Source organism: Cydia pomonella, chromosome 15, assembly GCF_033807575.1.
Source record: "Cydia pomonella isolate Wapato2018A chromosome 15, ilCydPomo1, whole genome shotgun sequence".
Classification (NCBI taxonomy): domain Eukaryota; kingdom Metazoa; phylum Arthropoda; class Insecta; order Lepidoptera; family Tortricidae; genus Cydia; species Cydia pomonella.
This window is the reverse complement of record NC_084717.1, coordinates 1,984,128-2,056,216: the sequence shown is the minus strand read 5'-3', so window position 1 is coordinate 2,056,216 and position 72,089 is coordinate 1,984,128. Positions and strand designations below refer to the sequence as shown.

Here is a 72,089-nt window from a genome sequence, read left to right as displayed (position 1 = left end):
GGTTAGAGGCATATTGTGCAGACGCAGGTGCGACAGTTTGAACTTTGAAGCTAGGCAGTTTTATTTATTTCCCTCTCCCTGGGAGACGAAATGGGAGAGTCTAGACAATGACCGTCCAGGTTAGAGGCATATTGTGCAGACGCAGGTGCGACAGTTTGAACTTTGAAGCTAGGCGGCGCACAGAACTCGACGCTAACGAGCTGGCTACGACATTGCGCCACTGGCTTCGGCTAAGGCGACAGCCATAAGAGCGAGACGCAGCGATTGGACCTTCCGTTTCCACCTATGGTTGTCGCCTTAGCCAAAACAAGTCGTGCAATGTCTTGGCCAGGCCATAAGCGCGACGAGCTAAAGGCCAGACCACTTGTGGCCGTACTTTACAAATATGTCGGAGGGGTGCTGTCCTGGCCAAACATTGGCTATTGGGACCGTGCGAAGTGCATGGTGGGGGTAAGTAAAGCGATCCCAGCGCATAAGGTGGTAAAAATTGGAACTAACTGCGGATAGCGTCTTTAACATTTCGTACAATTATATGGCTCGAAATGAAACTTTGATTTACGATTACTCCTGAAATATTCATTTAAATTGAATGGTGTAAGGGACCATTGTAATCTGTATGAAATGCTTAATATAACTAACGTATTTATTTTGATAATTGTTAATAATGTATCCATGTAAATAGCTTTGCAAATGCCACATATTACGTGATCTTTTTCTAGAAGTTAAGAATGGATATAGTAAGGTATCCTTAAAAGATAGACATTTAACATCGCGGACTTTTTTGTAGACCTATAAATGAGAAACAACCCCACCATACATTGTGTTGTTGTAGCTCAAACGTCTGTTATCAGTTCTTTCGTGTGTTCTTACATTAATTAAGGAAATTTAAGTATCCAGATATCTACCTGTAGGGCTACGCCAGACATACAGATATCTAAATTTGATTAATTTGGACCCGGGTATGCCCTTAAACTACGTCCAAAAGAGAGGTATGGGCAATGTGAATGTCATCTCGCCTTGTGTGGTAGGGCACAGCACAGCAGATTTCATTCCAGATCTAGAGCAGAGCCCAACTGGGGAAGTGCCTCCACCTTACAGAAAACCGCAGCCAAATAACACTAGACCCTACTCATAGTGTTGTGTTCCTGCCGGTGAGTAAGGTTGCCAGAGCTCAACGAGGGGGGTGGGGTTAGGGTCGGCAACGCGCATGTAACTTCTCTGGAGTTGCAGGCGTACATAGGCTACGAAGATTGCTTACCATCAGGCGGGCCGTATGCTTGTTTGCCAACGACGTAGTATACAAAAAAGTAATAAGAGGTAAAAAAATGTGGTAAGATAGGTACTATCTGTGGCTTTCCATCAAATAGAGAGATATATGCTTTATGTGCAATGGAACCATTTTATCAGAATTTCACATAAAAAGAACCTTATTGCACTTGAAGCATCAGAACCGTTCTGTGATGGAAAGCCACATTTTTCTCATGTTAGGATCCAAAGAGTTCAACGTGACTATGAGTAAAAATAACACAAATCAGCCGAAAACACGGATTAAACAAATCGGTACTGGAATAAATATTTCTGTAATGGTGTGACCACACGCATTTTTTTTTATCAAGTAACTATCTGACCCATATTTATGTCAATATAATTGTTCCTCTATGAGTATACGTATGTATTTATAGCTATGTTAGAATACATTTCATACAAAGAAATATTTACTACGGCAATGTTTCTAAAAGTACCTAAATATAGTAGTAAGTAGTTAAACATAATATATACTTCTAAGAAACATTACATTCATTTGATCTATTTGTAACTTAATCAAATATTAATAAAATAAATAAATATAATAAAGCATCCTAATACAAATTGACTGAGGCCTACAGTAAGCTCAAGAAGGCTTGTGTCGTAGGCAATCAGACAACGATATACTTAATATATCATATAAAAACAAAGTAAACACCCATTACTGAGGAAAAAATATATGTGCTCATCACACAAATAAAATACCTTTACCGGGATATGAACCCAGGACCATCAGTTTCGTAGGCAGGGTCACTACGGACAAGGCCAGACCGGTAATTTTTTTAAATTAAATTAAAAAAAGCCTATTAGGGCTCCATCACCGACCGACCATCATCGACCGGTTTGGCCTAGTGGGTAGTGACCCTGCCTACGAAGCTGATGGTCCCGGGTTCAAATCCTGATAAGGGCATTTATTCGTGTGATGAGCATGGATATTTATGCCTGAGTCATGGGTGTTTTCTATGTATTTAAGTATTTATAAATATTTATATATTATATATATCGTTGTCTAAGTACCCTCAACACAAGCCTTATTGAGCTTACTGTGGTACTTAGTCAATTTGTGTAATAATGTCTAATAATATTTATTTATTTATTTATTTATTTATTTATCATCACTCAGGGGACGGAACTCACGGAACCCCACAATACATAAACCATAAACATGAAAAACAAGATGGCACGGCGCCTAAGCAACAGTAGCACGACGTTTGGCGCCATTTATTATCTATCCAGCTATCTAGTACTACCGTGAGTTATGAAACAGCTTTGATAGTTTTTAACCAAAAGTACTAAGCGAGCAATATATTGTATGGAGATATGACGTTTCGTGTAAACGAGGCATAATGCTGGTTAAATGTTCGCGCTTCCTTTTTATAGTTCCGTCTCACGCACCTGTGGCGTGCTTCGTTCAGGCGGCTTGTTTAGGCAAGTGGCAAGTGACTTAGCAAGTTGATTATACCACTTTTTTTTTTAAATCAAGAATGGCCTTAAGAGAGGTTCCCCACAGGGGGCTAGCGTTGTAGTCGCGTCAACGCTGCATCGTTTTCCACATATATTTTTATGAAATGTCACATTTGGGCCAGTCCACACTAGCGTTTTTTTTTTAATTTCGGCGTCTACGCCTAGTCGCAACTGACCGTGTAGCCGACATGCAAATCGTTTACGCTCCGTAGCGATCTAAACGCAACTGTGACTGTTGCACTAATATGAAAGAGTGATAGAGAGACACAAAACGTTTTGTTGACGTAGCGATAGCGATTGTCACCTTGGCTGGGCTGGCTGCGCAGCGACGCCATTTTTCATAGCGCTGACTATACGCCGACGCTCAAAAGACGCTAGTATGGGGTGGCCCTTAATGCTTTGCAACGACGCGACGCAAACGCCCCAGTGCCCCCCCCCCCCCCTAACATGTTGATATTCGTCTAAACAACAATGAAGAAAATTTTACCATTGAGATTCATTTGTTCTCAATAGTAAGTGCCATATTTTTATAATTCGTTTATCAACTTCGCAGACAAATCATTTTCAAGTTACAATATGAAATTTAAATTAATTAAGAATTTCGTGTTTTAGTTTTATTACATTTCTTAGAAACCATGGTTGAGGATTCTATTACTGGGATTACTGGGAGACTAAGGGTTCTATAAATCTGAAAAAAGGTTTTTTTATTTAAAAAAAACGAAAAATAAATACGCTTCCGGCAGAATTTGAGCCCGCAATCTCTGCAATCCGTGCATTGCTCTTAACTTTCATTTGAATTGAGGTATGGAAGCCTACCAGAACCTCGCAAATACTTATTACTTATTATTAGTATTTTTTATGCGTTTTTTCATCCGCCGCCTTTAGCATTTTGCCGCTTTTGCATACCATTTATGGTTAAATATGAAACCCATCATGTACCTATTGTACCGCAAATAAAAATAAAATATTCTTACCTTTATTCATATAAAATCTTATTTTTATTCGTAGTAGATAAGGTGTATAGATTATGCAAACAGACTTTTTTCGTAAACTAAAACATTCATGATAATCAATAAACATGACTGTAATGTGCAAAAGTGTTTGATGCTTAGTGTACTCACATAGAACATTTTCTAAAGTTTGAACTAACACTCTTAGAATAGTCTATGCTTTGTTTAGACAGTTCCAGTAGTTTAGTGATGTTGATCATTTTAATAACCGCCACTCAACACTGAAATATGTTGATCGCTAGTATTTTTAACAACAGGTAAAAATGGCTAGTAGTAACATCACTTTTACGAAATGTCAAAAAATCTATCAGTATGAAGTTTGTGTAAACGACCAACTTTTAAGTTAATTCGTCAAACACAAAAAGTATGTACTAAGTGTAAGGAGGCAGGTGCTTACCTTCATCGCTGCTCTAACGACGTTTTAACAAAAAGATAAGTTTTTTTGGAAAAAACTCATTAAAGGCTCAATCGATCATAATCATAATTTATTTCGTGGAATATATCCATTATGCTTTATTTTCTGTTTTATTTATTTCTGCACGGGAATGGAGGACAGAGGACATAATAGGAGGACTTTCGGAGCGATTATTTCGACAGTATTCACTGAATAAAAACGTTGTAAGCAACCTTAATGTTATTTTCAAAGACCAATCGAATGACCTGCTACACGTTGTATTTACTAAAAAAAATTGTGACATGTGGACTAACCCCCTAATTATTATTTTTAACTCCTAAACTAAGTATTGGCTCACAAAATATTTACAAATTTCGTTAAAATTATCTAAAACTTTCCGTGCGAAATGGCCGTGGCATCCGGACAGACGGAAGGATGAACTATATAATATAATCATAAAAATGTTGAGTTCCATCAACAACATATAACCAACAAGTTTAGCGTACGCGCCGCCTTACACTATAATACATTTTTACATTAGTTTCGTACCTTATTAATGCCACTTACCCAATTGTCTGGTTTTATTGCAGTTAAAGAGGGGCCAGTAAAAATGCCCCGTTTAGTGAGTAAGCGGTGGGGTGGGAAATACGAGTCATCGCATGGCGGGTACTCACGGTGATTCACTATATTTGAAGGAACTTTTATAATTGCCTTGTGGTATACCTACATACTTCGATGCATAGGTACTCCACTGGAGGTCGAATTATTTTGATACCTTGTGTTAAATGCAGTATGTTTAGTTGTTATAGTTGCCCAATTTCACAGTAGATGTCGCTGTTCGATCGGATACTTCACGCTATTAAGATTTTGTTACAGCTGCCCCTTATAAGGTTACAAATGAGTATTAAGTTGTCAAGTGAAGTGTTTCATTACAAAAAGGTAGGAAGTACAGTGCAGTGTAGTGAGTGAACACCTTGAAAATCGCTCACTAAAATCACAAATGAAGTGAAAATCGTGCGTAAGATGCGCGCCAACAACCAAGGCGATCATTAAGGTCTTATCAAAACCACTTCAACCCATACAGATTGTTAAATTAGAATCGATCTCCTGGTCTCTTTTAAAGAAGCTAAAATGGCGTTGTAAACCTTGAAAATATTGCATATAGGTACTCGAGAATTTTTGGCCGTGACTCGGGCGGGTGGCGTAGTGCTTATAGCGTTTACCGCGAATGCAGAAGACGCTGGTTCAATCCTGTGTAATGTAGGCCTTAGTAACTTTTCCTCTAGTACTTATATGACTTACTCAATTTATTAAAAAAAAAAAACTATTCTGAAAGTGATGAAAAAGTTTTTTATTTACACTTATGATTCTGTGAAAAATAATTATAAAGTAATTACTAAAGCAAACATATTAACCGAAGCCCCATTGATATCACTCTAAAGAAAAATATTAATCATACGTCTCATTATTTACAATAACACCAACGGCAAATACCAAAAAAAAGTAATACAATCAAGGTTATACAAAAATATTTTTAAAGCAACAAATTATTGACATCTCAACGCACCTCAAAAGGGCCGCCTCTTGAAATAACACGATTAATCCAAGGGTACTATTACCTATTATATTAAGTTTAAAAACCAACAACGATATTGGAACCTTTTCCTTTTAACAACTTTGTTCCATTTGATTGGGGTGCGTATGTTTTGGTTAGTGCGACAAGGTGGTAACGTGTTTCTTTTGAGGGTGAGTATACAGTATATTCTTCTTCCAAATGACTGACTTTTGTGGAGCGGGTGTGGTGTAAGTGACGAGTGATATCCCTGCTTGAATTTTGTTATGAAGTTGACATTCGGATGTTGCGGCATTACTGCTGCGGCGTTGATGTGGCCGCTGTCACTGTCAATTTTGTTGATAAAATGAGTAGCGTCCAACTGAAGATTCGGTTTCGGCCAGTTTCGGCCAAAAAAGCATGTTTTGATTTCGACCAAAAAAAGCCGAAACTTACGAAATGGTGCTTTGTATTATGAAACTAAACTATGTGCCACAAACCTAAAGTTGGGGAACAAGTAGGACAACAATATTAATATTACACTAATTTATATACACAAAAATTAATTGGTTTATTAGAAGACACAATTCCCCTACTGAGGGCGCCACTGGATGATCGACGCAGTTTTAATATATGGATAAAAGCGTTTTTTCAACGATTTTAACAAGTCTACAAAAGTTTCGTTTTCGGTTTCGGCCAAAACTAGAGCCAAAGCCGAACCTTCGGTTTCAGTTTCGACGTCGACAAAAAAAACGACGATCGGACACTAGAAGTAAGTGACGGATTAAACGTTTCTCTCATGGCTGCAGCTATGACCGTTAGTTTCATCAAGGAAAATGACAGTACAGCACCCGCGTAAATGTCGCAGCAGTAATGTCGCAATTGTAAGACCCTTAATTCGTGAGAAAATGTGATGTGGCTCTTGGAATTGGTTTTTATAAATAAATAAATATCATAGGACATTATTACACAAATTGACTAATTTTAAGTCCCATTCTCAGTAGCCCACAGTAAGCTTAATAAGGCTTGTGTTGAGGGTACTTAGACAACGATATATATAATATATAAATATTTATAAATACTTAAATACATAGAAAATACCCATGACTCGGGAACAAATATCCATGCTCATCACACGAATAAATGACCTTACCAGGTATTAATGGTAAAATGCGCTGGTTCATTGATAGTAGTTTATTCATTGAACACAAGAAGAAGAATGCACAAACAGAATGTAAAAAAGAACATAAACTAACAATAAAACAATAGAATTCAAAAATATAAAAAAGTATAAAAAGTAAACATCTTCTAAAAAGGTGCGTCGCCCACATTTCCCCCCTTTTTTATTAAAGGGGCAGCTTCACCAGCTTCCGCAGGGGCCGCCGCAAAATGCCTCCCAGGGTGTGCACGTCCGCAACTCGTGTGATACCATCAGGGCCAGGGAAAACAGCTGTGATGCGTCCACGGGGCCAGGAACCTCTAGGAGTATTGCCGTCCGCAATGAGCACCAAGTCACCGACTGCAATCTGGGGAACCTCACCTCGACCACGTCTGGGTATTAGTGTTGGTAGGTACTCTTTCAACCAGCGGCGCCAAAAATGCTCTGACAATCTCACGGCCTTACGCCAGCTAGTTCGTGACAGAAGGTCCGTTTCTGACGATGTCACTGGTATTGGACGTCCCGAAGAAGAACCCAGCAGGAAATGCATAGGCGTCAGTGACTCTTCACTCTGAGGGTCCACAGAAACGTGAGTAAGCGGCCGGGAATTCACCAAGGCTTCCGCCTCAGCCAAAAGTGTACGTAGCACCTCGTCAGTTGGAGCTCGTTCTGTGAGAGTAACTTTGAGTGCAGTCTTCACACTCTTCACGAGCCTCTCCCAAGAGCCACCCATAAACGGCGCCGCCGGAGGGATGAATCGCCAGTTGATCCTTTGTGCAGCAGCGAACTGGGATGTAGCGTCGTCGTATAAGCGTCGAAGCTCTCGGCTAGCACCCACGAATGCAGTTCCATTATCTGACCACAGCTCTGATGGGGTTCCTCTTCGAGCGATGAATCGGCGGAGGCTCATAATCGCAGAGTCGGTTGATAGACTGTCTACAATTTCCAAATGGACTGCACGTACTACCAGGCAGGTGTAGAGGGCGACGTATCTCTTTTCGCGTCTTCGGCCAACGGAAACTTGTACTGGACCGAAGTAATCTAGCCCTGTGAATGTAAACGGCCGTTTGTGGTGTCCAAGGCGAGCTTCTGGTAAGTCTCCCGTCACGGGTTGAAACTGTTTGGCCCGGCGTATTCGGCAAAATAAGCAGTTGTAGGTAATGTTGCGGACGGTACTTCTCAGTGACAAAAGGTGATAATGTTGTCGCAGTTCATTCACAACAGTCTCTGTGTTGCCGTGGGCAGCCTTGCGATGGTAGTGCTCGACAAGCAGGCGCACAGCGGGATCTTTCCCATCAAGCACAATGGGGTTTTTCATTTCGTCCCGAACATGCGACGCAGCCCCTATACGGCCAGACAAACGCATAAGTCCGTCGTCTCTTATTGTCACCGATAGCTTTGATAAGCGGCTGGTACGTGGCAGAAGCTGGGCTGGATGGCTATCTAGACTGGCCATCTCGTCAGGAAATGTGGTTAGCTGGGACTGGCGTAGAATATGGAGCTCGGCTAGATGCAGATCTGTGGCGGACAGGCCCGCGGCAAAGTCGCGCATAGAGCGCGGGGCGGTGAACTGTTGCCACTGGTTGAACGGCTGAAACACAAAACTACACAAGCCCCCCTCCAAGCGGACTAAATTGTCTACACATAGACCCCTTCTAGTTAGGCAATAAATTCTAAGTAATGTCAAATACTTATGAGCTATGGCTGTTGCGCGTACCAGCCTCACCCAAGAACTAAACCGCTTAGGATCGGATGAGATTGGCTCGTGCCTTTTGACGTCACTAATGAGATGAACTAAATCGGGACGCGCTGCCTGTTTGCTCTCTTCTTCCATACCTGGATATTCAGGTGAACTAGGCTCACTAGGCCACTTTGAAGACAGCAAAAATTCAGGACCCGATATCCAACGTGATTCTGGGGATAACGTCACTCGCCTGATGCGGGTAGCATCATCCGCAACATTCAGTTGACTTGGCACCCATCGCCATTCTTTTACTTCAGTTATCTCCATAATCTCGGCTACTCTGTGTGAAACAAATGGCTTAAACAAGCGCGCCTCGCTTCGAAGCCAACCCAAAACAGTCATGGAATCACACCAGAATACGCGATTTACTGGCTTCAATCGGTGTGCTTCGCAAATCGTAGAAGCGAGACGGGCTGCGATCAACGCTCCTTGGAGCTCTAAGCGATTTATGGAAATTTGTTTCAAAGGAGCTACTCGAACTTTGCTACATATAAGTGCCAGCTTCACATCACCATTTTCTAAAACGAACCGCCAATATGCAACCGCAGCGAAAGCTGACTCACTTGCGTCACAAAACAAATGAAGCTCGCACTTATCAATCTGTAATTCGCTAAGGCAGTAGCAGCGTGGGATCTGTAAACCTGAAATTGCAAATAAATCCTCAAACCAGAGTCTCCATGCCGCACTGTCACTTTGCGACAACTCCTCGTCCCAATCGATACCCTTACGCCACGCATTTTGAAACATGATGCGACCCGTAATTACTACTGGCGCCAGGATACCGAGTGGGTCGAAAACCCGCATCACATGAGCCAAAACTTCACGCTTAGTGAGTTTATTTGGCAACGAATGTTCTCCCTTTATTCCAATATTAAAACCAATCGTATCGGAAACGGGTTGCCAAATAAGTCCGAGTGTTCGGACAGGCGCAGTGAGTCTACCAAGATCAACATCTACTTCATTGCTAACTACAGGGACTTCAGCCAAGCTCTCTTTTGGCAGCAGACGCAGCGCAGAGGGATTGTTTGACATCCAACCACGCATTTCGAAGCCAGCATGTTTATGGATGTTGGTGATCTCAGCAGCTAGTTTTGCGGCCTCATCAACAGAATTTAAGCTCACTATACAGTCATCCATATAATGATCAACCATGATGGCTCGAGCCGCGTCTGGAAAGCGCTCCTGCCATTCCACTGCGTTTTTGTTCTTTATATAAATGGCAGTGAAAGGGCTGGAAGCGGCACCAAAAATCATAGAAGACATACGGTATGTCATGATAAGGTCTTTGGGCGAGTCGCGCCACAAAAACCTCTGAGCGTCGCGATCCTCTGCTCGGATCTTCACTTGAGGAAACATCTCGCGAATATCACCGGTCAGGGCAATTTTTCCCTCCCTAAACCGAAATAAGATTCCGAGCAGGGGCTGCAACAAATCTGGACCGGTTAACAAAAATGAATTTAGAGAAACACCGTGACTTTTAGCAGCAGCATCGTGTACAACTCTTAATTTATTCGGTTTGTTTGGATTGGTTACGCCGAAATGTGGTAAAACCCAAACTGGCGAATTGGCGCTAGGCTCTTCCGTGCACAATTCAGCATAACCTTTCCGAAACATGTCGTGTATGTTTTCACGGTAACGCTCTGCATACTGAAAATCACGGGCCATCTTTTTCTCAAGGCTAAAAAACCTAGATAAGGCAAGCTTGCGACTATCGGGCACTGTTAAATTGTCCGACTTCCAAAGTAAACCGACCTCAAAATGTCCGTTAGGCAGGCGACGCGCAGTACGGTCAAGAATTTTGATAGCGCGATCATCATCAGCGCTGCGCGCTTCGCGTTTTGAAATGCCGATTGAGTCTAAACTATATTGCTCGCGAATTAACTGCTCTAAAACTGCACGATCACTGATATCCGCGACCGCAGACTCGCTAACTACTGCGTGGTTGACAGTTTCGGAGGGAGCGGTTTTACTGCAACCAAAAGCGAATAGAACCCAACCTAACGCGGTATTAATCGCGACCGGTTCTGCCCTAGTACCCTCGCGTACAGCCCTAGGAATAGTGAGGTGCCAATTGTCGAGACCGATTATAATCGTCGGCTGTATGTCGCCGTAACAAAACTCGTCCGCGATATCTGAAAGGTGAGAAAATTTAAGTACGCTCGACCTATCGGGAGTTTGAGTAGCGAGACCTAAACCCTTCATCGCCCGCGCTTTGCTAATCACGTGCGTATCTTTACCACGACGGCCTTTAATTTGGAAATCGACATACTGCACAGACGTATCTTTTCCTAACCCGCCGACACAGTCTAGCCTCATGCGCCTCTGGGGTCCACAGGCACCTATTTGCGCGGCGATATCTTGCTCAATAAACGAACCTGTGGCCCCATCGTCTAACATGGCGTACGTATTCACGGAACCTAACGGGCCGGACACGGTTACAGCTACGATCTTCAATAATGGGCGAGCAGGCAACGTCTGAGCTGAAGATCCCGCAGCAACCGATGTCGATGTATGGGTCAGGATTTCCTTTGAATCGACATCGTACAAAGCAGTCGCTCGTGACAGTAGGTGCTGCGGCATGGGCGGCCAGGGCTCGCGGTGCAGTGCCAGAAGTTCCCGCTACCGGCTCATCGTCATCTACTTCAACGTGCGCGGCTGCTGATCGCTCGTAATTTGGGTTGTGCAATAAGGCGTGGTGACGGAACGTACATCCGTCAACGTCACAAACTTTTTTCGCCTTACAGAAATTAAACCTATGCCAACCTACTTTAAGGCATCGGTGACAGACTCTTTTCTTTTTAATTAAATTCCATCTGTCATCGATCGACATTGACGCAAATTTGTCACATTTAATTAAATCATGCGGTTGTTGACATACGACGCATGATTTAATTTTAGTTGCAGTCGCCGATGAATTCAATTTAGCGCTATTTCGCGATGTTGAATTTGAATTTACAGATTGATTTTCAGCTGCGACATGCACATTATCCCTGGCCCGCCTACTATCTACCACTTGTGACGCAGTAGTCGGCTCAGAGATTACGCCAAAGCGAGACTGCAGGTCGACTTCGTTAGCGAGAAAATCTGCTAGATTTTCTAGCTTTGACAGACCGGCAGCCTCATAACGAACGGCGTAGTCTAGCCATTTAGCTCGCAACAGTGGAGATATTTTAGTAATTAAAGCCTGAAACAGTTCAGGCGAGGCCAGATATTCCGTATGACCCAATAAACGTATTATTTCGACACAGTTGCGAACTCGACTGGCAAACACGGCTAAATCCTTACCTTCAGCGCTCACGCGCGGCAATGCGCGCACCGCAGCTACTTCGTGCGCCACCACGATCTCGGGGCGACCAAAGCGCGTGTCAAGCGCACGCAGCACGACACCGGGGTCGCGCGCCGACACCAGCAGCGCGGCGACTGCCTCGCGCGCCGCACCCGTCAGCGCCGTATTCAATCTTGACAGATTATTCGCAGCTGTGTAAGAACCTTGTGTGTTTTCAAAGGCTTTTTTCAAACTGAGCCAATCTAAATACGATTTGCCATCGAAACGGGGTAAAGGAACACGATTTATTGCGTGGCCAATGCCTTTATTAACACTTTCAACTAAAACACCCAGACTTTTAACCAACTGTGGAACTTGTCCGCTCTCGTGGCGCTCGAAAGGGGCCGCTGTCATTGCGGCACCATATTCGGGGCGCTCGGGAGGGGTCGCTGACATTGCAACACCACAGTCGCGGCGTACAGTCGCTGTCCGCGCAGGGGATGAGACATGCGCGCGAGGGGCTTTAGCTTCTATATCCCTGAAAAAATCATCATTAATTAATGTTTTTTTCGTGATGAAAGGCAGCTTCTGACTTACGGAACCATTGGTCGATGTTTTGGCTGCTCTTAGAGCTATGACGACTCGCGTCTGCCTCGATGGCGGCGATTTCCGCTTTTAGCTCTAGGTCGGCGGTCACCCGTTCTAGATCGGCCAGCCGGCGTGCGTCCAGCTCGGCAGCTTGACGTTCAGCAGCTTCACGTTCGGCGGCCTCACGCTCACGGCGGCGGCGTATTTGTTGCGCCTCTAGCTCGGCGAGGCGACGCGCGTGCTGCGCCTCAGCCGCTAACCTTTTGGCCACCACCGTGGAGGAAGAACGTGACGATGTACTTACAGGGCGGGATTGTGAAGGCGCCAGTGGTGCGGTTGTCGAGTCGACAAGAGGGATTGAGGGCACGGTCGACGGCCCAGCCTCACTCTCCGCAATGGTCTTACCTCCGTTACCATTCTCCTTACCCATAGCTTTCACTGACCGTGTAACCACCATCTTGTGTTTCACTAAGTATACTATCACTTTTAAATCCTAGAAGGACCACAATATTAATGGTAAAATGCGCTGGTTCATTGATAGTAGTTTATTCATTGAACACAAGAAGAAGAATGCACAAACAGAATGTAAAAAAGAACATAAACTAACAATAAAACAATAGAATTCAAAAATATAAAAAAAGTATAAAAAGTAAACATCTTCTAAAAAGGTGCGTCGCCCACACCAGGATTTGAACCCGGGACCATCAGCTTCGTAGGCAGGGTCACTACCCACTAGGCCAAACCGGTCGGTTTTATAAGGTATTTAACGGAAGCCATGAAAGCTTAAGGACTCTGGTTAAAATCCAGCCTTGGTCACATGCCTTTGTCTTTTCCTTTATTTTATTGAAATCAATTTTCAATAAAATAACAGTTTATTTGCAAGCCAAGTATTTTTGAGGACAAAATCTCACGAGAAGCCATTTTTAGCCCTATAGTTCAAACACGAATTCATTCAAATTTCTAGTTTTTTTTATACATGTTGGCAGTGATGATTTTGAATTATACTTATATATAAATATTTGATAGCGTACATTTGGATTATTAATGTAATAATTTACAGTTAGTATTTTCCTCGCGTTGGTGTCGTGAAATTTTTTGAGTTTCACTTTACTCGGTATCAAATATCTTGTGACTCAGACCACGCTAGTTATATGGCGAGTAATAATGTCCCCCATTTCGCACGTGAGTCACTGCTGATCGAAATGATTTATTCGAATAGAATGAGCGATAGCTATTTACTATTGTCGGCATGTTAAATTATCTTCGTTGTTACTTTGAGGCTCCTATACATTTGTTTGTACTTTTTGTATCGCATTTCGTTAACAAGGTATAGGTATGATAAAAGAATGTATAATTAGAATAAATGGTTACAAGAATTTAACCTTAACGCATGTCATAAAAACATTTTGTTTAAATTAGAACTTTAATAGCAGTTAATAGAGTTGAATATTATGATTGATATATATGGTTGCGGAAAAGGGTTAAGTATGCCTAGAAAATGTTTAATTATGTTCTTGTCTGTGTATGATACGGATAATGACTGAATTTTCAGTCATCTTTGTGAATTATTTTCTATAACGTTTTTATCTGTTCTACATATAAATAATAATAATAATAATTCAGCCTATATACGTCCCACTGCTGGGCACAGGCCTCCTCTCATGCGCGAGAGGGCTCGGGCTATAGTCCCCACGCTAGCGGATTGGGGACTTCACATACCCCTTTGAATTTCTTCGCAGATGTATGCAGATGTATGTTCTATATATACGCTTCAACAATTTAAATTGTATGTAATGCGCAATGTACTACTGTACACAGCTATTTCAATTGGCAATAATCGGTATGTCTCTTTTTTGTGAAAAGGATTATTTTTGTACGCTTTTATTTACTTCTTAATTTATTCTTAATTAGCGTACTTGCTCAGATTTTATTAAACGGACATTTATTGAAATGAAATGAAGAAAATACGGTTAAATAGGTAGATTCAGACCAAGATAAGTCTGCAACGATTTTAGCACACGCAGTCAAACTTATATGAATTCATAACGCATATATAACACTTTCACTGTACGTCCCGGATTTTGATAATCCTTGCAGACTCACCTTGGGTTTACGAGCCTGACTTATGCACTGAGGGTTCCATACTAATTTGATTCCACCGATTTAATTTTTTTTAATGGAAGAAATTTGCTTTCAGCTTGATCTTGTCAAAATTATAAGTAAAACAATCTGAAAGGGCGGTTGAACTAATATAGCTATACAGTTTTTTTTTTTTACAATATGATAAATAAATAAATATTATAGGACATTATTACACAAATTGACTAAGTCCCACAGTAAGCTCAATAAGGCTTGTGTTGAGGGTACTTAGACAACGATATATATAATATATAAATATTTATAAATACTTAAATACATAGAAAACACCCATGACTCAGGGACAAATATCCATGCTCGTCACACGAATAAATGCCCTTACCAGGATTTGAACCCGGGACCATCAGCTTCGTAGGCAGGATCACTACCCACTAGGCCAAACCGGTCGTCAAAGGAAATATAAGGACATGTTGCAATGAGGCACTCTCATCCGACATCCGATATCGGATTGAGCAATGTGAGAACGCTCCAAGGTGTATTTGGTGCGCGTACCTTTGAATAATGTATACTGATGTAAATTGACATTGTGGTCGCTAGAGCCCGCTGAGACACGTCGTGCGGTGTGGTTTACGCGGCTTTTAGATGCCAATGTCACACATTCGAAACTATACTCCATTCTAGGCAGGATTAGACAGTAGGGTAATTGCACGAGACTGTAACGTCAGTTATCAGTTCTTTCGTGTGTTCTTACATTAATTAAGGAAATTTAAGTATCCAGATATCTACATGCAGGGCTGCGCCAGACATACAGATGTCTAAATTTGATTAATTTGGACCCGGGTATGCCCTTAAACTACGTCCAAAAGAGAGGTATGGGCAATGTGAATGTCATCTCGCCTTGTGTGGTACGGCACAGCACAGCAGATTTCATTCCAGATCTAGAGCAGAGCCCAACTGGGGAAGTGCCTCCACCTTACAGAAAACCGCAGCCAAATAACACTAGACCCTACTCATAGTGTTGTGTTCCTGCCGGTGAGTAAGGTTGCCAGAGCTCAACGAGGGGGATGGGGTTAGGGTCGGCAACGCGCATGTAACTCCTCTGGAGTTGCAGGTGTACATAGGCTACGGAGACTGCTTACCATCAGGCAGGCCGTATGCTTGTTTGCCACCGACGTAGTATAAAAAAAAATTAATTAATCTAAGAACACACGAAAGTCAAATATCAAATATCAAACATTTATTCAGCAAATAGGCCACAGGGGCACTTTTACATGTCCATTTTTACAAACAATAAATAAAAAAAAAAAAAACAATTACAAATATCGAATCTATGAAATAATAAATAATAAAATAACAAAATTTAATTAAATGGATATAAAATGAGCCATCCATTATAAAAAAGTGGAATTTAAAAAATTATATTGAAATTATAAAAAAATACAAGGCTCCGAAGTCTCAAAAAAAATTTTTTTTTGTCTTTCAAAAATAGAAAAGAAAATGGTACCATTCGATTCCTTACATTTTATTAAAAATAAATTGTATGGCAACTATACACATAAACGCAATATTTCAGGGTCAATATGGCAATTTCCTTGATCTTCCATACATTTAGGACAGACTTATATGATGTGACGTCACATCACCTTATCATTTTGTTAGAGGCGTTTTAATCGTCGAGTGCGAGCGTCAGACTTTAACCCTCATTTCTGACCTTTGTGTTGCTTAAATGCCATGAGTCCTATATAGAAATTTGATCCTCAGGAAAATCAATATCGTTTGACATTATTTACAAAAAAACAGTCAAGTAGCCAATTGCTCAACTATAAGATCCTTTTCGATACGCTATAGTCAACTATAAAAAAATTGACAAATCACGTGCAGCCGCGATTCCATAGAGAATACTAAACGGGCGCGGGGTGCGGGGTTTATGTATATTTTCAACTACATTTTTGTCTACTTAGATACTTACCAATTTTCATTGATTACCTATGTAGGTTTTATAGTAAAATTTTATTTTATTTTAGATGACTCGTAGAAAAAGTATTGTATACAATATTGATATAATCAAGCTTTTCAATCTCGTACCTCACTTAGTCAACTCAGCACGCTTCGTTGCCTAAACACGGTACTCGACTGAAAAGCTCTCTATTATATCATGATTGTATATAATACTATAATGGTGCAGTTTTTAGGATTATTAACTATAAACATGGAACTTAATGGCGTATAATGGGGTGTGTGGTCTACCTGTGGAAACTTGTAATTGGCTTACTATTTTTATTTCGAAACCTATTTTGTTACTTTAACCGTAAGTTTTCCTAAGAAAGAAAAAAAAAAATATTTATTTATTTTAATACTTATAGGTACTTAAACCTCGCGACAAGCTTTTATGAACATATAATGTGTATATAATGAGGTTATAAGTTGATGATTAAAATTTTAAAGGAAAATTTTATTTTCTTCTTCTCTCATTTAAATAAAAGCTTTTATTAAAAAAAATTACTTTTATTTTATTTTTTACTTTTTAGTTATTTTGAGTTACTTTCAACAATCCCTTTCATTTGATACCCATATTGTAGAAGTGCATTAAAAATAACTATTCCGTCATCTTGAATGATCCGCCATGTTGGATTTAGAATGACGTCACATAATTTATTATGCATTGTCATCCAAACTAAACGTGTATACAAAATTTCAGCTCAATCGGCTGAAGATATCTGCTTCAAAATTGAGTTGCAAGATTCCACCTGAACAAACATACATACATACATACATTGCAAATTAAATAAAAGCTTTTAATAATAAAATAATTAAGTTTAAAAATATCTCCAACGTTTTAAGTTCAGCCCTATTCCAACTTTAAATTACGTAATATATGGTCTAGATACGATATGATATGGATCGGATAAATGTCAGTGTAAAAATGTTTCTTCAAATAAAAACGTCACTTTTGACGCTGACATATCGTATTTAGACGTTAGTTAATAATGTGTAAAATTGTGAAAGTTAAATAAATTATTTCCATTCTACCAATCATTTTAGCGACTTTCACATCGTAATTTGTAAATAATATTTAATCGAATTGAAGTTTACAATAAATAAATAAAGTTTCCGTATGAAATACATCCCTCACTCTCGTATTTATGTTCATATTTCTCTAGTCACTGAAACATGATCTAATAAATTAATAGAATGAATCCTTTCGTTCGTTCCATCTGTACTGATTTGTCATATCGTCATGATTGATCTTTATCTTATTTTATAAGCAATAATAGCAATAAAACTACTTCAACTCACAATTAAAACTAACAAATAACTATTGCCCAGTTATATCAAGTTCCCCTAGCAACACAGCTTGAACATCTGTAGCTTTGAATTTTATCTAAAGATCTGATACGATTGTATGTTGACGTTGATTTGATTCGACGGTGACCGTTACAAGCATGTGTGTGTATTGTATCTGAGAATCTGTTGGGCTAAAAATACAGAACAGAGAACCATTTTCTTAGCAACACTAAGCTAATTATTCGGTTTAACTCACTTATTTTAGTCACTCGTGCGACATGTTTAAATTCAATTTTTTCAAATAATTACGGTACTACTATTGGCCTTAGCGTCTATTTCAGGCGATCTATGGTGCAATGTCTAGAGACATTACACCGCCTGGGACGGAGTTAAGGAATACGCAGGGATGCCCAGCACCTGCACCACCCTCTCGACCTCACTGGCCGGACCCACAGGAAAGGCAAGCCAACACGTGTGAAGCCAGGTTGGCTGCAGGAGTCTACCGCAGATTTCAGGTTGGACCCTACTCACGCCTAACGGGGACTCCGTCCCGGGTTTGATTTTGGAATTACGGTAAAATACTAATAATTACGGTAATTTGATTCTTAGCTCCCGCAAGCAGAAGGTTGAAATATGACTACTAAGAATTTTACTAGACTAGATGCAACAAAGGTACATTTTCTCTGATTTGCAAATAAAACAAATAAGTAACTAGTATGAACGAGTATAACGTTACGGAAAAGTTTGGCCATTAGCGACGACGGGCAAATTCTTAAAAGTATTTGTTTTCGGTTTCATTCTATGTATTGGTTCTAGTAGTTAACTAAAACTTAGGGACTTAAACTGACAAACAGGAAAAACTTTTAACTTTACTTCATTATGTTTCTACGTAGATCTATCTGCACAGGATTTTTGTGACTTGTTCATCCGCTCTTCGACATTAAGAGGGATGAATAGCTACGCGATAACGGTACTTTTATTATGAAATTCCGTTTCGGGAGAATACGTTTTCCACTAACTAAATCTAAGCGAACGAACATCAAAATCACTTTGATTTTGATGTTCGTTCGCTTCAGCATCATATATTATAGGTGTATAGGTTTCGCTTATTAACAATTGTATTGCATGAAAAAAAGGAAAACCAATAAACCTAGTTTTCCATTGTGTCAATAACATAATAAAAAATCATGGAGAATGGACAATATTTAGAAGTGGAATAACGTTTTCTCTTTGTGCATGAACGATCAGTGGTGTACTTAACCTTTTTTTTATACTACGTTGGTGACAAACAAGCATGCATACGGCCCGCTTGATGGTAAGCAGTATCCGTAGCCTATGTACGCCTGCAACTCCAGAGAAGTTACATGCGCGTTGCCGACCCTAACAACCCTCCCTCCCCTCGTCGAGCTCTGGCAACCTTACTCACCGGCAGGAACACAACACTATAAGTAGGGTCTAGTGTTATTTGGCTGCGGTTTTCTGTAAGGTGGAGGTACTTCCCCAGTTGGACTCTGCTCTATATCTGGAATGACATCCGCTGTGCTGTGCCCTACCACTACCACACTAAGCTAGACGACATTCACAATGCCCATATCTCTCTTAAAACCTTACAGTTATTTAAGTTTATATTGTGACCTGCCAAAGTTACCAAATACAAACCCCGTGCCCTATAAAGTGTGTTATAAAGTAGACTGAAGGGCAAACACCGGAAGGACAGTCTGAAGGGCACTTGTTGGCAATCATGGGATTTAAATAACAACGTAGCTCTCTATTACACTCGTCGACCCTTGTAAAGGAACATTTTAGATCAAAGGGCCTACCACGAACACCGGAGCTCGAAAATTGCGAGCATTTTTCTCTTTTACTCCGATTAAGAATTAGAGTGACAAAGAAAGATGCCCGCAATTTGTGAACTTTGGTGTTCGCGGTAGGCCCTTAGGTCACCTAGAAAAGCCAGACCGTTCAAATTAAGTGGAATGCCTAACGGAGTTTTAAATTGGCTATGTCTTTTTCATTGTAATTTTGTGTGCTGGGGCTTATTATTATTATTATTGTAGTTTGTGGGCCTTTGAATGCCACGTCGACCAGGCATTGGTCTATTGTGACAGCCCTTTAAAGTTCATTACTGATGCCCGTTGAATCCAGGAAATTCCAGATTCTTTGGGCCGTAATGTTCTGTACTGTGCTGGGGCTTATCGTACTATAGTTTATTACGTGTGATACATAAGAACGAAAGTCACTTTTTCCCTTTTCTTCTAAAGAAACTTAAAGAAGATTAAATTAAAGAGATATATGTGTCTCGTTTAGCTATTGCCTCGAAAACGGTGTTTTTTCTAGGATAGTTTAGTGTTAATAACATAACATAATTAGTTTTGGTATGTCAGGAAAAAAATTAATATAAAGAGTGTAACTTTTCGCCTACAAACTGTCATGCAGCTTGGCGCAGCTTTAAAGAAAGTATTGTACATTAAGGGTTTTGTTCGTATAAATAAATTAACTCATTTCGTGGCGACTGGCGAGAGCATGCACAAAGCCGTGACGAGTAGCGGAAAACAGGGGAGGCCTTTGCCCAGCAGTGGGACACAATCTTCTTCTTCTTCTTCCTCGCGTTGTCCCGGCATTTTGCCACGGCTCATGTGAGCCTGGGGTCCGCTTGACAACTAAAAAAAAAAAAACTATTAAAACTAAAAACTAAAACTAAGACTATTAAAAAAAAAAATTAAAAAAACTCACACTTGTTTGCATGTATTTATTTATTTAATTTTAATTTCACAAAAGAAAACCTTATAGTACAAAAGGCGGACTTAATGCCATGAAGCATTCTCTACCAGTCAACCTTTCAGCAAAGCAGAGAGATTGTAGGCGGTGCTACTTAACAACAACAACCGAATATAATACAATAACATAAATAATATAATAATATATAATAAATATAATAATATAATAGAAACACAAATAAAATAAAAAACACAATCATTAAAAATACTTAAGGACCATCAAATAAACTATCAATAAACTTAACTATAAATAAAACTAAACCTAAATGATACAATAACATACTATACATACATACGCCCCCCCCCCCCCTAATAATGGGCCCCTTTGTAGCATTTTTTAGCCTTTTATCTGTAGGTAGCTTTTACATGCAACTGCGTATGAGTAGTTTAAGCATGAAGAGGTAAGAAACAGTCAGACAGATATAGGTCGTGTCATCCTAGATGACGCTCAGATTTGTCAAATCTAACCTTTAATATCATGTCAATAGGAGTCAAGGCAGGCGTCTTCGTGAATGACACGATCTATAGACAGATAAGGATTACTTTCGAATTTATAATATTAGTAGGGATTTTTTTTTATCATATATTGTGTCACATGTCACAATATATGATAAACTTATTTAGTGCATTTATTTAGTGACGCTGCAGTGGCAACATGGTTCCACTTTTATCGCTTTTCACTATACCCGTCACTTTATGGCTAAGATGGTCGGCTATTTATTATTTGTCACCATGCCTGTCCCGTTCTAACAAGTATGTAAGTGCGAAAGTGACGCATGACATGACAGGTGATAAAAATGCGACCATGATACCGCTGCTGTAGGGCTAAGATGGTCGGCTCTTTGTCATTTGTCACCATACTGATATGTATATAGGTAATGAGTTGTGGACCTACCTGCCAGTCTCATAATAAATAGCCTACTGAACAGACGTGTGTCTTTATCTTATGCACCCTGCACATATACTACACATACCTGTCACGTTCTAACAAGTATGTAAGTGCGAAAGTGACGCATGACATGACAGGTGATAAAAATGCGACCATGATACCGCTGCTGATCGCTACTAAGACGACAAATGATAAAATCGTGACCATTTTATCTTAGCGATACAATTATCACTCTCAAATGAATAATTAATAGTTAAAGTGACTAGATTGTAAGTATTATAACTAATTAATGGTATAATAACTTAAGGAATCTTTACTTCCCTTTGAAGGATTATCAATTCCATTAAAGGTTTACTTTCCAATTATTTATTTATTCATTTATACAAGGAATTCCAACAGCTATAAAAAAATACATTAAACACAACATTAAACTTTTTAGATAGTAGTACAGAGCCAATTACAGGAACTCGCAAATAGAAACGAAATTCAATAATAATAAAAACGAAATTTTATATTTTAACATACTGTATATAAAACGTTTACATTCTGATTAACTTATGCTCTCAGACTGATACTACTAACATAATAAATATCATAAATAATAATGTTTCTCCTAAAACCCATTTGCTAATTAAGGTCTACTAATGTCTCTAACAAGAGAAGTTTAAATAGGTATCCAAATTGTATGTATCTAGGGACGACGAGGTAATATTCTCAGTAAGTAAAGCTATGTTTTATGAGCGTTGAGTTAAAAGCACTGAAAATTATCCATTGGGATAGGCTGGGAGTAGAACATATTATATACAAATACAAAATACAAATACGTTTATTTTATTACTTTTATACTTTGTTTATTTTATAAAGGTTAGGTAGGTAAGTATTTAGTCCATCTTAGGTATAAAGAGTAGGTAAGTATTTATCTTAACAATGTGCAACAATTTATTTAACTAGGTATGTAGGTCACCAAGGACACATTCACGTTCACACTTTGGATTGAAAATACACTACTACTATATGGGGTAAATATTACAAACTGTTATTGAAGAAGGAAAATGCTTTCTTAGGCGTTTTAATGATTTAATAAAAATGATAATGATAGAATGAAACTTTAAGGCTTCTTAACCTAGTCGATAGTGCAATTATGAACCTCGCTTTTAGCTCGTTTCATAAACCCACGCTCGTATTTTAATGCCGTACATTATGTAGCACTAACACAAAAGGAAGAGCGCGCGCTACTGGTAGCGGAGAGAAAGATCTACCGAAAAATTCTAGGACCCACACGTGGAGAGGATGGAACCTGGAGACTCCGCAGGAACCAGGAGATGGAAGATCTGTTGTACGAGCCGAACATCATTGGAGAAACGAAAGCCGCCAGACTCCGATGGCTCGGGCACGTAGTCCAGATGGGTGAGGATCGTGCAGTCTGGAGGGCGTACTCTGGAGTTCCAAATGGCCGAAGACCGTCTGAACGCCCTGACGCCCCAACGCTGGAGAGATGAAGTGCAAAAAGACCTTGGCGAACTCGGCGCCGTCGATTGGACAGAAACGGCTTTGGACAGAGAAGCACGGCGGTCTTTGGTGTCGGAGGCCAAGATCCACTTCGGGTTGCTGCGCCAGAGCAGTAAGTAAGTAAGTACATTATGTAATAGTTACATAAAGTACAATTGAAGCTTGAAAATGAAATTCAAACACATTTAATTAAAACTATTTCCACTCAAATGCACTGATCTGGCGCTTGCATTCCATTTGACATAAATAATCCCCGCTGCGACGCTAATCCACATAAATCGAAATATCGGATCCGTACGATCGGACCGCACTGCAAACGCATATTTACTTGATAGGATTCGACTGACAGAAACAGTCGAGAGCAGATGAGGCAAAGGTTTTGTCTTGGAAAAGGTCTAAAAGTTTAAGTTTTTCTTTTATTTTGCAGCTTTAACGCAACCACTGTATTTGTCAATTTCCTTGATAAATTGAGTGACTTTCCCCGCGAAAATACTGTCGCGATTATCATCAGTCAATTGAAAAAAAATGTGGAAGGTCGTGAGTTCAAAAAACTTCCTCGGAGTTCAATAGTGGTGAAGTTTGTTTCATAAAAAATGAAAAAAACCGGCCAAGTGCGAGTCGGACTCGCGCACGAAGGATTCCGTACTATTATTTATAAAAACGGCAAAAAAAATAATGTTTGTTGTATGGGAGGCTCCCCTTAAATATTTATTTTATTCTGTTTTTAGTATTTGTTCTTATAGCGGCAACAGAAATACATCATCTGTGAAAATTTCAACTGTCTAGCTATCACGGTTCTTGAGATACAGCCTGGTGACAGACGGACGGACGGACAGACAGCGAAGTCTCAGTAATAGGGTCCTGTTTGACCCTTGTTGGGTACGGAACCCTAAAAAGACGGTCAAAGTTAATGTCTTCTGAGTCCCGTTGCCAATTTAAGGAATAAGTGAATAAACTCCTTAGTTTGATCACTAGGCCAGACAGGTCGTCAAAAGTTTAAGTTAAAACCTATAAAATTATTGAGGGATCTTTATTCTAAAACTAAAGTCTTTTTAAATTGGCGCACAAAAAACTCAATAATGGACTCGACTCGGTATTTAAAAGACTCGGAAACTTTTTCAGCGCGTGAGTTCTTTTAATGTCCTACCAATTCTAGTTAGACGGTATAAATAATTTCCAACTGATGAGTCTGTTCCTAAAGCTGGACGGCATTGTCCACGCATATTTACTAACATGGTGCTGGGGTAGGATCTCACACTTCCATTGATTTAGCCGGACTGATCCCGACAGTACGGTATCCAATCCTGCCGTGGCTTAGCATTTAGGAGTAAAATTAATGAGTTTCCGACGAATGCACCACGATTCTATTTAGACAAAATGTAATTTTGATTTTCATACTTATATTATAAATGTAAAAAAAGCTGGTCTGTCTGTTACCTTTCCATGCTCAAGGTTCGGTAGGTTCAGAAAAGAGTTTTTTTTTAAGTCGTAGCGCTTTTCCGCATCACAATACGAGCCGGGATTTGAACTCGCGACCTTCGGATTGCAAGTCTCTTACCACTAGACATTTTACCATTATAGCAACCATTAATTTATTGCAATAAAATAAATGATGTAGGTATGCGACAGTCACTTATCTTTTTTTTTTATACTACGTCGGTGGCAAACAAGCATACGGCCTGCCTGATGGTAAGCAGTCTCCGTAGCCTATGTACACCTGCAACTCCAGAGGAGTTACATGCGCATTGCCGACCCTAACCCCACCCCCCTCGTTGAGCTCTGGCAACCTTACTCACCGGCAGGAACACAACACTATGAGTAGGGTCAAGTGTTATTTGGCTGCGGTTTTCTGTAAGGTGGAGGTACTTCCCCAGTTGGGCTCTGCTCTAGATCTAGAATGACATCTGCTGTGCTGTGCCCTACCACACAAGGCGAGATGACATTCACATTGCCCATACCTCTCTTACCATTTTCATCATCAAACGAAATAAAAGCTTAAAACCATTTATTTATACTTAATGCTTAGATATTATATCGTTACACTGCTATTTATCTTCTATATCCCTAGGTAATTCTTTTGATTTATACCCAAATCATAAAAAATGAATACTTAACTTCTCGTGCAAAATACTAAGCTATTTTCATCCCCAGAGTTTGCCCACGCAATTTATAGTTTTATTAAAGTTTACCCACGGCCATATAAGTATGGATGGGTGTCTATGGACAAAAATAAGCTCCTAATATAAAAATTCCCAACAAAAGCACCATGAGAGACGTAATAATCTCCTTATTGTGCAGAACCATAACATGACCCTCTGTTTGCTTACTTGAAATCACTTTTCCATTCAAATATCAACCTTCCTCCCCTTGAATACAGTTCAATCTAACCCATACAAAAGACGAGTAACATAATATCCTTATTACCATAATTTCATAACGAAGGGTGCAGAGATTTTTGATATTGCATTTTGATTTTCGATTCACTTTTTTTTGGTTATTAGGAACTCATATTTCATGATTACTTTTAGATGGTTTGAAATTTTAGATGCGGTCAAAGATAAAGTGGAATTGCAGTGGTACGTGAGAAGGAAGGCAATTTTGTGGCTATATGACCTGTAACCTACTTGTTCGTCGAGATGAAAAATTGAGTCGCTGACCAATGCCCAGTCATGTGCATGTAAGCAAGCGACTGGACATTTGTTGACCAGTGTACTCGATCCAAGCCTGTGTGACAGTTTACCACAACAGCAAATAAATGATAATAGCTCCTTCCACACTCCACAACAAAGCACACCTAAACCTAATATTATTATGTATTGTGATGAAATTGGGAGCAATATGAGCTCATTTTTAAACTATCACCTAAAGGGACTTAGTACAATCAGCAATTGTCTGCCTCACAGTAGCTTTGAAAATATCTTAAAACAAATTTTAAATGACAGTAATATTAATTCTAAGACAACACTGCTAATTCTTATGGGTAATAGGGGAAATGTGAACAAAAATAATTTACTTAAATACTTTGAACAGTTAAATTCACTTGCAGTGCATGAAATTATTATTTTCACATTCCCCTATTGTGAGCAAATGTCAGAGGCAGAAAATAACATTAGACATAAGTTGAATATATCTCTATATAATCTTTGTACATATAGTAGTAAGTTTATCATAATTGACACTAACAAATTTGTTAGTAAATACCATATGCCTATGGTGTTTTTGACTAAAGGTAAGTGTTACCTTTCAAATTATTACAAGAGACAAATAGCTTTATCGCTATCCTATTTACTTGACATTTCTGCCAAGAATTTGGCAGACAACTCTGCTCCTATTGAGCAGCCCAGTGTGAGCTTGGAATTGGTTCCAGTCATAACCAATGATTTAAACTAGCTGTTAAGACAAAAGATTCTGTCTCTGGCAATTTAGTTTTAAATAAATATAATGAAAAATACTGTAAACATGGAAAGTATATCCACCTGGTGCATCAAAACATTCAATGTATTAGAGGAAAAGATTTACAGATTGAACTTTTTATGAACGATTTTTATGTTGATATTTTATGTATTACTGAACATTGGTTAACAAATAATGAATTAATGCCTCAATTTAATAATCATCAGGTGGGAAGTTCGTTCACCAGAATTAGTTCCATACATGGTGGGTCGTTAATTATATTAAATAGTCAGTTAAAATTTAAGGAACGTAAGGATATTGTATCCATGTCTGTTGAACGGACTATAGAACTAAGTGCAGTAGAATTGGAGCAATTTATTGTTGTCTGTGTGTATAGGCCGCCATTAAGTAATTTTGAAATATTTGAAAGTGTAATGGATTCTGTGCTACTTAAAATATCATCTTCTAGTAAGAAATTATTTATATGCGGCGACTTTAATGTAAATATTTTGGAAAATTCAACAATGTCTTGTAGATTGTTGAATCTATTCAAATCTGGTAGTCTCAACCACATGTTTATGGAGCCTACTAGAGTGACTGCTACTAGTGCAACCTGTATAGATAATATTTTCACTGATATTGTTCCTATTACTAAAAAAGTTATCAGTAATTTAGAATCAGACCACTTAGGTCAATTAATGGTATTTGAGACATTAAGGAAAAATACTTTGAGAAAACAAATAACTTTTGTACCAGTAACCTCGGACCGCGTAGAAAGAATGAAGCAAAGTCTAGTTCAGGCGCTACCCTTTTTGTCTTCCGATATGGGTCCAAATAGTATGTATAATTCATTCTTTCACACTTTTATGGATCATTATAATGCGATATTTACTTCAAAATCGGTCGTAGTTAGTGGTGCATCAGTTTTTAGTGAGTGGGCTACTGCGGACTTACATCAACGAAGACGTGCACTGTATGCCTTGTATGAGGAACGGCGGTTTAACACGAGTGATGAATTTAAAGAACATGTCAAGCAATATTCGAAAAAGTTTAAAATAGATTGTCATATAGCTAAGCGAAATTATCTAAGTCAAAGAATAAAAAATAGTCCCAACATTATTAAAGCAACCTGGAAAGTAATCAATGTGGAGACTGGTCGCTCGAAACACAGAGTGAATGATTTTAAACTAAATATTGATAACAAAATTATAGATTCCAATTTAGAAGTAGCTACAGAATTTGAAAATTTTTTCACTGACGTACCAGTTTTCACAACTAAGGATTTAAATTCATCACCCTCATCCGCTGTTACTCTATTAAAAGATAACGCTCCAGAGTGTTGTGGAGATTTTCATTTTGAACGTGTTTGTACCTCCGATGTAGTAAAGGCGTTTAATTCGGTTAATGTCAAAAAAACGAATGACCTCTGGGGAGTCTCTGTCCATGCTGTCAAATCCTTAGTAGAAATTATAGCGCCTGACTTAGTAATTATATTTAACAACAGTGTTGATTGCGGCGAGTTTCCTGATTTAATGAAACATAGTAAAATAACTCCTTTATTTAAATCGGGTAGCAACTCTGACCCCACTAACTTTAGACCGATATCTGTGCTACCAACGTTCAGTAAGATTTTTGAAAAATTAATTCTTTCTCAATTAGTACGACATTTTAACGTCAATAATTTAATGCATAATAAGCAGTTTGGTTTTACACGGGGTCGCTCGACAACCGATGCTGGTGTTGAGCTAATTAAGCATATCTTCGATGCCTGGGAGGAGTCACGAGATGCTATAGGTATCTTCTGTGATTTGTCTAAGGCCTTCGACTGCGTTTGTCATGAAACATTAATCAGGAAACTACACTATTATGGAGTTAGAGGAGCGGCACTGGATTTACTTAAGTCCTACTTAAATGGTAGAATACAAAGGGTCGATGTGAATGGACAGCGATCACCGGGGTCATTGGTCTCTATGGGTGTACCACAGGGGTCAATATTGGGACCTTTCCTGTTCCTTAATAATGACTTGCCATTCCTTGTAAAGACCCACCATGATATAGTATTGTTTGCAGACGACACTTCACTTATTTTCAAAGTCAAACGACAGCAACAAGCTTACAATGATGTAAACGATGCTATTTCTAAAGTAGTAAATTGGTTCAATGTTAATAATTTATTGTTAAATGAGAATAAGACTAAATGTATTAAGTTTGTCACTAGTAATGTAAGGCATGTACAAACAAGTGTCATTGTGAAGGATGAGGAATTGGAACTAGTTGATAGTACAGTTTTTCTTGGTATAACTTTAGATTCTAAACTCCAGTGGGGTCCCCATATTGCTACTCTTTCGAATAGACTGAGTTCTGCAGCTTTTGCAGTAAGCAAAATCCGTCAGTTAACTGATGTCAAAACAGCTCGATTAGTATATTTTAGTTACTTCCATAGCATTATGTCATATGGTATTTTACTGTGGGGTGGTGCTTCAGAGATAAATACCATTTTTGTTCTGCAGAAGAGGGCTATTCGAGCAATATATAAAATGAACCATAGAGACTCACTGAGATATAAATTTAAGGAAATTGACATCATGACAGTGCACTGTCAATACATTTATGAGAATATTCTGTATGTGCATAAAAATATTGCCGATTTTAAGAAAAATTGTGACATTCATAATATTAATACTAGAAATAAACATAAGCTCGCCGTGCCCTTCACTCGGCTCCATAAAATTAAAAAATCATTCATGGGTAATTGTGTGAGATTTTATAATAAACTTCCAAACCATATTACTGAGTTACCAATTAATAAATTTAAGAATCATGTAAAGCGTAAACTTATTTCTAAAGCTTATTATACCACACAAGACTACATGAATGATAAAACAACGTGGGATTAATTGTGATTCGAAATGATTAATTATTTATTATATTTGAATAATGATGATGAAATGGATATTCCAATGCATGTATTTCCTTTGTTGTTTTTATTATATTTGTTTGACATTTAGAATTTATTCTAGAAACAATCTAGACAAGTATTTTTTATACATTTTTTTTGTATGACTGTATTTTGTGAAAGTTTTAGTATTAAATTTGATCTATGAATTATATTCATTAGTATTATATATGGAATAATATTTACAACATCAATAAATTGCTCTGATAATTAGATTAAGATAATTATATGTAATACTGTCTTACTATTCATAAGTGCTTGTTGCTAGGCCTACATGAATAAAGTATATTTGAATTGAATTGAATTGAATTGAATTGAATTGAATTGAATTGAATTGAATTGAATTGAAATTGCTGACAAAAATTGTCTTGCAGACTTGTAACATCGCTTTTGAAGAATTTAAAATAGTTATGAAGCTAATGTTAAAACGAAACCGAACATATGGATAAACAAAAAGATATGAAGGCAATAAACAAAAACATATTGACTACACTATATTAGGTTTGATGTTAATTCAATTACAATTAACAGATAATACTAACTAAATTAAACCTAATAAAATAGAAAATATAAACATAAGAATATAAGCCAAGATAACAATCATTTAAAGGAAACTACTTACTTACTACTTACTCCGTTGGCTCAGCGACCCAAAATGAGACTTGGCCTCCGACACAAGACAGCGCCACTTTTCTCGGTCCTGTGCGACCTCTCGCCAATTGTCGACTCGAAGCTCGCGCAGATCCGCCCCCACCATGTCGCTCCAGCGATACCTAGGGCGTCCGATAGGACGTCCTCCTGCTAGGCGACCCAGGTACGCTCTTTTTACGTTCCGATCTTCGTCCATTCTCTCAAGGTGGCAACCAACGGAGTCTGTGGGCTTTACTTTCTCCCATGATGTTAGGAAACATGTGTTGATAGGAAACGCGAATCTAAAATAAAAAAAATTAAACCGGTCAAGTGCGAGTTCGTTTCCCTCGCGCGCCGAGGGTTCCGTACAAACTTTCAATTTTCTCATGAAAGACTTTTGACCAGAAGTATACTATTAGTATAATTGTGTACAGCGCCATCTATGGGCGAATTGGCTTACTAATTTGTGCGATCTGGGCCGCACTATATTGGACCGTGGAAAAAGGCTGAGACAAAACTATGAACTACCTTTATCTTCCTTTTCTACCAAAAGTTAAAGGAGCCATACATCAACAAGACAACTCACGTTATATTTCCAGAGTTTTTGTGTATGTGTTTGTGATGTTTCTTTCATACATATAACATTTGATATACTTATTTATTACCCTATTTTTAAAGCACTCTTTGATTGACATACAAGATTATATATTACCTACGTTACATCGTCGCCGTTCAGTTAACGTAATAACATATTTATTTATTTATACAAGGAATTCCAACAGCTATAAAAATACATTAAACTTTTTAGATAGTAATACAGAGCCAATTACAGGAACTCGCAAATAGAAACATCTAACGCATCTTCTTCTTCCTCGCGTTGTCCCGGCATTTTGCCACGGCTCATGGGAGCCTGGGGTCCGCTTGACAACTAATCCCAAGATTTGGCGTAGGCACTAATTTTTACGAAAGCGACTGCCATTTGCCCTTCCAACCCAGAGGGTAAACTAGGCCTTGTTGGGATTAGTCCGGTTTCCTCACGATGTTTTCCTTCACCGAAAAGCGACTGGTAAATATCAAATGATATTTCGTACATAAGTTCCGAAAAACTCATTGGTACGAGCCGGGGTTTGAACCCGCGACCTCCGGATTTCAAGTCGCACGCTCTTACCGCTAGGCCACCAGCGCTTATCCATCTAACGCATCTGACTATTAAAAATGTATCTACGGATTAATTTTGGAAACAACGCCCATATTCGCCTACGGTTATGACCATTTTATTATTATTGCGTATACGGGGACGCATAAATAGGCGAGACGGATGAGTGATAGATCACGTGTGAGTTTCTGTCGTAGTCAAATATTGGTAAACTTTCATATTTTTATCAAGGTTGTCGCTGAGATTCAACATGGCGAAGACGTTTCGAGAATATTGTTTTGTATTGCTCATTAATAATGTTGTTTAAAATGTAATATTGATAGCTTATTATGCAGTGAACTAACGTAGAAGTGTGCAGCTAATGAAAAACTAATCTTGAAACGCGTTTAACCGTGTTTTAATCAACATCCAGCAGTCCTTTATGACTTTTAGTAAAGTCCAGCTATCTCTTTACTACAAGCAGTTAAATATGAACATTAAATTAATGTATGTAAAATAAGGTTAATATAGTAAAATGTTAAGATTTTTAAGTGCGTGTTATTTTCGTGGTATTTGCATTGTCGTGGTAATAATCCCACTTTAAGCTGATTACATTTACAGTCGGGTACCTACTATTATTATTGTTTACAACAGCACTTCAAGAATTCTTTTATTGCCTCTGGCCATTTTTGTTGCGAGAATTTCTACTTTTACTGTGTAGGAGGAAACTCCGACATTGATGGTATACCTGTTCTGTAGGGTAGCCATGAATCGGTATACATTTCACACTTGGATTGTAATATCTCAGGGTATTTACATTTATACGAGAATAATAATCAAATCGCAGGTAAAAATATACTAACAAGGGAAGAAGATTATTATTATTTTATTATTATTATTTATTTGTTATAAAGTCATGTACATAATAAATCAAGTCAGACCATGACAACCTGTAAGGGCACACAACATTAACTTAAAACTAAATAAAATAAGTCTTCTCATTTAAACATGAAAATTAATAATATTACAAAAAATAAAAACCGCAAGAGCATGTCGGGCCATGCTCAGTGTAGGGTTCCGTAGTTACTCTTCCGTCACAATAAGCTAAACTGGAGCTTAAAGTATAGTAAATTGTTAACCAAGGGATGAAACGCGAGTTAAACAAACAGGCAAATTTGCATAATCAGTACCTAATTAAAGTCTTTTACTATGAAGGGGAAACTTTTTACGATAACTCAAAAACAGCTAAACTGATCATGTCCGCTATAGTTTTCATTTAAAGTCTTTCTTAAGCTCTACTTCCACGATTTTTTTTCATATTTTTTGGACCTATGGTTCAAAAGTTAGAGGGGGGGACTCATTTTTTTTCTTTCGGAGCGATTATCTCCGAATATATTCACTTTATCAAAAAATGTTTGTTAAAGACCCCTATTAGTTTTGAAAGCCCTTTCCAACGATACCCCACACTCTAGGGTTGAAGCAGAAAAAAAAATCACCCCCACTTTACGTGTAGGGGTAGGTACCCTCAAAAAAATTAAATTTTTAGATTTTATTGTACGACTCAGTCGGCTTTATTGATTTATATATGCATGCCGAATTTCAGCTTTCTAGCACTAAAGACCACGGAGCAAAGCCTCGGACAGACAGACAGACAGACAGACAGACGGACATGGCGAAACTATAAGGGTTCCTAGTTGACTACGGAACCCTAAAAAACATGTTATAAACTATCGTCATTAAGAAAATCCTTAACGGGATAATAACATTTATCAAGATAATAGTAAGATATAATTTAATATTAATATTATCATAAATTCAATGTTGGTTTGATATGGAATCAAAACACACAAAAGTATGAATAAACGAATTTGAATGAAATATTTTTTTAAATTAAAAAAATAATATTAATACATATTTATTTTAAAAAGTTTATTAATTTAGAGCGTGGAGTATATTGTGAGAAAATGCTGTTCTTGACAGCATAAAACGTGTGTTTTATTTACGTTAAACGGCAGGCGACAGGCTGTCTTTTGATAAAGGCAAAATACCGTGAACGTGTAAGTACGAGTAAACTTTATGAGTTGTTTTTTTTTAACAATTTGAACTTTTTGGTTGTCATTATAAATATCAACTTAACATTTGGATTATATTAAAAAAATATACATATTTTTTTAAATATACACGAGTACGGATCAACCTTGCTATTTAATGTAAGTATTAAAAAAATAAGAAGGTATAATGAACTACCAAATAATATAAAAGATTATGAGTCTCTTACTGCATTAAAAAAAAAAAAAGTTATACATACATAATAATTTTATATAAATTTCTAGCGATCATGCTACATATGTTTAATTTTAATAAAATGAAATGTAAGCTCATTACTAAACTATAAAAAATGAGCGCTGTCTGTAAAAATGAGCACTGTCTCGCCAACAAAGTACAAGCATACAAACAGTATAAGCACTTTGGCGAGTAACTTTAAAACTGATTATGTATGTACTATTTATTATGTCTTTGAAAAAAAAAAAAGAAAAAAAAATCTTGTAACTAAAGATAAAGATAGTTTATTATTCAAGTAGGCATATTACAATGCGCTTATGAACGTCAAATAAAGCTAAAGCTACACCGGCTCTAACCCTACACCTCTGACCCGAGAAAATTTAAATTCCCCCTCAATTGGAGGAGGGTATCCTAATATGGACCGGAAAGAAGAAGTAAATAAAGAATATCTAAACCTAAATCTAAAATACGTTACATTTTAAATATTTAAAAAAAAAACACGTCTAAAAAGTCCTTAATCCATGGTCACCGAGCGCCGTAAAGCACGTTACCTGCAAGCTTACGTAGCAACGGTTTAACAATAACCAGACACTTACCCACTAGGGCTCAAAAAGCTTTGTCTGGACTTTTATGATGTCCGACAAACAATAATACTATTGTTAACCTACTTCCACGACCATAACCAAAACGGAACAAGTTGAGTTTAGTAATTATTCCAAATCGTGTCTTAGCATCTTGAAAATTAAGTCGAAAATAGAAATAAGCGTGTAAGACATTACTTCTAATTATCGTTGAAAGGTTATTGTTTCTTGATTGTGGATCTTGAGATTTTTTGCAAAAAATGCATTGTTTTCTTTTAAGTTAAAGTCTTTTATGTTTCAAGCGTTTTACTTAGGTATCAGGTACTTAGGATATGTTCTTAAAGGTTTTCCTTGAAGATACCTGGATGAATAATTACCTGGAAATAGGAAAAAATATAAATATTATACAGATGGTTTTGTCTGCTTTAAAAGAATCGCCTCTCAAATGCATCGCTTGCGGGGTATAGCACCAACAGCTTGCTGGTAGATATAGCGGAGAGATGGGACTGTCCATTTTTTTGTCACTGGGCGTCAGCTCATCGTCCTGTGTACCAAGACCCCAAATGAAGCCGTGGGACCTAGGTTAAGATGTACTAACACTAGTATTGTAAGTCTGTATATAACTAACAAATTGGCAAATTGGCCTGAAATAAAGAAATTAATTAAAATCAATTTTCAATAGGCACATAGGATTTTTTTTACAATATAGGTATCAATTAAGTTATAGGAACATTTTCTCTAGTCATACGAAATGTTATGTGTGTCTTGTTGTATGATTTGATATGACAGATTTTTTTTTATCAAATTTCTATAAAGAAAAGTAGCTACTCTTATGATGCATTGCATGATGCTCTCTTGCATGATGTATTTTTTTCTTATTTAATGCATGTTAATTGATAAAATGTAATGTTTTGAAAAGATGTGTCCCGCCGAATATTTGCTGGTCCATATTGGGATACCCTCCTCCAATTGAGGGGAGATTTAAATCTTCTCGGGTTAGAGGTGTAGGGTTAGAGCCGGTGTAGCTTTATTTGACGTTCATAAGCGCATTGTAATATGCCTACTTGAATAATAAACTATCTTTATCTTATCTTTTATCTGTAAATACTGTAAGTTCATCACGGATAAACGGTTGTAACTAAATACATAATTAATTGTTACCATCTCTGTACACATTTATACAATAAATTATATTAAAATAGCGGTGAAATGCAGGCGTGATATATACAACGCCGTACCTACATAGCAGGGCAATTCGAACGTATACACTGACATAAATTATTAAAAATAATGTCATTTAGCTATCGGGCATTTCGCTCGTACTTGTCCGTACATGTATTGACGCGAGCTAGACGTTGGTGGGCAGTAGGTATAGTGCTATCAATTGCAACTTTACCGTTAGCTATACGAACTTAGTACTTACTTTTCATATACACTAGACCCTATGGTAGCCGAATAACACTAGACCCTACTCATAGTGTTGTGTTCCTGTCGGTGAGTAAGGTTGCCAGAGGTCAACATCCCTCCCATGTTAGGGCCCGCAACGCGGATGTAGTTGCAGGCGCACATAGGCTACGGAGACTGCTTACCATCAGGCGGGCCGTATGCTTCTTTGCCACCGACGTAGTATAAAAAAGAAAAAAATATTAAATAATATTTATAACTCCTATAACCCCAATTTTACTAGCGTTCATTAATTCTAACTAACATTATAATTATATTAATATTTAATTACTCGTTTATCTATTGCACGATATACCGCGCTTATTCAATTTTAATCAAGCTTAAAGCACTTAGGTTAGTAAGGTACCATTTAAAAGGTAAGAGCCATTGTTACGCTATGAACATACGATGTTTTGTTCCTAATGTTAAGGCAGGTGCACATTATGAGTCATGGTTTTTATAGCGTAGGGGAACAGGAGATAAGGCGTAATGTGCTTTATCACACATTCATTCGATTTAGGTAATTTTGTTAGGGTTATTGTCGTATGGGATCAAAGGAATAACGAACTTATAGCATTTATCTGTCTGAAATCGTAAAATTAGTATTGGCAACACTGTGTTTTCGTTGCTATAGGTACTTGCTATATATGACTTATATGAGAGAGCTTCATCAATTAGAACGTTAACAAATTCATACAATGAGTTGGTGGCAGATTGTTCAAGTTTAAGGTATCGTTCCGATTCAGCGGTGTCAGCATGGTTCCATTTTTATCATCTGTCACTATGCCCGACACTTTCGCGCTTACATACTTGTTAGAACGTGACAGGCATGGTGACAAATGATAAACAGCCGACCCTACAGAGCTGTATAGAGGGAAGTAAAATAGCATGTACAGTCACGTCCGAAAATATCGGTACGAAAAATGTGCCCAAAAGATGTATAGGTACACTACCTTAATATGGGCAATTAAGTCGTGTATACATATTTTTTGACTCGTCGTAAATATTTTCCATTCCCAATGTTTTTTTAGTATGTTATTGACACAATGAAAACCCAGATTTTCCTTCTCTTTTCCAATTTGCAATACACAAAAAAATATTTTTTTAAAGCGAAACCTAGAACATAAATTATGCTCAACCGAAATGGAATTCCATAGAAAAAGTACGGGTGTTTCGCTAACGATCCTAAGATCGCAAAGCTTTCCTTCCCTCTTAAGTGACCAAACTCCGGGCACTTACATCCATTCTGACAATTGCGGCAGCAATGCAGGCGGGAGTAATGTCGCGTTGCAATACTGCAGGAATAAAGCTGGTGTGGTCTGAATCCGAAGAGCACCTTTACGACAAGTGTGACTAGCATGACCAAACTTAACGCATAAGTCGCGCAAGATAACATCTTTCGTCTTTTTTCTAGATTACATCTTGTATGGTGGCAGAAAGTGTAATAAAAAAAATATCTATTGTATTCAAAATCCATAAAAAAAAACTTTGCATGACCTCGCTATAATATAATGAAGTGAGGTTCCCAGTGGTTAAAATATCTATTTTATTTTTAAAAATTTAACATTTTGCACTAAAGCCATTAAAATGTACGAGTACTCCGGGAGATTTAAACTATAATTTTTAAACTTTCTACTTAAAAGCATGTTTACAAAACGATTTATGGTAAACCACCATTAAACCCGAGCATATAGGTAATTGAAAGCAGGTGAGTGTTAGGAGAATTTTCATTACTTCGTTTAACATTAACTCAATAGGAAAGCCAAGATCCCACTTATACCGGTATCACTCTACACAATATTCAAACAACTGCATCGCCCCCTGTCCAAAGCCACATAACAATTCTTGACCCTTCCAAATTTCAAGCGCAAGAAACCCCAATGCACCCACTCCCCACCAGTTGCTGGATTCCCCGCCCCATCTGGGTGCGGAGCTCAGTTCGGTTCGGGTTTTCTCGGGGTCGCACGTCGCAGGAATTTCGGCGTTCTCGTATTCGAAGTTGCCGAGAACTTAGTTCTCGTAATTCAGTGATTATTACTGGTGCGTGCCTACATTGAGGGTGATACGTGATTCTCGTTTTGGGTGAGTTATTTTCTATGGTAGAATTAAATTTATTAAGTTATTTAGTTTAAGGGCATATAATGACTATACAATTTGTAGAATACACTATAAAACTTAAAACCTAAATCTAAAAATAAATAATACTAAACTTAAAATAAAATACTAAAAAAAATACTAAAAAATATCCCCCTGCGGCATGGTGCCGTAGATACTGGCAGCATTTCCTCGCTGTATTGCAAGACTAATTCTTTGAGCGAGGAAGCTGCCAGCTCTGCGGTCGCCGGTGACTTCTGCTAACCTTTTTGAAAGGTCCTTAAAGAGTTTAAGGGCACTTGAACCCCACGGGCCAAGGGTCTCGACGCCAAAAGGTATGAAATTGTATTCTATTATATTGTTTTCTATTGCTTTTCCCTTTATTGAGAGTTAATTAGGGGCTCGGTAATTGACGTTAGTTTTATTTTGTTTTCCGTGTTGATTTAGTTTTCGCTTTAGCTAAATGTTATTCGCCGTCAAATCACGTATGTGTTTGTTGGGAATTGCAATATTGGATATGTATTTTCTGTTTACTGATTTAGTTATTCATTTCGCCTGACAAAAAACAACGACTAAACAATGACTTTTATTTTAGCTAGATTTTCGTGTCAGGCTGAATATTGAATTTGAAATGTTTTTTGTTCATCTTTATTTCATTTTCAAGCTATATCCGGAGTGCAATATAAATGGCGCCAAAATATTTTTTACATATTTATTTACTTTTCCTACAATACGTTTTAATATTCACATATTTTTCTAAATGCTTACCTACTTAGTTCTCTTTAAGTTAGTAATTTTTAAAAATAAAAAATAAACTACTTTTTTTAATCCTTAAACTTATAGTTATTTTTCTTGCGCGTAATTTTCTATAACTCTCTAAAAAAAACGATTATTTACTATCGTCTTTTTGTGAAAGCTAACGATAGGTACCAAAGAACAAAGTTCTATTCACCGTTTGCCTAGAAGAGATCTCTTAAGGGTAGGGCAATGCATTTTCCATACAAACCTTGTGCAAGTTTTATTCGTTACTTTTGGCGCGGATCTATTGTTTCGCATAATGATTGAAAGTCATAATGTCATGATAGTCATATTATCATTAGTCACAACTCTGAAACCGTTAACTTTTCAAGAATTTTCTTCTTCATTTGCCATGCCCTAACGGACGTCGGCGACCACCTTTGCCATCTCTCTTCTGCTCTTGGCCATTCTTGCCAGTATGGCTGCGTTATTCACGTTCGTCCATTTCTTAATATTGTCAAGCCAGATGAACCTCCTTCCCCTTCCCCTCTTGCCATAAATTTTTCCTTCCAATATTAGTTGGAATTTCCTTAGGTTATCCTAATAGGTTAGGTTTGTTTTATGACAATCCTGAAAAGTTACGCGTTTCTGAGAAAAACCAAATTATGGTTAACGAAAATGCGGACAAACAATACATTATGACTTAAAACTTTGTGGGAAACAATACAGACCCGTTTTGGCACTGTAGCATTTAATTTCTGTTTTTGCTTGTATATATTGGACATTTAAAGTAGACATTTTTATTTATAAAAAAAATACAAAAGTACAAAAAGAGTTAAAAAAACCCTTCAAGGTAACAGAAAAATAAACATATTTACCAAAAATAATAACTAGCAAAATCACTAACGAAAAAAAACATGCACGAAGTTTGTATGGAAAGGGCTTGCCCCACCCTTCGCCTTAAGACGAAAGAGGAGGACGCGCGCGAAATCGCCTTTCATACAAACGTAGTCCCCATTTTCCTCTCTGGACATTAACATGTTTCAGAATATTTGGACTATGCTACGTTTGGTTTTACTCTAATTTTAAATTATTATAAGAGTTAGGTGCATTTAAACATTTGTATGAAATCTGTTTTTCGTACAGTCAAGGTATTAAATATCGACGCGAACAAAGTGCCAAAAAGATGTACACACTACTTTAATGCCCATGGGCAATAAGGTCGTTGTTGCGAATGCAACTTATTATTGTATAAAAATCAATGCAGTAGCTAAACGCTAGTATTCGGAGGCTTTTCAAAAGCACCAATAGGAGCGCTCCACATATTTTCTAACGCGGCCAATTAAAGGCACCCAAATTAAAACCACCTTGTACATCATCCTCCATACTATCAACACCCCTTTTCTACATTGAACCGTTTTAGCAAGAACCCTAAACCAGTACCTTTTGGAAGATTATACTTCACTTTATAATCAATCGAAGTTTTATTTGAGTCGTCGACATCCTGACCTGCACGGCGGCGGCTACAGTCATGTATACATATTTTTGGCACTTTGTGAGTGTCGATATTTAATGCCTTGACTGTACCAAATCATTACAATAATAAAAAAAATCTTTAAAAGTCACACGTAGGGGCATAGCTGCGGTTAATATCTAATATACATCAAATTATGCAAAAATATTGTACATAACGTAAATATCCAGAGAGGAAAATGGGGACTATGTTTGTATGTAGTAGCGGCCGTCCCCTTTCCTCTTAAATGGGTTCCATACAGGTTTTCTCCGGTCCCCAAACACGTTAACCTGTAATCCATCTTCCGCTGGGCGAACACTGGAATTGCTCTAATTCCGCACTTTGCCGCCCCCTTTGGCCCATTACTCCCCAATTTGTCATCAGCTCAACCAATGATCTGAGATAATTCACCATTTCTTTGACTTCAGCGTAGTAACTGTGATCGTTATTGATAATTAATCTTTTTGAGCTCAATTTCTTTGAATCCATTAATTTTAACGAGATTTTGTTGTAACGATAAGTTTTAGATAAGTTCTCATTTAGATATCTTTTGTATGTCGTATAATTGACAGAAGCAGCTCAGCCAATGTCACTTTGACGTTAGAAATATCGTAGATAGATCTTATTGGGATCACAGCGGAATTTGTCGTTTAGTTATCGAGATCAAAGATCTTTCCAGGATCTTAAACATGTCTTAATCATTGTTCGAATCGGGCCGATCGTTTCTTTTTTGTCAAGAGTATTCTATGTAGGTATGATAATAATAAATAGCGGGTGAAAAAGTTTATCTACTGGCTGTACTAGTAGCGATACATAAACAAAATACTTTCGGCGTTTTTATTACCCGCTACTATTTGACCGACTTTAGCCATAACAATGATGTTTAGCGGGATTTTATTTTATTTTCTCGCATTACTGTTATTTATTTTTGAAGCTTTGGTGCTCATTTTCTTAACGCTGATGTTATTATTATCATCATGAATTTAAGAGTTATTCTCTTGTCAGTGGAGTATCTTCCAGCTTTTCCTACCTTGCGCCAGCTCTTTGACTTTTTGATACGACACGACCCCTACTTCTTCTTTAGCTTGGTCTAAGTAACTGCGTCTGGGTTTTCCTTTACCTCGCTTGCGTTCTATCCACCCCTCCAGGATAGTTTTAAGGAAGTGATCATGTCGTATTAAATGTCCAATCATTTTTCCACGTCTGTTTTCTATAGTGTTCAGAATACCTCTTCTTTCACTTACTCTTCGTAGCACCTCTTCATTCGTTATCTTGTCTCTCCAACTAATGCCTTCCAATTCCATTCGTCTCCAGCATCATGTTTCAGATGCTTTCATTCTCTTCCTGTCTCTTAGGGTCATTGTCATGGTCATGTTATTATATAATTATGGCATATGTTGTCGGTAGTTGGAATCTATACCCCTATCCTCAGTAAGTCTGTAATTGTAGATCAAACTGTTAACATGAGCTCCGTGTTTCAATATCGTTTCCTAGCTTAGGCTACCACAATAATTATATTTTACTACCGCCTCAATATTGTCGAATGAGGTACAATTCTGTCATTTACCCAGGTTGTATGGTTACCAAACAGAAACGTAGCCGGAAAAGCAATTTTATATAAACATTAATGTCCCGGTTCTAACTATCTCCCCTCTCCAATTACGCATATGGCTCACTGTCGCCGTAATTATTCGGCGCTATTGATTTTACCAAAATATACGCCTTCCGTCGCCAGTGGGATGTCGATGTCACCTTCCATATAAAACATTGATTTAGTAAACATGGGTATATTTTGGTGTTCATGTAAAAGTTTGGTCGCCAATCATAACGGTTTTGAGATTAAAGTAAGGCTTATAAAATACATAAAATACCTCATGGCATTAAGTCTGCCTTTTGTACAATCGCCACGCTCGCGGTGTTTCAGTTAAGAAAAATTTCCCTTAATGCAATCCTATAACCTAACCTAACCTACCTGCAATCTTCTAATCGAACAGCAGCTAGCGTCGGCAGTCGGTTCGACAGTGTGTTGACGCTTTTAATAATTGGGTACTTGACACATGTTGAATATTATAACAAAATTTAGTTAAATGGATAGAAAATGAGCCATCCATTATAAAAAAGTGGAATTAAAAAAATTATATTGAGATTATAAAAAAATACAAGGCTCCGAAATCTCAAAAAAAAAAAATATTTTTGTCTTTCGAAAATAAAAAAGAAAATGGTACCATTCGATTCCTTGCATTTTAATGAAAAATAAATTGTATGTCAACTATACACATAAACGCAATATTTCAGGGTCAAAATGGCAATTTCCTTCATCTTCCATACATTTAGGACAGACTTATATGATGTGACGTCACATCACCTTATCATTTTGTTAGAGGCGTTTCAATCGTCGAGTGCGAGCGTCAGACTTTAACTCTCATTTCTGACCTTTGTGTTGCTTAAATGCCATGAGTCCTATATAGACATTTGATCCCCAGGAAAATCAAGATCGTTTGACATTATTTACAAAAAACAGTCAAGTAGCCAATTGGCTTGGTAATGACTTCAGACATATCAGTTGCTAGGGCATAAAAGGGTTATGTTATTTTATCCATTTTAAAATAAATAGATAAATAAATAAATACATAAATAAATGCATAATTTATAATTATAAATAAATGGATAAGTCAGTTTTTTATACCTAAAAGTAATTTTGACGACCGGTCGTCTGGCGTGTAGTGGGTAGTAACCCTGCCTATGAAGCCGTTGGTCCTGGGTTCGAATCCCGGTAAGGGCATTTATTTGTGTGACCAGGACAGATATTTGTTCCTTAATCATGGGTATTTCCTATGTATTTAAGTATTTATATTTATCACTGTCTGAGAAACTACAACACAAGCTTTCTTGAGGTTACTTTCGGGCTTATATTTATATTTTCGATAAATGATTGTCATCTTGGAGTAACACAGCGGCGGACTTATCCGTCACAGGGAGAAATCACATCATATAACTAAAATTATAAATTTTGCATACCTATAAACATGAAAGTTGTCCGCTATTGTTGTCGGACATGGCTCGGCTCCGCGAACTAGTCTTATTAAAACTTCGCCAGCTCAAGTATTTGAGGAATATAACAGAATAAACCTGCTCAGAAGTTTTGAATACTTGCAGTACTATTGTGCGTTAAGCAACAAAACATACCCAGTGACTAGCAATGAAGTACATACATATACGTATCTTTAAATAGAACAATACCTCTAGTGTAAATAAATTCGATTTCGAAACGTGACGTACGCGTTTGCGTTTAGTCTAATTTTGTATTGGATTTAGAAAGAGCGCGCCAAGCGAGACGTTTTGGAAACTCAAAATCCTATACAATATGAGACTTAAAGCAAACGCGTTCGTCACGTTATGATGTCGATCAAATTTACACTAGGGGTACTGAAATCTTTGTAACTACTTAATCTTTGACTAATTGTAGAAAGCGCTGAGCATAAAACAATCATTGTAGAATTTTAGAATGAATAGAGAATCAATAGAAATCTCTCTCTCGGCCGAAGTCGGCGAATATTCGGCGTTAATAACATGCGAGCATTTTTCAGTTAAATTAATTATAAAAACTGTTCGCCAACAATGCACGACAAATTGCTAAGATTTCAGTTTTGTTGCTAAGAATCAGTGAATGTACGCTACGCATCCTCTCAAATATCTGGTGAAAACGCAGCCTAAGACCTTCTAGCAGTGGACAAGCTAAAAATGTCAGGTATGACAAGAAAACCTATCAATTAAGACGGACATCTGAAGCAACAATTTGGAACGTGTAACAAAGTTTTCCTTTAAAGCCCCCTGGAGAACCTACCCAATTTAAATATGCACAGAAGCACAAACACCCTAAAGAAATTTATCATTTACAAAATTAATGTAAACTGACTTTATCAGTAGCTTACGGGCGATGGAAACTCGGAACTTCAAGTTAAATTTGACGAGTGGCTCTCGAACGAAGTTTTCACTTAAGGCAATAAGTTTTGAATTATGGAGGCTCAAGATTTGAGTGATGAGAAATTATGTTTTTCATGCGAAGGTGTGCTTAGTTACAAGTGCTGTAGGTGCATTTTTAAATGGCAGATTTATCTTTGTAATGGCACTGGCTATTTAGGTTGCAAGTTGGTTGTTAGTAGGGTAAATAGAGTTGGCCATGGAGCGAGCAAGGCTTAGGTGTAGGTGAGTAAGATTTAATTAATGTTTAACTTGTTGATGTTTGAACCTTGGGGCATCTATCTCAAACAGTGTTAAGTTTCACTTACTTGTGCTTCATATCAATTAAATTTTGCGTCTTGATTAGGTAAGGTTATATCGATTGGTGTGGTTTAGTATAAATTATCGATCGACGTCGACTGTTCCATTCTACCATCGATCGATGCCATGGATCGATTATCAATCGATTGGTTTAGTAGAAACCATGGATCAACGTCGACTGTTCCATTCTACCATCGATCGATGCCATGGATCGATTATCAATCGATTGGTGTAGTAGAAACCATCGATCAATGTCGACTGTTCCATTTTACCATCGATCGATTGGTCTAGTAGAAACTATCGATCCACTTCCACTGTTCCATGTCTCGACTCGTGTGGTAACACCCTTAGAGTGTCATAACCAGATATAGAAGTTTTTGTGGCAAAATAAAGTGATCGATTAAATAAAATATCGACATGTCTATCATCGATGTTACCTTCGCGTTATAGATATTTTTAACATTGTATAAAAAGATAGCTACCGCGAAATACACAACACGTTCGATATCTTCTTTGATACAATCAATCAATCAATCAATTCTTTATTTCAAGATAACAGTGATCCCATTTTTTGTTAGTATTACATAAGATAAGACTTAAAAACTAATGTTAATACTTAAAAGTTATATTAGACTTAATTAATTTAATTAAACTTATCATTATGGGACAACAAACGTGATCAGCAATCATCTTCAGAATGCTGTTTGTGCTATCCCTGGTTCTACGCAGTAAGGAGGCCGCTTTCTTGCGTATAATTGCTGCGAAGCCGTCGGTTCGAGCCTCCGCAAACATGGCGGAGGCGCTGCAGAACCTAGGCAGCCCAACCAGCACCCTGAAGGCATTGTTGTACACCACTCGCAGAGCATTATACGATTTTTGGGTATAGCTGACCCAAAGGCTACCTGTGTAAAAAGATGAACAAAACGCCTTAAACAAAGTTAATTTTACCCCTTTTGAACATCTAGCAAACCTTCGGGCCAGCATGTTCGCCCTTACACACAACGCTCTCCGTTCTCTCTCTATATCCTCATCGTCCTTTAAGTCGTCGGTAACAATATGCCCTAAGTATTTAAACCTATTGACTCTTACGAGACCGGTCCCGTTGAGTCGAATTGGGGGCACATGCGAGGGGCATTTGTTCCCGGCTTTAAAGACCATTACCTCGCTCTTTTTACCATTGTAAATCAAACCGTGTGACGAGGCATAGGACTCGCATATGGCTACAAGCTTGCGGAGAGCGCCGACCGAGGGCGCCAGCAGCACCATGTCGTCTGCGTAACTGATGCTGTTTAGACATACGCCATCAACATGGCAGCCGACATGAGTGCTGCTAAGCTGCTCAATCAGCGCGTCCACATACAGGTTGAATAATATTGGTGAATTTAACCCACCTTGTCGTACGCCACATTCGAGCCTATATGTTTCCGTAACCTCACCAGCCCATATTATACACCCATTGGTAGTATAATATATGCAATAAAGAAACGTTGATAGGAATTGTAACTGATTTGCATTCTTAAAATTTCCCGGTAAATTACAGCAAGTAGTATCATCTTTTAATTATTAATCCGTGACTGACTTATCGATGTTATTATTTGTCGATATTAAAATTTCTCAAGCACTCGTTTTTGCCACAAAAACTTCTATATGTCTGGTCATAACATCACACTATAGAGAAGAAATATACAGTAATATAGACCAGATTGTAAAGTCTGTCTTTATTATTTCTGATTCTATTCTATTACATACTGTATTGTTTATTCAGAAACGATTGAGAAAGTTTAATTTATTCGCAAGAGTGGCAAAGTAAATTGATACAAATTTTGAGTTGTTATCTCATGTTGGCCGGTAGAATTGCTTTTTAACTCATGCTTTTCAATTTAGATTTGATTTGTAATATTTTACAATTATTATTTTCTTCACTTTTTTTTTTATACAACGTCTGTGGCAAACAAGCATACGGCCCGCCTGATGGTAAGCAGTCACCGTAGCCTATGTACGCCTGCAACTCCAGAGGAGTTACATGCGCGTTGCCGACCCTAAACCCTCACCCCCCTCGTTGAGCTCTGGTAACCTTACTCACCGGCAGGAACACAACACCATGAGTAGGGTCTAGTGTTATTTGGCTGCGGTTTTCTGTAAGGTGGAGGTACTTCCCAGTTGGGCTCTGCTCTAGATCTAGAATGACATCCACTGGCTGTAACCTACCACACAAAGCGAGATAACATTCACAATGCCCATACCACTCTTGTGGACGTAGTTTAAGGACGTACCCGGGTCGTACGTACGTGTCACGTTGGTGACAAATGCTATTTTTAAACCAAAATCCATAGAATAGCATTCTCCTTTTAGGAAAAAACCGTATTATATATATCGGATTATCTTTAAAACTTGAACTTCTAAATAACTTCGACTTACCTGATACAGAAATGTACATTATTCACAGGTTATTAATAAACCAGCGTTACTTAATTAAAACTTTCCTTTCTATTGTAAATAAACAGGACAAGTTAAAGTTTAAGTTAAAGCCTGTTACTAGGTAGCAAAAAGCACAAATTTAATATTACTAAAGCTTTGTCTGAAGTTAAGTAAAAGCTCTCGCTGAACAATATAAATGCAATAAGGATGAAGTTAAGGCGCAGGAAGATCTTGAAAGGATAGCAAGTTATCCTGTTTCATAATAATGTGCATTATAGTTAGGTTCTTCTCCGAAGACTCAGCACTAAGTGGACGGCCGTGAGTGTGCGTTATTGAATTCTTATTTTTAACGAAAAAAAGTAACCGATGAGTTGATAACGACATTACGCATTTTAGGAGCAAGTTTCATGTAAATAACTTTCGCGCAATAGTACATTACTATAGAGGCCGGGCAACGAAGGTTGCAAGCCAAGTAGATATAGACGGCCGAGGGTATAGGGATCTTAGCTAATCTATGTGTTTCTTGTATTGCTTCTAATAAATTAATCGTTTCATTTTCCCATACGTACATATACGTCTTTTGTATCATACTTTGCATAGCCTCCTATTTAGCACTTATTTAGTTCGATGAAATTGAAATCATTTTCAAATGGAACTGATTTGCATTTGTTGTACCGGTCAATTTTAAATCAAAAGAAAATCAATTCTGTTTCCTGCACTATAGGTTCAAATTGCATTAGCAAATTTTGTATGTTTCATACTTATAGCTAAGGAGGATATGTATATGAGTAAAAATAAACCCTAAGCAAACGTTTAATGTTTTTCCAAAGGCTAAGGACTAATACAATCATACAACATAATAAAAGGAAATACCAAATACTTTAATAATAAATACTTTTCCGCCCTTGTTAGTAAAACGTATCTAATTTATTACAAATCCCGCGTGGCCCACTCACAGCAAGTCTCAAGTTAAAGACAAGCAGCCAAGGAAAGCTGAAGAAGGCACACAAAAGCCGCAATTTATAGAGGAGAGAAAATTAACTGGATCCATTAGAATAGAAAACTAATTAAGATTTCCTACTCATTAAGTTATCTTAAGTAAGATAAATGGGCGGAAAAATGATGACCAGTTTAGTAAAGTAGCTATACAACCAAGGCTCGGAAACCGGTTAAATTTTAAAACCGTTATCATGTACTTGGCGTAAAACCTTTTAATTTCGCACCGACTTAGCATTAAAAAAAACAGATCACGGTGCAATGCTCTTAATGTTGATTTCAAACAAAATCAACATAGCACTGGTACTGGTAGGGTACTTAAGTATCAATTTTGATATTAAATTAAGTGCCAAGCAAGTTCTTTTGAAAGAAAGACTTTGTAATGACGATATACATTCTTAAATTAAAGTGAATTCGTTTATCCCTTTGGTTTTAGTAGTTATAAAGTGTGGATAGTTCATACATCTAAGGATCAAAAATAAATAGCCGAAACACTTGATCCCCTTTAAAAATCAAGAATAAGCTGCTCAATTTGTACTAACAATCAAATCATTTACCTGCTTCAAATTCTTACAACTTGACAAAACAAAAATCCCCCTGTTGTTTAAAGAGGTCTTACATAATATTTGAATGGGTATTACCTGTACCGTTTTTATAAAATTGTTGACAAAAGTCTACTATTTCATCAAATCTTGACCGTATATTGTAAAGTCACGTACAATGAAGGATGAATCACGCTATACAGTCCAAGGATGACTCACGCTATACAGTCCAAGGTTGACTCACGCTATACAGTCCAAGTTCGGGCCGAGGCATCCCGTCCGTTTCCTATAGGTTGCATCACGTGATCACCGATCACCCGTTGAAGAAAACGAAGCGTCGTCCCGGGCCCGGAACTTTCTAGCGCGAGTCATCCTTTGAGCCCGGTAACGATTTTAGAGCAAAAATATAAAATTGGGAGATTTAGTCGTTGAAATTGTACACCTTTCGTTACGTAATATCTAAATAACAAGTATTGGTTTCTATTAGCACGTTATTTCATCTTACCTTTTAATAATAAGGTCGCAAGCGTGCGCTCCTCGGTAATATGTGACGAGAAGGGACAGTTTTTAAAAAAATATCAAAAAATTATGGTAGTAAATTATACAATATGATGTATAAGAACAGATGTGTTGTAGATTGTTTCAGTATCAAAATTACGTTGAAATGAAGTCGATTTTCAGAGAAATTGTCACTTGTTTTGAAGTAATTTCTGGAGTAAATTGATTTCGTCTAACTTTCATTTACACTCCAAATTTATAATAGCAAAAATGTACATTAAAGTTGAAGTACAGGATATGTATGTGTAATACAAAATTACCATTTTTAGCAGTCCAAATTTTACGAAATTTTCAAATAAGACAGACAAAATCATTGCTTTACGCGCGTTTACCTAAACGTCCACCAGAAAAAAAAAACATGACTAATTAAGTAAGTCTGTTTTCAAAAAATTGATTTATTAATATGAAAGATAACAAAACGTGCTAATAGAAACCAGTAATTGTTATTTCTAATAGTTAACAAAAGGTGTACAATTTCATTAATTTGACATATAATTCTATCAATTTGACATTTTTGCGACTAAAATCGATAACGGCCTCTCATATGTTCGTTAAAAAGGAACTTTCACATATTGGCTCTTCCAAGAAGATGTTCCAATACAAATGCGATCTTTCATTACGTAAGTACCAATTGCCCTAAGTACGTAGACAAGTCAAGATGCCAATCGTTCTCGCTTCATAACGTAGCCTAGTAAGTTATGTCTCTCTATCACTCTTCCTAATTAGTGCGACAGTGACAGTTGCGTTTCGTTCGCCATGACATCTTGTCTACGCACCCTGAAGTCCCATTTTTGACGTAACTACCCACGGGTAGTAGGGCACAGGTAACTACATGCAGTTACGTCAAAAATGGGACCTTAGGGTGCGTTGGATAAGTGGGTAGGGTAAATAAGTGCACTGCACGCACAAAACATTTCGCGGAACACAAAACCCGGTCAATAAACGCTAAATTCTTACTAACACGATAATAAAGTTTAAAACAGAAATTCAAAGCCGCTTTGGCCAAATCAAGGAAAGGTAGACACAGTTAAATCGAACACATAACGAAGTACAATATTGAAGGCACCTTTAGATTTACTGTCTTTTTCTCCTCGGGGGAGTTCGAAGTATTTGACGAAATATTCCTTAAGCCCACAAAGGGTCCTCAGGTAGATTGCGACAATGCACGCAGGTAGAAAAGTAATCATTTTGTGGACTGTGAATTGGGATTTTTGTCACGGAGGTATTTGAGGTAATTGGTATTTTACTGGAGTTAACGTTATTTGGCGACAGGTCATTCTGTACCGGATACTTTGTCAGTTTAGGACAAAATGACAGATTTTTAAGAGGATTGTTACATTTTTACATGAAAAAAAAATACTATGTGCTGTGTCATTATAAATATAAAATTGGCCACAATTATTCTTACAAGGTACACCCGTCTTTATGTGTAACTTTAGCGATAAGATATTATAAAACTTCGAATGTCGATTTTTTTAGGAAAAAATGAGTTTAAGCAGATATAACAAAACACGTGCTCATTATTTTTTGCTGCTTTCAAACATATACTCAAACCAGCCATTAACTAGTAAGTTGCTGGAGCAACTTTCTATAGGAGTTAGAAGATTTAGTAACTTTTTAGTACTTTGGAGGACAATTTCTCCCAATAGGTTGAGTTTGGTCAGCTAAAAAAAATACGTGTACGTTATTTTAGACTACTCTATAACATATATAAATATGAATCAAATCGGAACCGGACAGTTGAGTACCTTTCCTTGTTAGTCACGATGGAACGACGAAAAACTATAAATGTATCACATACTAGATTTAATTGCATCACGTTTTTTGTAAGAAAAGCGCTGGTGGCCTAGCGGTAAAAGCATGAGACTTGCAATCCGGAGGTCTCGGGTTCAAAGTGTTCAAACCCAGGCTCGTACTAATGAGATTTTTGGAATTTATGTACGAGCTCAACGAGGGGGGGGGAGGGGTGTTAGGGTCGGCAACGCGCATGTAACTCCTCTGGATTTGCAGGCGTACATAGGCTACGGAGACTGCTTACCATCAGGCGGGCCGTATGCTTGTTTGCCATCGACGTAGTATTCAAAAAAAACATTTGATATTTACCAGTCGTTTTTGGTTGAAGGAAAACATCGCGAGGAAACTGGACTAATCCCAACAAGGCCTAGTTGACCCTCTGGGTTGGAAAGACAGATGGCAGTCGCTTTCGTAAAAACTAGTGCCTACGCCAATTATTGAGTGTAGTTGCCCAATGGACCTCAGGCTCCCATGAGCAAGAAAAAAAATAACACAAAAAATTTAGGTTTTTTTTGTCTCATATGATGAGAGATTAGAAGTAGAATTCATAACGCCTGGATTAAATCAAAATACGCAATCTAAAGGAGATTGGAACCATATCATATCGGAATGGATATTAGACCCGTATTCGATAAGTATCACATTATATTGTCGGAATTGGCAACCATATTAGAATAAAAAAAAGCGCCACGATTTTTCAAAACTGAACCCACGGCACTTTAAAGTAAATATTTGTTGTTACGGATATTTTCAGAAATCCCGAAGTTGAACGCTAACAAGAGCGCCAATTAAGAGCTCTTAGCGAAAATGTACGGCTACAGCTTACAGCTTTTATTATTGTACAGAATACCAGCCTTTATATTAATGCTTTTACTCGAATCGGGATAAATCGCTTTTTCACAAAAAATATTTTAAAAAATCTCATCAAGTTTTACAATTCAAAATACATTTAGTATGAAACCATTACATTACGGATTCAAAAATTTGCATTAGCTATATAACTATATTTATTTCAGTTAACATAATTTATAATTTATGAACCTCCAGGTCTTTTTGTTGTATTTTCCTTTTGTTCTGGTACATCGTTTGTATTGCATTGTTGATATGTTTATACGACTGTTTGGTTTCTAAATAAATTAAAAAAAAAAATTGTTTCACCTCAGTAGCTCGAATGAACAAGGGCATTTCGCTGCTTAAACAGTGAGTAAAATGCGACTTTGCACATTGTTGTTCAGTGTATTTTTAACAAACTACTAATCTGCAATTCCCAACGGGTCTTAAAAAGTTTTTTCTTTTTCTTCAAAAAAGGTTTGGATTGCACCGGTGTCGACCGACGTTTGTTATTTCTATATTATTTCATGGCCTCCTGCCGCCATCTTGGTCCGAGTACATCGTTTTTTCTTGCTAATAATATATTGTATAATTAATTTTGTTGATATTATCGATCTCTAACTGACTCTAGAAAAGGCCCTAGTGGCTGCCAATTCTCTTTAACATACTCGTAATAATATGATTTCACTGAAATTTTTGAATTCGTGTAATTAAACTGAATATGGCTGCGTATGCGGTGAAGGGTTAGGGTAGGAAACACGACTATAAAAATGATGCAAAAGGATTACATACACTTAAGTTGTATTTTTCCCTCTAATCCGTTCTCACTGCAAAGGTGACAAGTTGTGTGTGTCAAAGATCAAGTTATTTACATGTCATTCTTTTGATTCCTTTGCTACTTTTAGACGTTTTTAAAAAATAGTTAAGGGTTGAGCACGTCTTATATCAATGGCCAAAACATTCCATATCCTAACAGACTGGAAAGTGAAGGATTTGTTGAAGCTCTTAATAGATCTTAAGTCCTACGGAGAGCCGGCGTGGGTGGAATCGAAGTCTACCTCATGCGACGACAGTTACGTTGGAGCGGCCACGTTTCAAGAATGGTGGAGGGTCGAGTGGCTAAGCGCGTCTTTTATTCCGAGTTGGAGGAAGGCAAGCGAAAGCAAGGCGGACAACTCCTCAGGTACAAGGACGTGCTTAAACGCCATATGAAGAACTGCGACATTGAGCCCCTACAGTGGGAAAAGCAGGCCGCCAACCGCCCTGGGTGGAGATCTTTGATTAAAAAACATACGGATATTTTTGAATCCCGTCGTCAAACAGATCTGGACGACAAGAGGGATGAGCTGAAAGCCCGACCACCAGCGGTGATCAGCTATAATTATATTGATGGTGTCCTCTCGTGCCCGTTGTGCGCACGGGTCTTTGCCAACAAGATCGGCTACGTCAGCCACACGAGAGCACATGAACGCCAAAAAGGAGTTGAAGCAGTCGCCGTGGCCGAAAACGGTCGGGAGCATATATACTTATACTTAGATATAATTAAATTTATTTATTTATTTAATCTTTATTGCACAAAAGAAAACCTTATAGTACAAAAGGCGGACTTAATGCCATGAGGCATTCTCTACCAGTCAACCTTTAGGCAAAGCAGAGAGATTGTGGGCGGTGCTACTTTAACAACAACAACCAAATAGAATACAATAACATACCATACATACATAATACATACATACATAAATATACATACTTATATTTCTTATAATATATACATAAATAACGACAAAACATATAGAGCTTACCCATACATTATTATTTTTTCATTCTGCTAGCAAAGAAAGCCCGTAAGGATTTTTTAAATGCAAACTTATTTTGAGCATTTTTGATGCCGTAGGGAAGTCCGTTCCAAAGACGGGCCGCCTGCACGGAAAACGAATTCGACATGAACCCAGTGCGGTGAAGAGGGATAGATAGAGACATATTGCCGGAAGATTTAAATGATAGAAACGAGACTTAATCGCGTATTGAGTTTTAAATTTACCTCCGAGGTTTCGAGGACGGCGTTGTCCCCGTGTTATCAGAGAAGACTGGCTAAAGTTGACATCTTCTAGCCGCGCTAGTATTTCAAACTACCCGCACTTGGTCTTGTTTATCCGCTTGAACGTTTTGCGCACTATGTTCACTTGGCAACTAATCCCAAGAATTGGCGTAAGCACTTTTTACGAAAGCGACTGCCATCTGACCTTCCAACCCAGAGGGTAAACTAGGCCTTATTGGGTTTCATCACGATGATTTCATTCACCGAAAAGCGACTGGCAAATGATATTTCGTACAATAAATTCCGAAAAACTTATTGCTACGTGCCGAAGTTTGAACCCGCGACCTCGGGATTGCAAGCCACACGTTCTTACTGCTAGGCCACCAGCTCTTCTCTTACCACTAGACCACTAGTGGTTCTGTGAAACCTATCATATAACCGTGAAAATATATGTGGCACTGCCCTGATTTGACATGAAGAGAAAGGTACCTTATTATACAGGGATGTCACGTTTCCGGCAGATTAAACGAATGTGAATTATAGAGGACCTTACCGATTTGACTCCCTATGACTGTATGTTATGAGGACCTCTAATTTTAGAGATAATGCATTATCGACATTTTGATTTGTATACAAAATAATTCAAAAACTAAAGGCTAGTAAATCAACACAGCCATGCCGTGTTGGATTTTTTTTTTAATTTTTAATTATTATGTTACTCCTCTCTTAATATACTTACCTATTGAATAAAAAAGTACAATATTTTGATAAACCCAGAATATCTTTCTATTGAATACGTGTACAAGATGAACAATAAATAAAAAAATAAAAATAAAATAAAATATATTATTTAATCATTTGCATACTTATTACCTGTAAATAAATTTAACTACAAAGAACTTTGATAGATATGCGAATAAAATATTATTAGGGACAAAAACAAAAATATGCTTATATCATTTGAAAGGTTACCTATTCAGCGTCTGGTGTAGGAGTCATTGTTTTTTTTACATTTCAATAGTAAGTATGTAAAACCTCTGCCAATTATTTTTCTTGAAAACATTTTCATTCAACATCAAAACTGCTAAAAATATCGTTTTAAGCATTTAATAAGCAAGTTATATTTTCTTAAGAATCACTTTTACGATTATTTTCTTTCTTAGTGCGACACATCAAAATTAATGCGTACAGCGAAACCAACAAAAAATCCTTTAATAACATTAAAACAAAAGTAACTGACTGGCCAATTGCCCTTCCAAAGTCTCTTTCCTTAAATAAAAACGTCAAAAATGGGTGAACGTTAAGAAAACTTGGTCCAAAACGACTCCAGCTACTTTTGTCTCTTAAGGTGCAGTCAGTTCTTTTTTTTAATACTACGTGGTGGCAAACGAGCATACGGCCCGCCTGATGGTAAGCAGTCTCCGTAGCCTATTGTACGGTCACGTCTGAAAATATCGATAAGAACCAAGTACCAAAAATATGTAAAGACTACCTTAATAGGGCAATAAGGACGTGTATACATATTTTTGGCACTCTGTTCGTATCAATATTATTATACGTGACTACGCCTGCAACTCCAGAGGAGTTACATGCGCATTGCCAACCCTAACACTCCTCAGCCTCGTTCAGCTCTGGCAAACTTACTCACCGGCAGGAACACAACACTATAAGTAGGGTCTAGTATTATTTGGCTGTGGTTATCTGCAAGGTGGAGGTACTTCCCCAGTTGGGCTCTGTTCAAGATTTGGAATGACATCCGCTGTGCTGTGCCCTACCACACAAAGCGAGATCACATTCACAGTTCCCATACCTCTCTTTTGGACGTAATTTAAGGACATACCCGGGTTCAGTAAATCGTAACGCTTTTTTAGATCATGATTTGGTTTCCAAAAAGTACAAACAGCAATCTTGAGGCCATTTTATAGGTTTAATTAATTCGCAACCTGATTAAATAACTTTCGCTCGATAAAAAAAAGAAGGACTAGGCCTAGCCAAAATGCCAATCGTTTGCGCCGTAGCAAACGAAACCGTAATGCTCTCTATCACTCTTCCTTATAACCCTCACTATTTATTCCATGCAACAGGGAGACATTAGCGTTTCGTTCGCTACGGCAGCCATAAGTTTTACGCGGCCTTATCTTCTCGTTTGGCGGGATTCTTTTTTTCTAAGGGCCAACACACATACCCCGATACGACGTCGTTTCACCTTGCGGCGTCGTGCAACGTTACGGCGGAGTATGGCGTAGTATCGGGAGTGTGTTGGCCCTAATAGTTTCCTCGTACGCACGTTCCGACACGCTATCGATTACGTCAACTCAAACGCAATCTCGCTTACACCAATGTCAGTGCGAGGGAGATGCAATGCGAGTTATTTTACGCAGTCGCTAACGAATATATCAGTGTCTCGTAGTAAGGATTCTGAACTCACGGCACCTTAAGAACTTGCCCGAATTGAAATTGCAAGCACGCTCCCAGTGGCGAAATTAAATTTAAAAACAAAAGACGGATACAATTCGTTAATCTCTCTTCTGTTTCCTTTGCGCACTTCCTTAAAACTTTTTGAGGTTCTTTTTCTCTAACGCGTGTTTTAACGTCTTTACGATGGGCTCGTAAGCTGAAGACGCCAGATTCCGGCCTCGGCCACATCTATTTCATATATAAGATATAACATCTATTTTAGTTTATAATTTATATATACATGCATATAGTGTCACTAGGTAGGGGAGATCGGGGCTAAAAGTGCGGGGGTAATTTGTTTCGATTAAGAGGCTGTCAATACCTAAAGCGCGCACACTGTCTATTTGTATCGGAGTAAATGAGATAGCACTGTCGCATGTTACTGGGCCTGGGCAAGGGAATAATAAGAAAAATATTTAAATAAAAAAAAAGTGGATTATTAGTGTAATATTTTACTCAATAGCGGTTTAGATATAAATGTTTTGAAATTGTGATTTTAATTGCAGACCCATAAGTCAAAACAATAAAGACATAAAACCGTTTAATTGTGATTTTAAGACCAATCTTTGCAATTATTTTCTATCGAGCCGTTTTCGTTCAATCATGTATCGAGTACAACCACGGTCTTTGAAATATAATTAATATGAACATATATTTTTCTTACATGACTAAAACAAATAGTCTTTCTTAAAAAACTGTTTAAGTAACATCAATTTCAAGGACATTGGGTGTTGACAGCCTCTTAAAATAGGAACGCAAGTAAGCAACGAAGCGATTTGTATGATGTTTGATCGCAGGTTAGGATACTATGTCTTACCATCAGGTGTGACCGTGGTCAAACGCCTGCCTATCCTCCTTAAAAAAATATATATTGTAGGGGCGATTTTAGTTATTTCCATTATGGTAGAATAGGACAACGATGGCACAACATACTGTATGAAATTAAAATATTTTTTTTACGTTTATTTTATTTTACTCACTATTAATAGTTAGTACACAAATATTTCGATGAAGTACAAAACACTCTTTTAGCGTGCGAGTACAGAGAATTTAATTTGTGACGGATAAGTTAGAATTTGATGTGGGGTACTTTAAAAGTCTAAAGAAAATATCGCGAAAATATATTTAAATTTGAATGCCGAAAAACAAAGTAAAAAAGTCGTTTCTCTAAGTTCATTCTAATCATTCAGAGGGTAGTTGGTAAATAATGAATAAACACGACTGAAGTCACTGTCCGTCCGTTTAATTAAACAGAGCGTCAAGGGATCACAGAATTCAATCCCTAATAATCATTTGGACAAAGCTATTACCTTTTTTGTCTCGCTCTGATTAGGGAGCTCATTTGAACAATGGAAAAGGACAGATGTTTAATTAACAGCGAACGTATTGTCACTGTTCCGTTTTTCTTAGTAATAAGCATTTCGGGACTTTTGTGATTATGTTTCCATTTTTGTTAAGAATTTTTGGTAGGGATTTTTAATTAAAACAACCTTTCTTTATTTTTTTTGTGGAATATAGAAAATACTAAATGAAGGAGATCTTTTTTTATCTATTCGTTAATTTAATGCTATAATTATTTGGTACACTTATCATTGAAGAAATACTTATAATTTACGGGGAGAATTAAGGTCATACTGAGCAACATGTACTATGGGACCAACCCCGAAATTGCGAAAATTGGCAGTTTCATACATTTTGGTTGTCTGACCTTGACATTTTCTATGGAGGAGTAAAATTGTTTATCGCGATTTCGGGATTGGTCCCATAGTATAGTAGAATAACCTATATATTCGGCCCGTAAATTATTGCAGGTGACTAATTAAACATCCTGTATGTTTTTGCGGTTATCATGCGGAAACGGTGCGAGTCTTTACTTAGCCGCTGGCGAATAGTGACAGTATAAAATAAAATAATAAATAAAAAGAATAAATATTATAGGACATTATTACACAAATTGACTAAGTCCCACAGTAACCTAAATAAGGCTTGTGTTGAGGGTACTTAGACAACGAATTAATATAATATATAAATATTTATAGATACTTAAATATTATACATAAAAAACACCCATGACTCAGGAACAAATATCATGCTCATCACACAAATACATGCCCTTACCAGGATTTGAACCCGGGACCATCAGCTTCGTAGGCAGGGTCACTACCCACTAGGCCAAACCGTTCGTCAACATCATTCATCATTCATTTCATCATTCAAGTATCATGATAGCGTTGTTGGATAGGTGGAACTCCCCCTCTGCTTCAGCGGTGGACAAAACTCGACACTGTAACGAAATATGTATGTTAAAATTAGTTTGTAATTCCACTAACACTATTTTTTATGTTAAATGTCAGTGTAACTAACATCTTATCTTATAATTTTCGGGGGCCTTTGCATACACTTTGACCCATATGAATATTTTGTGTAAGTGTTCCCTTAGTCTTTAGAACGCCAATAACTCTTAAAGGCGTCGTTACTAGTCGTGCCCACAGCGCCAAGGACACGTATAGGTGTTATGGCGGACGCTGTAAAAGTAACCTTCACACTTTTGTGTATGGTTTATATTAGCTTCCTTGCGCCCGGGAGCTTGGCGTTTGAGTGATGTTTGTGTTTATGATAGAAAGCGTTCAAAGGGTTACGAAAGATCAACTAGTCAAGAGCAAGCAGAAAACTCTTTTATGGGAGAACAGTTGCTAAAGTGTCCAGCAATAAATAACAGTTCCAAATCTCTCCAGAGTGGCGCTAGAGTAGCTAAGAATTTAGCTGTTATTGACTGAGTGAAACAAGTGCGCTGTCAATTATTTAAAAAAAATTATCAAATATTCTAAGTATTATGGCGCCACCTATTTAAGGCTTTTTGACGGACACTTTTTCATCCAAATAGAGTGTTCTCCTTACCCTCCAAGTCATACCATCAAGGAACTTGACAGGTACAGATATGGTTGTCATCATCATTGGCCTTCGAGTCTATTACAGACTATACAAGCAGTGTCAGGCAGGGCGACAACATTTTTCATCGCTGTGTAAGCCAATACGGGAGCGGCAAACACGCCCACAAGCCTGGCAGTTGTAGTTTGCCCCTGCCGAACAGGTGTCAGGCTGATGACGCTTGGCCCGCTTACTTGCGAGTGTCTTAAACCAAGCGTCGTCGTGAATTTTACGTCCGTCGAATATCAGTTTGCGCCACTTGACTCTGTCCTCGGCAAGCTCTTCCCATTTGTGAACCGGGATGTTAAAGGCGTGCATGTCTCGCTTGGCGCAATCCTTATGTCGTAGCATTCGCCGACCGACGCTTCTCTTGGCATCAGCAATGGCGCCAAGCAAAACACGTCGCGGAAAACGAGAAGGTTGCATTCGATGCACATGCCCCAGCCAACGTAAGCGTCTTTGTTTTAGCAGCGCAAAGAGGCTGGGCAGCTGAGCAAGCTCAAGCACCCCCTCGTTCGTGACCCTATCCCTCCAGTGTATGCCCAAAATGTTTCGTTGGTTGTCATACGTCCCGTATATACGGGGCTGTCACCGTATTTAAGTATGGCGTCCCGTATTTTTAACTGTCCCGTCCCAACACCGCTTTATAATACCTACATAAATGGTCACAATCATACTATGTAACCAGTTTGTACATGTACAAAGTGATATAGCAGTAAAGCTATGTGAATATGTATTAACATCTTTTCAAACAATAGTACACAATTGATAATTTCATCGACAAAGCAGTGATTGCTTTAAGTTTCAGCAATTGATGTCTGCCTTTGTATAAAATATAAGAAATATACGCTCTTGCACGGAATTGTCCCTATGATGGAATTGTCCGCATTCACCTTACATTAACATTTCGAGTAAGGCGGCGTATATTGACTTACGTAACAATAAACCGTTAACGACCGGACAAAATTGTTAAAAAGAGTTAAACAAGCCGTTCTTTGTGACTCAATTTAAACCCACTTTGTGACAGTATCATCGTAGATATTAATGGATTTAATTACTTTTAATTGGACATGAAACACGACCAACTGTTGCATATGCCGCCATATTTATGTTAAGACCCATTCACCACACGCCAATGAACACTACTCCAGTCATTTTACCAGGAGTATGGCTGTATGGCGTATTGAAAAAACAAATGAAGTATCTATTTATTGAAAGCAATAATATTTATTTATTATTTATATATTATATATGTTAGAAGCCGATCGTAAAATCAAGCAGGTCGTGAAATTCCAAGTCGATGGATATTTCTGGACAGTTTGTCCTTTGGGGATCTGAATCTCTATCCTATCTACATATTAGTTTAATGTGACTACCGTCAAACCATTATACAGGATCATTACGATCTGCGTAATCTAACGATCAGCCGCCGACATATAATATATTCGAATCCCGAACCCAGGACCATCGGCTTCATAGCTACCTATGAAGCCGATGGTCCTGGGTTCGGGATTCGAATGCCTGCGGTCACTACCCACTAGGCCAGACCGGTCGTCGAACCGTGAACAGTGAACTTTCTGTACGTAGTACTATTATTTATTCTGTGGCTAAGTTTCATGTTGTTTACGCATGTCGTTTTAAAATGAGAGCTTAACTTGAAATGTATGGGAGCGGCGTTTTGGCGGTGGGTTCGTGAGCCTCGGACGATGGAACAAGGGGTCAAAGGTTAATGTCCTTAATTAAAGTAAAGTAAAACTCGGGAAAACACCCCACTTTTACTAAGTGCAATATACCTACATCAATAATTATACGTAGAATGTATGCAAGCTCCGTAATAACGGTAATTTTCTATTAATGACTAGCAATAATAGACTGAATTACCGTAATTGCGAATGGCTCATGGCATTTTAATACACCCACACTATTTGTTTTGAGGGTTTGATGTTTGATGTAGCTCTACGTACAAACTAAATAAGTTGTGTAATTAATCGTGTGTACCTAACATGGATGATTTACTTACCTTACAAGTGAAGTATTTATAGGGAAATGAAAAAGATAACTTTTAACTTAAACTATCTCTCTATAGACGATTAGTCATATGTTCGGTTTTATCAAAATTAAAATGTTTAAATGAATATTAAAACTAAGTTTCAATGATGTCAGTTAAAACCGGGCTTTTAGTTTTCTCGCTCACAAAGTAAACCTTCTTTCAACCTTTTTTTTCATTTGTTACAGGTTGTGAAAGGCGAAGGTTATGGAGTCCGTAGTCCAATATTTACTCCTAGCTCTGGCTCTGACCTCTGTGCAAATATCCTTCACCGAGAGCCGGCTAAATGAGAAACGCCGCGATAAAACTGAAAGGAGACACCACACGGCCCAGCTCAATGATAACATCTGCGACATATCCGACAGAGAATCCAAAGTGCATTGCTATTGTGATAACAATGAAGTAAAAACTGCAACAAAAGCTGATTGTTGGGTCTTCAACGGTGGCATTAACGAAACTGATCTCATTTGGTCAAGTTTCAATTCACAACCACATCTAGAAAAACTCAACTTCAACGTTAGATCAAATGGCGCTTTGAAATTCATCCCATTACACGTGATACACCATTTGAAGAAGCTCCAAAAGTTGTACATTCACTACGCAACCATCAGTAAAATAGAGAAGAGGACGTTCTCAAACATGACCATCTTGAGAGAGATAATGCTGACGAATGACAAAATAACAGAGTTAGATTTTTCGTCGTTCACCAACTTACCGGCGCTTGTGAACCTAACTGTAAAAAATAACAAAGTGACTGAGATTCAGCGCGACGTGTTTGTGGATTTGCCGGCTTTGCGATACCTGGATTTATCGTTCAACAACATTAATCTGGCTCACGAAGGGTGTTTTGAGCATCTGACGGTGCTGAGCGATCTAATCCTAGAAGGCAATTCGATTACCGTGCTCAGTAGAGAAACTTTCCGTGGGCTAGCTAATTTGACACGTTTGGATCTCAGATCTAACAAGTTAACAATGATCGGAGATTTCACCTTCGCCGAATTGTGGAATTTGAATGAGCTCCTGTTGGATAATAATGAGTTGGAATATTTACGTGAAAGAGCTTTTGACGGGCTCACTCTGCTTCAGAAATTGTCTATGACCGGGAATAAATTGAGGTCTATAAATGATCGGCTTTTAGAAGGCGTTAGGGGACTTGAATTATTAGATTTGAGGAACAATGAGCTTGAGTTCTTTACGTTGGATACGGTTAAACCGATACTCGACAACTTGAAAGCGAAGACGTCGGTCCTTTATCTGAGCGGTGAGTGATAACGATTTAATTTCATTCCTTTCTCAAATAACATTTTATAGAATGGCATTCATAATTTGATCTGATCGAATTTGGGAGTCTATTCTACAAGAAAATTTGCTTTAATTCGCTTTGGTTTGCCTTTCAATTTGGTCTGTTAGCGTTGATGGAGTACTATTGTAACGTATTTGGCGCTGTAACAAAGACAGAAAATATTTCTCGTCATAACAATGAAATAATATGATTTTTTCTAACAAAGCACAATGAGGCAAACAACAATAACTTTATTGTAATCAAATCATACGAATCTTGTATTTGGCGCAAACGTGTTATTTAGGAGAAAATGACGCATACTTGAGTGCTTAGCGCGCTCATGGGAAGATAAACAACTATTATTTCGGCCAAACAATGGCGCAGTCCCCGTAGAGCTCTAATCCCCTACAAAAGCACCCTCCATATTAGAGACAATTAATGAGTGTAACAACTCTCCCTTTAGCAAGCCAACAAAGCCATAATAACAGCGTGTACAACAATGCAATGTGTTTAATTCAGTCAACAAACAGAATTTGATAAAAACGATAACTTCATTACTTTTTTCGCCACGCGCCTGTTCACCGGGGAATACCCTATGCCACAGTAGTTTAATTGAAAGATATGCCTTCCATTAATTTCACTAAAAATTTTCAGTTAAATTTATTTAGTAAACAACTCTTTTTATAAACTGTTGGCCAGGAAAGTTAACTGTTATTTATATCAAAAATATTGTTATAACTTTTCTTATACCTAGGGACGTATTAATCACAATCGTTTATATTTTAAAACATTAAGAAGGCTTAAGGAAGATTAAGGAATAAGAAAAATATCTGTTTAAATAAATAAGAAAAGAAGGAAAGATCTTGGTCCATTTGTGGGATAAAAATATAGCTTTATGTTGGTACTTATAAAGAACATAGATTACTGTATAATGTAATAGAAATTATAACAAAAGTTAATCCTTTAGACATGACATCTGAGTTAGTCAAGCGTATTAGGCTTTGTATAATACTAACACCACTAGCACTAAAATCTTTGCGGCCTCTATTCATTCATTACAAAATTGTAACATTTTATAGCATTATAAAAAAAATATCAAGGAAATACGCAAACAGCGTAAAGCCTAATAATTACTAAAACTAGTTAAAAACTGACCTTTTCTGCGGCGCAGCTGTAAAACGAGTTGCAAAATTACATGGACTCACGATGAATGGAATTCATTCATAAAGTGGCCATGCACTTTTGCAGCTGGTTAGAACTTTGTACGGTCGAATACAAAAAAAATCACAAGTTAACGTTCTAAAAAATCAAATGACACACCTCTAAGATACAGAAAATAAAGTTGTGTGTAATCATATTTTTAGAACTTTGGCTTGTAAAGATGACTGTGAACTCGACCGTACCCTTCATTGCTATGTAACAAACGTAATAATCTGCACTTGTTTCACAATTTAATAAACGTCTCTCTCCACAGGTAACCAATTAACTTGCGACTGTCGCTTGTCGTGGATCCACGTACTGCGAAACGAGACAAAGAGCGAACCGCTCATAAGCGCGCTAGAAGACGTGACCTGCATTCAGAAACCTCGAGAACTCCCCAACAACATCCCCCAAACTTTCGACCGACCACACAGTTTCGAAATAGAAGCCAACGCTGACGTATTCCAGCAAGACGAGGAAGAAATCTACGAAGAAGCCAGTCCGGCGTACAAACTGGAAGCAACCGCTCCACCCACTGTTGAACAAGTTGTAGTATTCGATATCCCTGTGCAAGCGTTAACGTGCTCGCAAGAATTACCCCAAAACGGAGAAGACTCGTTAATGTTGTCGTCAAAAGATGAGAGCTACTGGCGACCGAGCTCAAGCTTCAAAATCCTTTCAAACCTCTCATTAGTTCTCACTCTAGTCACTATAAGTTTTTTAAATTAAACGCAAGCGAAACTGGACTTTAAGGGAACAATGTGTTGCGCTTGCTTTGTAAGATTTGTAAGTCTGCCGTTTCTTCTGTAGTTTGTAATGATGAAGACTGGTTAATTGTATTTAATTAAATTATTTCGTAGCGATAACTTTGGTGGTTGTGAGTCGGCAATACGGTGCAACTGCTTTAAGTCCAGTGAGTTCAGGCATCGCGGACATTATTGTTATTTTTAGTTCGTTTTAACGATACAAAATAATACAACGCATTATCAGAAGCGTGTTGAAAACTTTTGTGCAGAAATACACGTTTTTAATTGTGCGTTTTAGACCTATGTTCGTAATAATCATTAATATTTTTCTAAGTTGTTTAATCAGGTTTCAAACCGATTTAGTGACTAGAAAGGCTTTAAGATTGCTATTCATACAGTATAATGATCTGAATAAGCGCTTCAATTTTTCAAAAACTCTGGTGGCTGAACACACTGCATCATAAGAGTTGCTCTGAAATCTTAGAAGAGTAATGTTGGTCAATTTTTTTTTCACGTGATCTGGTTTCCTACACATTTAAATGTTCGGGTATTTTGTGGTTGAAATTAAGATCGTCAAATCGTTATGCAATTATTTTAAGGCCCTTCGCATACGTATGAAATTAGTATATGTAATTAACGCTTTTTAAAATTAACCAAAACAGAAAAGTAACAAGAAAATGTTTATTGACCTAAGTGTAAAATCCTAAATCATGTAAAAATTAAATATAAGTTTGAAAATCTGAATAATTTTCCATCTTCAGGACCTTTATAGTTGTAATATATTGATTAGTTCTCCTTAGTCATCTTCATCTTCCTCGCGTTATCCCGGCATTTTGCCACTCACGGGAGCCTGGAGTCCGCTCGGCAAGTAATCGCAAGAATTGGCGTAGGCTAGTTTTTTTCTAAATCCATAGCCTCCCCATGTGAATTTGTTCTCCTTAGTATAATAAAACTTGGTTGTTACTTGGTTGTATGCAGAATTACCGCTAAAGTTGAGAAACTGTGACGGAGCTTTACTCAGAAACTAGAGAACTAATTTCTAAAGCTTGGCTTTGGCGTACTTTAACTTGATTAACCCAATATAAGGCAACTGTTGTACATAGAACAATATTTGGAAAATATTAGATGCTATCATATAAGTCTTAAGAGCCCGGTAACGATTTTAGACCAAAAAATTTAAATTGATAGATTTAATCGTTGGAATTGTACACCTTTTGTTACGTAATATCTAAATAACAAGTATTGGTTTCTATTAGCACATTTTTTTCATCTTGCCTTTTAATAATGAGGTCGCAAACGTGCGTCCCCGGTAATAGGTGACGAGAAGGGATAGTTTTTAAAAATTCATCAAAAAATTATGGTAGTAAATTATACAAAATGATGTATAAGAACAGTTTCAGCAAATGTTGTAGATTGTTTAAGTATCAAAATTACGTTTAAATTAAGTCAATTTTCAGAGAAATTGTCACTTGTTTTGAAGTAATTTCTGGAGAAAATTGATTTCGTTTAACTTTCATTTACACTACTTCAAATTTATAATAAGAAAAATGTATTTTATAAAAATTGAAGTACAGGATATGTGTACATTACTAATTAAGTGAGTCTGTTTATAAAAAAAAAGATTTATTATAATGAAAGATAACAAGACGTGCTAATAGAAACCGGTACCAATTTTATGCCCTAAATCTATCAATTTGACATTTTTGCGACTAAAATCGATAACGGCCTCTTAAAGAATAACGGTGACCCGCTATAAATATTTAAAATGGTAGAAAAATGTTAATTTTTTAAAAAACAGTCTCGTCAAAAACCCTAGAACATGTAAATGTAATAATATATGATTTTAATAGTTTATACTAGTTTAATATTGCAGACTAAAAATTAAAAAATAAAATTGTATCTTGTGGTATTTTTACCCATGAGCGAGAATTCAAGTATTGAACCAAAGTCTTTTAAGTTCTATAAATCACTTATAACACTTGACAATATATAATATTATACATAGTTGGATTTTCTGAGGTGTTTTTTTTGGATTTAAACCCGTAATCTGTTTAACACTAGTTATTTGTTTTACAAGGGGGCAAAGTTGTTGTTTAAACGCTCGTGCAAATATTGATACCCGAGCAAGTGAGAGATTCCACAATTCGAGAAGTGAAATCTTGAGCGTTGCGAGGGTTTCAAGGCACGAGGGTTAAACAAACTTTGCCTCCGAATGAAACACAATTATTATTTTTACCAGAAACTAACGCTAAGACAATACTAACTATGAAATACGAAAAAACTCAAACCAAATCAAATCCAAATGAACGTAATAAAAAAAATATTATTGAAAAACCATCATTTAAAAGTCAATTCTACCAGCTAACATGAGGAAACAACTCAAAATTTGATTACTTTGCCCCACATGTGGATAAAATGCAACTTTCTCATTCATTTTCCAACAATCAAGAGTGCCATTACCAGTTGGTGTGGTGAAAAAGGTATTGTTTCTTTTACGCTGCGGTTACTACAGCGGTATGGGACCAGGGGGCCTACCGCGAAAACCGAAATTCGCAAATTGCGGGAATCTTTCTCTCTTACTCTTACAAAGACTTAATTAGAGTGACAGAGAAAAATGCCCGCAATTGACGAACTCCGATTTTCGCGGTTATAGACCATGCCCGTGTTATCTTCGAATGAGGTGTTACATGAATTTGAACCTTATCAATAGGACAATGAAATTGAGGTAAACGGGTTTGTTCCCGTTCACTCATGATGGATTCAGTACTTATAGCAGTAGTAACCGCTGCGTAAAACAAACAATACTTTTTGTTTAACTGATTAGGAGTTAAAGTCCAGAAAATCACCTTAGAAAATTCCAAATATTTAACATTTTAACCAAAGGGGTATTTTATCGTCAGTTGTCAATAAGGCGCTATTTCCATAAAGCTTCAATTTGAAATCAACCTTATCGACAACAGACAATGTGGCAACTTTTAGTTAAAAACGTCACACATAAGTGCCCCGTACCACAGAATAAATAATAGTATTATCGTACAGAAAGAAAACTTCCTACAAAGCCGCAGTTTTAGAGCGATTCATGGCCGAATAATGTTGTCCCTTTCTAATGCATGGAACTATCGCTTTCGGCTATTTAGGATTGTCAAAATTCATGTTATTATCTTATCTGTGGTTGTGCACGCAAAGGAACGTCAAGTTTTTTTTATACTACGTCGATGGCAAAGAAGCAACCACGCCAAGTTTGCCAACCCTAATAATTGCTCGGAGCAATGCTGAGCCGAACGGAACCGAGAAAAGCCGAACTCTCTAGTTTCCTCCCCCTGTCCGTACTTCATACTCCCAGTAAATCCCGATTAAAATAGTTGTTGTAATATATTGTACTGTAAGCTAGAAAACTATTGTCAATTCTGTGAATTACTTGTATTTCTTATATTTATTGTATATTTAGCAAGTTATACCTATAATTTGCGCTGCTGATATCTGTCTGTGTAAGTCATAGTGTAGGAATATTATAATTATCCAGACCTAGATTTTGTCATACTAAGATTACCAGTGATCGGTTTTAATTATAAGACCCCTTGTGTACATCCTTATATTTAATAAGAGCTTTATTGACTCAAATTAGGTAAAATAAGAGCTGTAAATATATTACCTAGATTTAAATTAAAAATAACCATCAAATTTGGAATGAGAAAATAAAGTAAATAATTAAAAGTACTTAGAATTTTAAATTCCAAACTTACCTATAGGGTCAAGGAGGGAATAGTCGCTTGGTGGAAAAAAGGCAGGTATGGGCGATATTTGGGCGACTGAGCCACTGTTCGAGATAGAGGCGATATTTGGGCGACTGAGCCACTGTTCGAGATAGAGGCGATATTTGGGCGACTGAGCCACTGTTCGAGATAGACGCGATATTTGGGCGACTGAGCCACTGTTCGAGATAGAGGCGATATTTGGGCGACTGAGCCACTGTTCGAGATGAGCTACTGTTTCCGCCTTGACTTATACCTACCTCTCGCGTCGAAAGATGATGAATAACACCAAAAAAGTTTGTAGATGTTTTGTGGAACTTTCAGTTTTCAGTGTAATTTCAACCTATTCAGGCATTTTATTCATAATTTACTTAAAAATGTAATGTATCCATATATACGATATGGATCGGATATGTGAGTATCAAAATTGTCATTTTTGTTTGAAGGATAATCGCGTATACATTGAGTATTTCTCGCTCCGACCACAAAGACAATGCCGTCCTCGAAACGTAGGTAATTTCAGAACTTATAAGCGGTTAAGTCCTGTTTTCGTAAATAATAATGTGTAAAAATCGTTAAAGTTTAAATCGGAACATTACCTATTTCATGTTTTTCCTTAATAAATTATCCAAAGCGATGCCACGAAATTTATTTTAACTGCTCGATTTAAGCGCTTATATGAAACTTTTTCTACTCGTTGACTGTAATGGTTGAATTAGGATTTCGTATACCAAACTATAATTGCGTACTTTTTTATGTATGAGCTCCCACTCAACTATAAGATTGATTTCGATACACTGTAGTCAACTGTAAAAAAATTGACCAATTACGTGCCGATGTTCCATGGAAAATAAAACGGCACGGGGCGCGAGATCGCGTGCCTTTGTCTACATTTTTGTCTACTGAGATAATTACAAACTTTCATTTATTATTTAGGTTATAAAACCTACGATGACGGTACGATTATATCACCGAAATAATCGTACCTTACTTAGGCAACTCAGCAAGCTTCCTTGACTAAACAGTGTACTCGACTGAAAATCTCTCTATTATATCACGATTTTTTTATATATTATTACTGTAGAATTCCAAGAACCGTAAAATAACGTAGAATTATTATTTTTTACTACCATAAAAGAGAAACTGTTTCAATTGACCTAAACTCAATCTAACCCTACCGGCTGCACTCATTCAAAACGGTATACCCTCGAACCTTTGAAGCATCACTCAACGTCGGCGGATGGCTCACCACTGTTTCCGATTGTCGATATGAGATTTTACGTTTTGAACAAAGAGGTGTCCGTGTGATTTTGCTTGTTAGATTGAGACTTTAAAGGTGTTTTTTTTCAAGAATCGAAAGCCAATATTGTAACGTTGATGATGTTATTAATTAAACCTTGTTCGCGACCGTATAGTTTACTACAAAAAGGTTTACCAAATCTCACGCTAGATGGCGCTGACCCCTCCGTAGAAATAGCTAACGAAATTCTTATCGGATTTGTATATAAGGTCGAAAATTATTTTAAGATATTTGCTTCATTTGTGAATATTACATTATTAACCAATTTATGGTTGTTCCATTGTTTCGAAGGAGTTCAGAGTACAGATGACCTTGAGCAACATATTATTTGGGTTTTCGGCTGTTGCGGATTTTCAAACGTAGGTAAGTACTGATTTATTTGACTGATAAGTAGATTATTTGATGTTGAAGCCTAGGCTCCTTTCTACAAAGAGATGTACACTAAATAACTGATACACTAAAGATGCGTTGTAAATAAATATTCTCCCGACGTTGAAGTACTTCAAGGAACCTTTAACTGAGAGCAGGATAGTGCAATGCACGTTACATGGAAGTGGGCAGGGGACAAATAATATTTTTTCAAACACGAAATGAAATATTGATGTTATGTTCCTTATAATAGGCTGCGAATTATGAAGTTTCAGGTGCGGCTAGGACAAGAGGTCGTTAATGGAATTTCATACAAATCTTGCAGGCCAATTAATAATTTCCATTCCACATAAATTTGTGGCACAGGCATCATGACATTCTGCCACGATACGTATTAAAAAAACAATAAAAGATCTGGTATGTACTTAGTGCAGTTTTATATACATAATAAATTCACATGAACATAACAAATAATACATTATTATCAAGTTTTTTCTTAACTATACATATAGGTACACATTGAAATATTAATATTTCATCTACTTAAATATTAGGTAGCGGTAAAAATGTCTCCTCAAACGTGTCTCTAACCGTATAGAAAAAAAGGGTTCGCGGGAAACTTTATAATTTTTCGCTGTAATTCTGTTTTATCGGATTTAATTTTGTTGTTTGTATTAGTTACAATTACGCATTATACGAGTGCATCAGGCGAATACTGTATTGTATTTTAGTTTGGAAAATTTACTTCAATTGTGGCATAGAAAAGCCTCAACCTATTTATTGTCTATTTATTGCCTTGTGCGATGGACTGTGCTGGACGATTCACTACGCATACGGGAAATCACAGACGGACTAATTTAAGTTTGACCTCCGATAACGTGTATTTAGCATGGGCTCCTAAGCCAAGTTATAGTGGGGATTAACACAAATACGAAAATGTTTTGTGAAATAGGTAAATGGCATAAAAATCTAGTTTATTTAGCGAACCACGCCACATAAATCATTTTGTATTGTAATGTGCACTGCTACGGTTAAAAAAAGTCAGCGCATACATGTACGCAACCACCTCATCTACCGTCCATCAACCAGTTACCAGCAGAGAGGCTAATTTAAAACTGGCATTCCGACATCAAAATGATGTAATTTTGTTATTCGCCTGTGCGTCCCGCTCGTGCTAATACATGTACGTACAAGTTCGAGCGGAATGCACGTGCGAATGATAACAAAATGACATCTTTTAGATATTAGAATATACTACTTACGTACTAATTACGAACAGAGTCCAAGTTCGTAACAGAAAAGATATAGTTCTGATGAGGATGATGCCAGTTGCAGCCTTGATTTGCAGTTCGGGCAAGACTCGAACTAGAGACCTTCTGGAACACCGATCCAGTAGCTCTTAAGTGGGGTGAATAGCTTTGCGATCCTAACGAAATAACGGTACTTTTTCTATGAAATTTCATTTCGGGAATAAACTGTTTCCACTAACTAAATCTTGACAAATCACTTCCATTTTGATGTCGATCGCTTCAGCATAATATATTCTAGGTTTATAGGTATCGCTTTAAAAAAAATATTAAAAAAAAGTAAACCTATAAACCTAATTTTTCATTGTGCCAATAACATACTAAAAATCATGGGGAATGGAGAATAATTAGAAGTGGAAAATCGTTTTCTCTTTTTGTATGGATGATCACGTGGTATACCCCCCTCTTAACTAACTCATCATCTTCTTCCTCGCGTTGTCCTAGCATTTAAGCTACAGCTCATGGGAGCCTGGGACCCGCTTGGCAACTAATCCCTGAAATTGACGTAGGTACTAGTTCTTACGAAAGCGACTGCCATCTTACCTTCCAACCCAGAGGAAAAACAAGGTCTTATTGGGATTAGTCAACTTTCCTCAGGATATTTTCCTTCACCGAAAAGCGACTGGTTAATATCAATAATAATCATAATCAAGTCGCTCTTAACCAACTTAACTACTGAACTTACCAGAAGCGTGCAAATGTTTCTTTTTGTTTATACGCCTTATAGGGAGCGTAATGAGTGTGTAGTCCTGCCCGAAGCGGTGAATTTTTCATTTTTTCTTTAATAAAAAAAATTACCTTATTCTCGTGCAATGTAACAGATTCGAACTAATTTTCCGATAAAACGCTGTTGCTATAGTGATTGGGCAGAACTTTTCTCATAATGTTACGCCGTAGCGGCCGTAACGTGTATAGTTGACTAAACTCTTTTAAATCAAGCAGATAGATATATCATTTCAAAATATTTAGTATCGTTAGCAAATATGCTAACGATACTAAATATTTTTAAATTAAAGAAAAAATTGAAAACAAAATACGGCTTGGCTCTGTAAAAGTGCGGACTGGACGCAAGCGGTGAGCGGCAAATCAAGGTCGTTCATATATTTGGCCGAGCGCAATGATTGATTTGCCGCTCTCGCCGATTGCGTCCAGTTTGCGAGCTAAAACGTGTACACAAAAGAAAGGAAAGAAGAAATTCGCACGCTTCTAGATAGCTTTGGTAATTAGCGATAATTAAGCGAGGTTAAGAGTTTAAGACTAGCAGGAACTTTGCATTTCTGATCATATATTGAACTTTTGAATACAGTTAGGTAACCATAGTAGTCGGCAATGTAACGTAAATAGCATACAAGTTCTTCCTAGTCCAGGCCTCGCTTAACAGCGTTCCAAAAGGTTGCAAGTACGATTCTTGCTTGACGCAGTGAATTTTTCAATTTCTT

The 72,089-nt window shown here is 37.5% G+C and overlaps 1 protein-coding gene across 1 annotated transcript; it reads left to right on the top strand.

Moving 5' to 3' along the window:
- Positions 1 to 36,519: 36,519 nt before the first annotated feature.
- LOC133525563 (connectin-like) lies at positions 36,520 to 67,639 on the top strand. Its single transcript, XM_061861861.1, has 3 exons — positions 36,520 to 37,541; positions 60,883 to 61,955; positions 63,451 to 67,639. Exons 2-3 carry the CDS (start codon positions 60,902 to 60,904, stop codon positions 63,903 to 63,905), a joined length of 1,509 nt encoding a protein of 502 aa, XP_061717845.1. The 5' UTR covers positions 36,520 to 37,541; positions 60,883 to 60,901; the 3' UTR covers positions 63,906 to 67,639.
- The last annotated feature ends 4,450 nt before the right edge of the window (positions 67,640 to 72,089 follow it).

Coding starts and splice junctions, on each gene's coding strand:
- LOC133525563 (XM_061861861.1), top strand. CDS start 60,902: ATGGAGTCCGTAGTCCAATATTTACTCCTAGCTCTGGCTCTGACCTCT. Junction 61,956..63,450: donor GTCGGTCCTTTATCTGAGCG/GTGAGTGATAAC, acceptor CTCTCTCCACAG/GTAACCAATTAACTTGCGAC.